Source organism: Gossypium raimondii, chromosome 12 (assembly GCF_025698545.1).
Source record: "Gossypium raimondii isolate GPD5lz chromosome 12, ASM2569854v1, whole genome shotgun sequence".
Lineage (NCBI taxonomy): Eukaryota > Viridiplantae > Streptophyta > Magnoliopsida > Malvales > Malvaceae > Gossypium > Gossypium raimondii.
The window spans coordinates 12,679,513-12,751,601 of NC_068576.1; the positions used below are offsets into that span (position 1 = coordinate 12,679,513).

At 35.2% G+C, this 72,089-nt stretch overlaps 4 protein-coding genes and 2 pseudogenes across 8 annotated transcripts; 3 read left to right on the plus strand and 3 right to left on the minus strand.

The window, feature by feature from the left end:
• Positions 1-11,999: 11,999 nt before the first annotated feature.
• On the plus strand, positions 12,000-15,426 carry LOC105763331 (nuclear pore complex protein NUP58). The gene is made up of 6 exons (XM_012581527.2): positions 12,000-12,373; positions 12,637-12,751; positions 13,406-13,879; positions 14,180-14,684; positions 14,854-14,894; positions 15,068-15,426. The coding sequence occupies exons 1-6, from the start codon at positions 12,084-12,086 to the stop codon at positions 15,104-15,106; spliced, it is 1,464 nt and encodes a 487-aa protein (XP_012436981.1). The 5' UTR covers positions 12,000-12,083; the 3' UTR covers positions 15,107-15,426.
• A 23-nt stretch (positions 15,427-15,449) lies between these two features.
• Positions 15,450-18,025, minus strand: LOC105763329 (pentatricopeptide repeat-containing protein At3g50420). The gene has a single exon (XM_012581525.2). It carries the CDS (start codon positions 17,596-17,598, stop codon positions 15,490-15,492), a length of 2,109 nt encoding a protein of 702 aa, XP_012436979.1. The 5' UTR covers positions 17,599-18,025; the 3' UTR covers positions 15,450-15,489.
• Positions 17,917-22,234, plus strand: LOC105763330 (hypothetical protein). 5 transcript variants are annotated; one of them, XR_001124165.2, is made up of 13 exons: positions 17,917-18,027; positions 18,113-18,175; positions 18,259-18,363; positions 18,460-18,546; positions 18,636-19,193; positions 19,284-19,760; positions 19,995-20,056; positions 20,146-20,251; positions 20,400-20,479; positions 20,640-20,954; positions 21,049-21,123; positions 21,245-21,349; positions 21,835-22,234. XR_001124165.2 is itself a non-coding variant. In XM_012581526.2 (12 exons), the coding sequence occupies exons 1-11, from the start codon at positions 17,938-17,940 to the stop codon at positions 21,083-21,085; spliced, it is 1,980 nt and encodes a 659-aa protein (XP_012436980.1). In that variant the 5' UTR covers positions 17,917-17,937; the 3' UTR covers positions 21,086-21,123; positions 21,245-22,234. The 5 variants fall into 5 exon arrangements, 1 of the variants encoding a protein (XP_012436980.1); XR_001124166.2 differs by having other exon boundaries at positions 21,839-22,234; XR_001124167.2 differs by having other exon boundaries at positions 21,939-22,234.
• Positions 22,235-36,017: 13,783 nt separating this feature from the next.
• LOC128035449 (calpain-type cysteine protease DEK1-like) lies at positions 36,018-40,988 on the minus strand (annotated as a pseudogene).
• Positions 40,989-57,564: 16,576 nt separating this feature from the next.
• LOC105763334 (methyl jasmonate esterase 1) lies at positions 57,565-58,901 on the plus strand. The gene is made up of 3 exons (XM_012581529.2): positions 57,565-58,085; positions 58,160-58,297; positions 58,435-58,901. The coding sequence occupies exons 1-3, from the start codon at positions 57,723-57,725 to the stop codon at positions 58,717-58,719; spliced, it is 786 nt and encodes a 261-aa protein (XP_012436983.1). The 5' UTR covers positions 57,565-57,722; the 3' UTR covers positions 58,720-58,901.
• Positions 58,902-59,055: 154 nt separating this feature from the next.
• On the minus strand, positions 59,056-70,398 carry LOC105761991 (methylesterase 3-like; annotated as a pseudogene).
• Positions 70,399-72,089: the final 1,691 nt, after the last annotated feature.

Below are 72,089 nucleotides of genomic sequence, written 5' to 3' on the forward strand. Positions count from 1 at the left end.
GGTATGAACAAGTTGAAGAGGCTTGATTGCTCTTGACGTTGCTTCTTTCGAAAAGCTTGATCTTGCAAACTTACCTAGAAGACCCACTTCACACAATTGATTAGGATGGCTAATGGTTGGAATTCCTTTAACTATCTTCTTTTCTCTAAGAACTTTGAGTGCTCCAAAATTCAAGTGACCAAACCTCATGTGCCAGCACGATGCTTCATCCTTTACACTAGCCTTTAAGCACGTTGCTTCAATTGTCTTGAGATTCAACATAAACATTCTATTCTTCGAAATGGATACTTTAGCAACCAAGTTGGCATACTAATCTTTTAGCCAAAGGAAATAATCTTTTATGTGAATTTCACAACCCCTTTTAAGGAGTTGTCCCAAACTCAAAATATTGACTTTTAACTTGGGAACATAGTAAACATTGATAATAAGGCTATGACCACAATCTTTTACAGAAATTAGAATGGTACATTTCCCTTGGATTTTGAATTTCAAAGAGTCTCCAAATGAAACATTGCCTCTAACATTCTCATCAAGCTTCAAAAAGGCCTATTTACATCCATCCATATGGTTGTTTACTCTATTGTCAAGATACCATATGCTTGCATCATTGCTTTTTTCATTCTTGAGTGCTAGCAATAAAGTTAGCTCTTCCACATCTTGTTGATCTTTAACAAGATTGACTTTCTCTTCATTTTTGTTAGAATCATTTTGGCATTCCCAAGAAAAATGGCCAAAATTATTACAATTGTAGCATTCAACACTAGACTCTTCATACCTCCTTTCATTCGATCTTCAATAATTACCTCTTCATCTTCCATTCGCTCTTCCATGATTTCTAGTTAATAGGCTCCTATTATCATTGCTTCTATTTTCATGAATACTTCTTCCATTACCTCTTTAGCCATAACCTCGTCCTCATTCGTGTCCACAGCCTCGACCTCTTTGGTTCTTTTCTTCTCGACAATCTTTCAAATACACCTTGGCTTTGAGAGCTTGTTCTAATAACTCATCTTGTACCCTCTTGAATTTGTATTTTCATGCTTATAACTCACCTATTACTTGTTCAATAGTCATGGAGTCTAAATCTTTTAAATCAATGACACAAGCCACAAATCAAACTTTGGAACCAAAGAACGAAGGATCTTTTCAATAACATGAACATTTTCTAAGGTATATCCATATCTCTTCATTTGATTAACAATAGCCAACACCCTTGAATAACAGTCCGAAATTGACTCAGATTCCTTCATCTGCAAAGTTTCAAACACACCTCATAATACTTAGAGTCGAACCTTCTTCACTTTGTCAACTCCTTAGAGAGAAATTTGGAAAATCTCCCAAGCTTCCTTTGTGGTGTTAGCATTATCCACTATTATAAACATCGATTCATCCAAAATTGATAGATGAGGCTGAAAGCTTGTTGATCCTCATTCCTTATCCTCTCCAAGACATCCCTATCTTGTTGCGACAAAGATGCCTCGGCTTAAGGAAAGTCATAACAATTTTGTGTGATCTCCCAAACATCTCGTAAGCCAAGTAGAGTCTTCATACAAAAACACCAATTTTCATAGTTTTCTTTTGTAAGATAAGGAAATTGAATTGGAAACATTCCATTGTTGGCCATCTTCTCTCACTACCGGACCAAGCTTTGAATACTACTTTTTTGGGAGGAGGTGGAAGAGAAATAGCTTTTAGGAAAGAAATGAACTCACTTTGTATTAAACTTTTTTCTTCTTTCACTCTCTCTTACCGTGCTTCATCACATACAACTATTTATATACTAGTTGTAAGTGACTATTAGTTTCAACACATTCATGTATCCTAGTTAAGTACATGCATGACTACTAGATACATCTATTCTAAATACATTTATTAAACTAGATACATCTACTCTAAATACATTCATTAAATAAAAGTACAGGTAAGTAATGAACAAGTATATTCTAGAATGTTACAAATTATAATATCCAACAATCCATACCCTTGAACAAATCGGTGAATAACCTGTCAAACCTAGGAACCCACGTAGCTCCTTCATAGTAGGAGGAAGTGGCCAATCCAAAACAATTTTAATTTTTTCTTAGTCTCCCTGACTCCACTAATTGAAACAATATAACCCATAAATGATACTTGTGATTGACTGAAGAGGTTATATACCAAGATGTCTTCAAAGAATACTAAAAGAAAATTGTCGTAAGTACGGACAGAAAAGGTCATTCATGGTTGCTTGGATAGTTGAGGGGGCATTGATGAGGCTGAATGGCATTACGATAAATTCATAATGTCTTGAATGGGTACAGAAGGCTATTTTGTGAATATTATGAGGGTGGACATGAATTTGGTCATGATTAGAGTGAAGGTCAACTTTTTAAAAAATGATTGCTCCATTTAGTTCATCAGCATTGAGTATGGGATATTTATCGAAACACATGTACCACAAAAAAGTATTTCTTTTAGACGAGAACAATGCTAGTGAACGGACTTTTTTTGGGACGTATAAAACCTGAACTGAGCAATGTGGTGAATTTCTCAATTTTCAAATTTTTGGGTGTAATATTCCTATAGGGTCGTATGTTTGGTGGTTTAGAGTTGGGTATTAGGGGAATGTTGTGTGCATGTTGACGAAAAAGGGGAAACCTTCTAGGTTCGCCAAAAATAGCAGCAAAATTTTTAAGTAGATTTTAGAGTTTTGGTGGAATTGAGGTACCTTAAGCGTCTACATCTGTTGAAAGATATTGAAACTGAGGTTTTAGCATTTTGGGCGGAATCCCTTGAAGCTTGTACTGCCATCCATTTAAATTAAAATTTTATAAAAGTTGAGCCCAATTTGCTTTTATCGTGTTGAGGGATGCTAACCACTGAATACTTAAAACAAGATCGACTCCACTCATATAAAAAGGATAATATTTTGGGTAAAGGCAAGGCTTGAAAGCTAAACTTCCAAATTAACCCAAAGATGATTGCAATGTATGATTTGTTCGTTTCCAGTCTGTACGCTAAATGTCGGAATGAATTTTGCCGAAATTTGCGTTGAATCTACCAGTTGTTCATATGAAAAGTTATGCGTCGAACCACTATCCACAAAATCAAAACCTATTTCCTATTTAATGCTCACTGCAATTTCATGGTGGCATATGAGTTCTTCCATAAAATTGTATGGAAAGATATCTCAGTAAAGGAAATTTCTGGGTCAACTTTGGTTGCACAAGAATCTTCTACTTTTTAGATTTGTCAATTTCCATGGGTATGAGTACTGCATTACGACATGGATGACCTGGGCTAAACTTTTCATTGCCACGAAAACATAATCCTTTGGTAATGTGGTTTTAGTGTCTAGCATACCATGGTCGTGGGATAGAAGATCGAAACTGATTTTGTGATGTTGGAAGGTTTGTAGTTTATGAGGTTGCGGTGTTATTAGGGGCAACAATTGTTGGACTGGGTTTGGTAGTATAGTCTAAGTACCCCTTTGGATGGGCGGTGCTTGTGGTGAAATGGAATCTTTTACCTCATAGCTACAGTAACTAATATTATCGCCATCGTTATTTTTAACCTTACCGAAGATAAACGCACTTCCCATCCAAAAGTAGAGTTTCGAGATCCATGAGAAGTGCTCAACTTCTATTCGAACTCAAATGCCAAGCTAATGGCTTTATAGACAAATCATGGTTTGTGGATTTTGACATCAACCTTGAGATCATCATGTAATTCATTAAGACAATTCCCAAAAGATAGTGTTCAAGCCAATTTTTAACATAAGTAGAGCATTTAGTAAATTCCTGTTGTATTCTTGCATAGTTCTTGTGTAACAACCTATTTTCAATGATGTCGGAAATGGTGATTTTAGAACCCTATTTTTATTATCAAGTCAGTAAATATTATTAATTTATATTTACGAGTTTATTATAGTGTTATATTAATTTTTCGTCTAGAAATTTTATTGATCGGATAGTTAATTAGGGTGCAATGATTAAATCGTAAAAATCGTAAAAGTTAATCACTATTGAATTTTTGTAACTAAAAGGCTTAATGGAAATTGTTCAGGGGTTTATCTGGAAAATAGACCCTAGTGTTATGGCATGGCCGGTAAAGACATAAATTTTGGACTTACTTTTTATGAAATTTGGTTAAAAATTAAGAAATAATAATAAACAACAGAAACAAAAGTGGGAAGGAAGAGAATAGTTCCATTCTCATCTTCTCCACGGAAAACCTTATATAATGCATACATAGTATGCTAAAAACATTAAACCAAAATACGTTTTTCCATTAAAATTTATAAAAAAATATCATAATATATGTTAAAAATATTTAAAATTTTGAATACTTTTTTAATAATTTATATATACAAAATTTGAATATAAAATTATTAATTCAATTTTTCAATTTTAACTTTTTATAATTTGAATATATATAAAATTATTAATAAAAATTAAATATATAAAATTTGATTTTTTTTTGAATTTTTTATAATTTTTAAATAATTATTAATAAAATAATTTATATTTTTTAAAAAATTTTTATAGTTTTAAATTTTTATAATTTTAAAAAAATTGCTGACGTAGTATGCATCATTCCACGTGACATGTCATGTGTCATGTCCTAGTGGTTCTCGTCAACCATGTCAGCACCTTTAACAATCAAACCAGTCAACTAACGGTTCCCGTTAACACAAAACCCTAGTTGGTTATTTTCTTTTTGGTCATTAAAGACTCAATAGAGTGCATTTTTTTAAGAGCTCAATTGATTTTTTTTTATTAAAGACGTTTTTAATCATTAAGCCATTTTAATTTGCTTATATTTTTCATGTAATATATATACCTTTGTATTCTAGTAATTGTATTTCAAAGTATAATGAATTATTGATACAAATTTTTGAATGATTTTCTTTTCCCTAAACAAAATTGTGTTTAACTATTTATGTGACATAAAAAGTTTCGTTATCTCGTTCAGTTAATTTATCAAAATATTAATTATATTAACAAGTGATTGGAAGAAAAGAAAATGTACTTTTTTTCTAAGTATTTGGATTGAATTTGAATCTAAAGTCAACATTATTGAAAGGGCTTTACTTAAATCCTACTCGACCTAAATAGGATTAGGCTTAGATCATAAAAGAAAAATATTTTAAACTTTTAACAAATTTATCCATTAAAATTATAAAATAATAAATTTAATATTTTTAAGTTTTAACAAATTTATCCATCCTAATTTCACAAAAGAAGTTCCATCCTCTACATATAAAAGAAAAGAAAACAAATATGAGCTATGGTTGATGGGCCTCTGAACTTTAATTGGAAAAGAAAAGTGACTTCACTTCTAGCCTGGTCTTCTTTGTTTATTATTATTGTTATTGTTTAGGGTAAATTAGAGTACAAGTTACTCAACTATTGTCATTTTTCTTTTTGGTCATCAAATTATCATTTTTAAATTTGGTCACCTTGCTTCTATCTTTTTGGTTACTCAATTATTAATTTTTTAATTAATCATCTAACTAATCGAGATTATTTTTTCTTTTTCTTTTGTTAATTGTCTTAACACTCACATAAGAGGGTAACGTGACAATTGAAGAAATCAATTTAATAATAAATTTAACTCTCAATTTTTATATATTATATCAATTTAATCATAATTTAAAAATTAATATTCAAAATTTAAAAATAATATCAATTTGATATTATTTTAAAAATTCAAAGAAATTTATAAAATACATAAATATTTTAATAATATATATAAATAAAAAAAGGTGTGATAAATAAACATATACGATTTCAATTGCCGGAACCATCACCGTACAATCCGTCGCAGCTTCCCAGAATGTATTTTCACAACATAATGGCCTTTTTTATACCTACTAAATTATTGCAGATTTATAACATAACTATTGTTAAACCAAAGAACACAGAACAATGACACCCACAAAACACAGTCACCGACAAATTCATTACATGACAAGGACACTGATAACACCGAAACTAGAAATCTAAAAGAAAAGAAAAGAAATAGTAGAAAAATAAAGAGAAGAAGAGATGCAGAATAGAGGAAATGTAACAGCTCACCTCCTTACATGCGGCTATTTAGGAAACAAATAACAGAAAGAAACAACAAATTGTACGATAAGTTTTCCTATGCACAAAACGCATCTTTTTATTAAACTTAGTATGCACTGTTTAACTAATGTCCTTCAGCCCAATCAATTCCTTCAGCCCACTTGTCATTAGAAATGGTCCATAACAAATACCTTCCCCATGATAATATCCTTGTCTTCGAGGATTGAAATGAGGGTAAGCAACCTTCAACTTCATCCATAATTCTCAAGTGGCATCTTCAGGAAATGAGTTTGCCCATTAAACCAAAACCTCGGTTGTAGCCACATTTCCCTGCTTCACAATTCTTCTGTCTGTAATTCGAATAGGTTCCTTGACCCATGAACCATGGTTATCCACTACTGGCATAGAAGCTTGTGTAAGAACATTGCCAACATGTTTTTTAAGTTGGGAAACATGGAAGGTAGGATGGACCTTCGATCCTTGTGGTCGTTACAACCTGTATGCAACTTTCCCAACCTTATTGTCCACCTTGTATGGCCCAAAATACTTAGGAGCTAATTTTTGGTTTAGCACATTCCTAACCAAATATTGTTTGTAAGGTTGAAGTTTGAGGTATACCCAGTCTCCTATTGCAAATTATCGATCTGTTTTGTGCTTGTCAGCTTTTTGTCTCATTTTATCTTGGGTCTGTTTTAGATAAAACTTTAGCAGTTGTCGAACAGCTTCTCTATGTTGCAAACTATTATCCACAGTAGCCACTAAGGAGACTCCAGCTAAGTAGGGTGTATGGCGAGGGGGATTGGCCAATAAGGCCTCATAGGGTGTACTCTGAATAGCCAAATGAAAAGTGGAATTATACCACCACTCAGCTAAGGACAACCAGTTGATCTAGTCTTGAGGTCTCTCTCCCGTCATGTATCGGAGATAGCATTCCAAGTATCGATTAAGCACCTCTGTTTGACTATCAGTCTTTGGATTATATGCAGTGTAAAAAGAAGCTTTGTTCTTGCATTTTTGAACAGGTCTTGCCAAAAATGGCTAATAAAAACCTTATCTCTATCAGATATAATAGAATTAAGCATTCTATGTAACTCGTAGACATTATCTAGGAATAGTTGAGCAACAGTCATGGCAGTATATGGATGCGATAAAGCCATGAAATGGGGATACTTTGTGAGATGATATACCACAACAAAAACAATATTCTTCCCTTTAAAACAAGGCAAACCTTCTATGAAGTCCATGACACCGAAGAGCAAACTCGCTCCAGTATTGGTAAGGGTTGTAACAGACCCGGAGGCGCCACCATTTCTGACTTGCATCGTTGAAAAATGTCACATTCTTTTACCCTTTTTTTAATATCATTGGAAAGGCCATTCCAGAAGAGTTGACTACTAATCCATTTGGTTGTTGCATGAACTCCCGAATGACTCTAGTGGACTGTCATGGAACAACTGAAACAGTTCTTGCTTCAAATTGAGTACATTACCAACCACTATCTTTCCCCTTCTTCATAAGAATCAACCATCCCAGCTATACTTAAGATGTTTGTTGTATTGTAGTGCACAATTTCTGAAGTTTAGAATCAACCAAGTAAAATGCTTGGACTCGTGAAAGTAGTTAAGAGCTAATGGTGCTACTGGTGAGCTGAAACAATCTCCCCTCCTGTAGACATGGCTACCTAGATAAAGCATCAGCAACAACATTACTCGAACCTCTCCAATATACGACTTCATAATCGTAACCAATCATCTTAGCAACCCATTTCCGCTAAAAAAGTGTGACTACCACTTGATCAGCCAAGAATTTTAAGTTGTGATGATTAGTACGAATTTTAAAATATCTTTCTACCAGGTAATAGTGCCATTTTTTAACAGCCAATAAGGCAACCATCATCTCTTTCTCATAGACTAATAAAGTTTGGTGTTTGATTCCTAAGGCCTTGCTAAAATAAGCCACTGGTTTGCCTAATTATTGAAGAGCTGCTTCTACACCAAAACCCGACACATCCATATCAATGCAAAATTCCAATTGAAAGTTTGGATGGACAAACACATGAGTAGTACACAAGGTTGTTTTCAACTGTTGGAAGGCTTGAGTTGCTTGTTCATTCCAATGCTAGGCATCCTTCTTGAGTAATTCAGTCAAGAGTCTAGCCATGAGACCATAATCTTTTATGAAACGTCTATAGTACCCTGATAATCCAAGGAATCCCCCCAATTCCTTTATGGTGGTAGGCGAAGGCCAATTCTCAACACAAGTCACCTTCGATTTATCTATGAAAACAGTCCATTGGGAAATAACATGCCCTAAATATTCTACTGCCTTCGTCTCAAAACAACACTTATTTCTTCTAAGAAAGAGCCTATAATGTCTCAAAATTTGAAAGACTTCACGTAGATGAATCAAATGATCACCCAAAGTAGTCGAGTAGACCAAGATATCATAAAAAAAGCCAAGACAGTCCTTTTTATCAAGTGTTTAAAATAGAGTTAATTAAAGCTTGAAATGTTGACGGGGCATTGGTGAGGCCAAAAGGCATCACCAAAAACTCATAGTGACTTTCATGAGTTTTGAAAGTTGTTTTGGGAATGTCAGCATCACCAAAAACTCATAGTGACTTTCATGAGTTTTGAAAGTTGTTTTGGGAATGTCAGCTTCAAACATCTTGATTTGATGATAACCAGCTCGCAAATCCAGCTTGAAGAAGATCTTGGCTTGTCTTGATTCATCTAGGAGCTCTTCAATAATAGGAATTAGGAAACGATATCTCACAATCAATTGATTAATTTGTCTATAATCCACACAAATTCTCCATCCTCTATCCTATTTCTTGACCATTACCACTGGAAAGGCAAAAGGGCTACAGCTATCCATGATGATGCCAGCCTGAAGCATTTCTTTGACCAATCGTTCCAATTCTAATTTCTACACCATAGGGTATCTATAGAGCCTAACCTTCACTACTACTTTTTCATCCACAAGAGGTATGCGATGGTCTTGAAGTCTTGGTGGAGGTAAACCAACCACTTCTTAGAAAATACTTCCAAATTTATCCAAGAGCATCTGTAATTCCTTGGGGTGTCTTTTGTAGTAGCCATTGACAAATTCAACTGATCAACACTAGTTATGAAAAGGGTACAAGGGTCTATTTCTCCATGGATAATTGATAAAGATTTGGTGGCTTGCCCTTGGCTCATCAATTCAATGTCTCTAGGCAGGATGCCTTGAATAATGCATGGACTTCCATTGGAAGAAAATTGCATAACCATCGAGTCAAAATTCCATGTAATTGATCCCAAAAGGAGAAGCCACTGAATTTTCAACATAGTATCGCACCCCTTTAATGGAAGTATCATAAAATCAGCAAGAAAATTAGCCCCTTGCACCTCCCACTCCAAGCCCTTGCAAATTCCTCGAGCAAACAATTATCTCCCATCAACCACTGTTACCCTCACTTGTTGTAGGTCCACTGGTAAAGCCAACTTAGTGAGCAACTTAATATCCAAAAAATTATGAGTACTTCCAAAATCCACCAAAAAAATAGTCTTGGTTGTGCATATACTTGCCTCAAATATCATAGTGTGAAACCCTTGCGACCTTTTAATTGCATGAAGAGATAACACTGGTTTCTGTTGCTACTCACCCTCCTCATTAGAGTCTTCCAACTTGTTAGAACATCCAAAAATCTCCTCTGCCTCCACTTCGCCATGAAACTTCTACAACATCTGATATAACTGACTTTTCACATACTTATGACCCGATTGGTATTTGGCCCAACACAAAAAATAGAGCCCTTTTTGTTTTTATTTTACCATCAACACAAGACTTATACCTCTTGAGGTCCCTTTTTGTTCGAGATGATCCTAAATATGGTGAATAACCAGATTGAACAACAGAGCTCGATTAGCAATAATGAGGTGTCCTGACCACAGGAGTAGATGATACATTTCCAAAATGAGATAAATGGTTTAAACTAGTCAACAACTCTCTCTTGGGAAAGAGTTTCAGTATCTTTTCCACCTGTCTAGAAATATGAAGTGCCTTGACTAATGATTGAGGCCTAAACAGTTGTAAATATTTACTGGCTTCCAATTTTAGATTACTAACAAAAATACTCAGCATATAAGACTCAGATAGCTATAATTGCGTTAGGAGACTTACAAAATGATCGTAGAATTTGTCCACCGAACCTTGCTGCCTCAAGGTGATCAACTTAGCCATTGTATCCCAAAACATGCTAGATCCAAAACACTGATTTAGACTATAAGCGTAACATGTCCAGTCTAATATGTGGAGACCCCCGTGTTTTTATAGGTATAAGTGATGCCAATCTAGTGCTCGGCCCTCCAAATGCATCATCACTGTGCGTACCTTATCTGTTTTAGGAATGCTTTTAGCCAAAAAGTACTAATCGAACTTTGACCACCATCCACGATAATCCAACCCATGGAATCGAGGACACTCGAGCTTGTAGAAATGTTCCTGAACCCATCTAGATTTAAGTATGTGAGGATTAGGTGGTGGAGGAGGAATCTCCATGGAGTCTTTGGGAGGAGAACCTAGTAGAGGTAGACCCAACACTCCCTTCCTTTTAGAGGCTGGTCCTGGCTCCGAAGCTGTAGGGTGCCCCAGAAACTACTCCAGCATAGATCAAAGTTCCAAATACAGATCTTCCGTAAACCCTTGCAACTTGGCATCCCATTTGGTTTCCAGTTGAGCCAACTCCCCTTGCTTTTTGACCATCTCTTGTTGTAGCACTGTCATGTCCTTCTGTCCACGAGTGGTAACATCGTCCCCATTCATAGGAAAGACCAAGCTCTAATACCTTTGATAACACCGAAACTAGAAATCCAAAAAAGAAGAAGAGAAATAGCAGAAAAATAAAGAGAAGAAGAGATGTAAAATAGAGGAAATGCAACAGTTACTATATTTTCTTCATAATCAGGTCACTTCCTTACATGCGGATATATAAGAAACAAATAACAGAAAGAAACAACAAATTCTACGAGAAGTTTTCCCGTGCACAAAACGCATCGTTTTATTAAACCTATTGTGCACCGTTTAACTAATGTCATTCAGCCCAATCAATTTCTTCAGCCTACTTGTCATTAGAAATGGTCCATAACAGACACCATCATCGGAGATCTATTGCTAAATCCAAACAATATCAGGTATCATCTTGTCAAAAAACATGTCAATAAGAGTTCCTTTTTTTGACACCCAACATTCGAACATCAAATGATCAAAGCTCAAATTCTTGGAATCTGAAGACAAACGACGAACTTGAAATAGTCTAAAAATAAACCGCATAAAAATACAGAAACAGATGGCAATGTACTTCGTTCTTCGATATAATCTCCATCGGAGGTTCAAAACGGTGTGATTTTGGAACACCGAAGTCGTTAACGTTGGATGGGTTGTGGTGACGAACTTGAAATCAACGCCAGCTTTGAAATCTTTTTTGACGAAACAGACCAATGAGTCTAATGAGGTGGCACAGATTTTGGTGGTTTCACCATTGAAGGAGGTGGAGCTGGGGGTATTTTTATATATTTTAAATTTATTATATATATTTAAAGTATTTATGTATTTTAATTTTTATATATTTGTTAGAATATTTTAGAATTAGAATTAAATTGAGATTATTTGTAAATTTTGAGGATTATTTTTTTAAAATTATAACTAAATCGATATAATACGTAAATGTTGAAGCCTAAATTTATTATTAAACTATATCGATTAGTTGGGTGATCAAATTAAAAAATTGATAGTTGGGTGACAAAAGGAAAAAGACAATAATTAGGTGATCAAGTTAAAAAAATTGATAGTTGAATGATAATAAAGAAAAGGAGCAATAGTTGGGTGACTTGTATTGCAATTTACCCTATTATTTATTTTTCTTTTGATTTTCGTCAATGATTTTCCCTCTCTAGGGTTTAAATAAAAAAAGGTTCTTCTTCCTCAATCCTCACCAGAATTAAATGTCTCTACTCTTAGAACCCTAATTTTTGTTTCCGAAGAAAAACAACAATGTCCTCGTTCTTTGCAACTCCACAACCCCAACAATCTCCGCCATTGTTTCAGCCCCAACAACAACCTTTCCAGCAAAGCTACAGCCCTTTTTATCAATCCCAGCAGCAGCAGCAACAACAACAACAGCAACCACAGTTGCAGTTTCCACAACAGCAGCAGCAGCAACAACAACAACAGCAGCAGCAACAACCCCTTTTTCTTTTTACTAATGACAAGACTCCTGCTAGTTACAGCACCAAATGGGCTGATCTCCATCCTGATTCTCAAAAATTTCTGCTTCAAATTGAGTATGTTCTCAATTCTTTCTTGATGGGTTTTGTTTTGCATTCTCAAAAAATACAACTTTTTGGCTGCTATTGAAATTGGTTGATGAAAACTTATTTTTGCATACATTATGATATTTTAATAGTGTTTACCTGGAAAAGTGCGGGGCATAAGTTCCTCTTCCTGATTTGGTTTATAGGTTGAGCTTGGATATTGACATTATTATTGTTATATGGCGCTCTGAGTAGTGAGTAGTGAGTGTTGTGATTATCATCTTGGAATGTAGGGAAAGGATATTGGAGTATAGGGATGAAAGCCAAAGGTTAGACCAGTGTACTCGCCTTTATGATTCTTCGGTTTCCAATGAAGGCTTCGAGCTTGATGCCAGCCACATTGTTCAGGTTCAACCTTTGCTTTCTTTTACATACGGACTTGTGCACTTGTGCTTCCTTCAATTGCTGCATTTTTCTTTCTGTCAAACTTTGCTGCTTCTTAGACATTGCATTGATAGAGCAGATGAGCGATAATTATCTAGTTCATTTTCGTTGTCCTTGTTCACTTTACTTGTATCTTATTTTGGTGAATAATCTGGAATGCTTTGTTATTTAACATGAATCTATTATATTACGCCCTTATTGTAATCTAAGTAATGAAAAATATTAAGAAACTAAAACTAGTTGCTCTTGTTGTGAATATTTGGGCTAGCTCAAACTGTATTCTACTTTTACTTTAGATGTATTGTTGTCTCTTTTGTGGTTAGAAGGGCTTATGTTACGTTGATGCAAATAAGTTACTCAATGTGTTGGACCGTCGTCATATCTGGTCCATTGTTTCAAACTGTGAGTGGTTCATGAAGTTATTTCCAAACCAATTGATCTGAGAATCATCTCTTAGGTTACAATTTTGAATCATTTGGTAGATTTTCTGTGAACTATGAAGCATTTTATGTCTCAATGGTATATATAATCAGCCTTCAGTTTTGGAACATATTCCTTGTCTGTTGCCTGTTGTGCTGCTTAGCATTGGTTGATAAAATGGCATGGTTGCTCCAACAGGAACTTGGAGGAATCAGTACTGCCATGGAGAGGCAGAAAGCTTTGCTGCAGGAATTGATGAGTACTGTGAAAGATATGTTAAGGAACACAGAGGTTGCTGTTCGTTCTTTCATGATGCTTCGGCCACGGTTTGTTCATTCAAACACAGGAGGTGCTTCAAATGCCACTGCACCATCCCAGGCTCCAGGGCCAACAACAACACCAGGTTCTGGTGCTCAACCAACTGCTGCATCCATGGTACCAGTTTTTGATTTTTACCATGGGCTTCCAAAGAAGCCTTCTCCCTTTCTACAGTATACAGTTGCTAGATTTGAGAAGTATTTGGGTGAGTGCCGCCAGTGGATTGAAGAGTTGGAACAACTTCTCCTTTTGAATTCTGATAGAAACTCTATCAATCACGCATCCTCTTTGTTGCAATCTCTTCCAAAAGTCATGTCCAATGTGCATGACTTTTTTATTCATGTGGCTGCCAAGGTAAAGAAGCTACCTGTACTTTTATCATTCTGTGTTATGTTTTGTCTGGTTGACAGTACACATGTAGTCATATGCTAAGGAGCAGATAAATATCTAGTTTGAACATTTATTAATTTTAATTGAGTTGATGTCAGGATATTTTTGTTTTTCTATATAGTCTATGCATTATGTTATAACATGCATCCAAGATATGATCTTAAACTTTACTTTGGCTTGCACTTTAACACCTGTCCATCCCCACCCCAAACAAAACACTGAAGAAAGAGGATTTGACTTGTCATGTGATCTTGTATTGTGCAGGTGGAGAGCATTCATCAATATATTGAATCGATGAAAACAGCTTATCTTGCTGATCACCGTCACAGAGGAGATGTTAATGATCCTTTTCTTGAGGCTGATAGGAGAGAAACTGCCAAACAAGAAGCTGCTGCTAAGAGGGTACATCCAACCTTGCATTTACCTGCAAATTCACAACCATCAACTCAAGTTGCTGGCTTGTTTGCCAGCTCAGCAGCTCCTGCTGCAGCCTCTGCCCCACAGACTTCTGCAGCGACATCAGCAGCTTCCTCGGGAGGTGGATTGTCTCTTTTTAGTACACCGTCCTCTACTCCTGCTTCTTCCATGTCATCTTCTCTGTTTGCAACTCCAACTACAGGTGCTTCCATCCAAACATCCCTTTTCAGTTCCTCATCGGGACCTCTCCTAGGATCTGCATCCACTCCCTCTCTTTTTGCTAGTACCGTACCAGCTTTCGGCTCTACTGCATCTGCTGGAGGTTCACTTTTTTCAACACCATTTGCATCTGGTACCTTCTTATGCTATTATAATCTCTGCAATTGCTTCTTTCTATTTTCACGAAATGTCATTTTGAGATCATGCTTGGAATTTTGCTCGAGTAGCTGCTGTTTTTTACATAGGTTGCTAGATTTGATCTAATTATTTTGTGGTCTGACTGAGTTCATTTTCCTTCCCAGGTGCTCCAACAGGGTCTGGTGCTAGCTTCGGGGCTGCATCTGTGAGTAGAATGTTACATTGACTTTCCTTTTATTTCTTTTCCTTTTTCATTATTGATCATAAAGTATAGGCATAGGTTCGAAGAAGACTAATTCCGAGTCTGCATGAGTCGGCATTTTCACATGGGTTGATTATATTTCTCTTACTTGACCTTGTTGACGTATGTTCATGCAGAAATCATCAAGGCCGAAATCTCGGACTGCCCGGCGTTAGTCATCATATCTTGAATATGGAAATCCTGAAGCTACTCTCTGTTCACTGCGATGATCATTTGAACATGAAGGGGCCACATGTTTCGTTTTGACATTATCTGTACCCATTATATTCCTTTAAGTGCAATGTCATTAGCTCTTGAGTTCAAGGATCTTGTATGCACGTTGTTGATATCCAGGAAAACAAGATTTTTAGCTTTGTCGAATATCCTGATCTTATTTTCAGTCATTCCAGCATTGATTTGTTTGCTACAAGATCCTTGTTACTGTAACATTGTAGGATTTTTTTTTCTCTTTTTTGATAAGTAATATTTGAAACTATTATTCGTGTGAAGATAACATCATGGGCAAAATCACATTTATTTCTGAATTTCTGTTGTTAAACTAGAAACATGAAAGGAAATCGTATGTTACTGATCTTTTCATGTTCCCTTGCAACCTATGGAGTTCAACTTCTGCATAGGGATGCAATTGATCTCCAGATGTGAACATGTGAATATTGTTCTTATCTTCAATCCAGCTTAGCCCAGGATCCTTTTCCAACATCAAGCCTCTCATCTTTCTCCTCATTTCTGCAACATCTTGCCATCTCTCTGTTGCAGCATAAAGATTTGAAAGCAAGATATGGGTTCCACTATCTCTTGAATCAACCGTTAAAACCTGATTCGCTGCATGAACTCCTTTTTCCAGGTTTCTAAAAGTGACACAAGAGCTTAGCAATGTTCTCCAGAGTTCCAAATTATCTTCACTATATGGTGATTCTATAATTATCTTCTCTGCCTTGTCCAATAATCCGGCTCGACAAAGCAAACTCACCATGCAAGAATAATGCTTGGGTCCTGCAGGGCAACCACTTTCCTTCATATAACCCCATAATAACTTTCCTCTCTCAACCAAGCCACTGTGGCTACAAGCAGATAGTAGAGACAAAAATGTTACTTGATCTGGTCTTAGTTCATGTTTTAGAATCTTGTCGAATAGCTTCAGTGCATTTTCTGCCATTCCATGTAGGCTATATGCCCCAAGCATTGCATTCCAACACTTTAAATCAGGGTTAGAAACCAATGAAAATATGGATTGAGCAGCTTTAAGGTTTCCATTTTTGGCATACATGTCAATCAGACTACCACAAACAGACATTTCAACATCATATCCAGATTTTATAGCCTGAGAATGAATCATCTCACCTTGTTTTAGCATTGCAAGGTCAGCACAAGCACTTAATACTCCACTGAGAACAAAGCTATCAATTTTGTACCCCATTTGACACATTTCAACCAACAATCTAATAGCCCTCTCCCCATCAGCCAATCTAGAATAACCCATAATCATTTCAGTCCAAACCATCACATCTTTCTTCAAGATCATACTAAAAACCTTCTGAGCAGATTCACTACCACCATTTCTGAAATACATGGACACAAGGGCAGTTCCTACAAAAACACTACTTTCCAACCCTGATTTTGTAATTTGACCATGCAGGGGCTTCCCATAATCAGATGCCAAGAGTGCACTAGTTGCAGAAATGACAGCAGCAAAAGTGTATTCATCAGGCTTAAGAAAATACATTCCCTTCAACTCAACAAACAGCTCCATGGCTCTTATGCCATCTCCATGCTCTGCCAATCCCGCGAGCATTGAATTCCAAGAAACCAAATCAAAGTTTTGAATCCTGCTAAAAACCTTCAACCCCATTTCAATATCACCACAATTGCAATACATGTCAAGCAAGGCATTTTCCAAAGGTAAATCAACTACTATATTAGAAACAACAACTCGGGCATGGATAACTTTCCCACACTCATAATTTCCCAACTTACCGCAAGCATTTAACACCATGGAATAGGTAAATGGAGTTGGAAAAACCCCAAACTTCATCATATCAAAAAAGAGAGCCAGCACTTCCTTTATCTTATCATTCCTCAAGTATCCAAATATTGTAGAATTCCAAGAAACGACATCCTTGCCATCTATGCCAGCAAAAACTTCATTAGCAGATACCAAATCCCCACAATTCGAGTACATCCCAAGTAGCGAAGTTTGAACACAAACATCTCCTAGAAATCCAGACTTCAGAAGAAGAGCATGTAGCGACGAACCAATCAATCTATCCTGAACAAATGAAGCAGCTTGTAACAAGCTCGTGAATGTGGCACCATTAGGCCTTAAACACTCAAAACCCATCTGGGAAACCAATCCAAAGGCTAAATTAGCATGGTTTAAAGATCGAGAATACGCGGAAATGAGCGCATTGTATGAAACTACATTTCTATGGGGAGTTTTATCGAACACTTTCTTGGCATCTGAAAGGGAGTTGCATCGAGAGTACATAGATACAAGGTTGTTGTGGAGGTAGGGAGACGGGGAATGGAGGCATGTTGTGGAGGTGGTCAGTAGGAAAGCGTGGAGTTGACGCGCTTTTTTGAGTGTTGTTATGGAGCTGCATTTTTGTACGAGGGACGCTAGATAGCAGCTTTCGCTTGACGGTAGCATGCACGCGGCCAAGGAGGTTTCTCAGTTCTGCAACTCTATGAACTGAATCAATCCTAAGTATGTTCGGTCCCCCAAACAATTCAGTGTCGTGGATCGATCCTGAAACCCTGTTCTTAGAAATAAATGAATGAGTAAATAAATAACTAAAATAACATTACCAAAGATGAAAAATTGGGTTGGATTTACTGTTTTCCTTTCAATTTGATTCCTAAATTAAAGAAAGACAATACCACATCATTGAGTTTGTTTACGCAATGAATTCAATAAAAGTATAAAACTTGCCCAAATTGGTAATTTTACACTTGTATATAAATACAACATTGCGGTTCCTTAAGAAAAATGGGTAAAAAAATGTCTTCACCGTCGCTCACTGAGTCTCAATTTATTCGTATCTGCCGTCTGATCAACGATTCTCTCCATCCTTTCACCGTCCGTTCCATTCTTCTCCAAAATTTCAATTTCCCCTTCATTTTCTTTCTCTTTAATCTTATTGTTATTTCTTTTGCTATGTCAGGTATCAGAGAATTTGTCTTTCAGCAAACAAGAAGAGAAAAACCTTCTTCTCATTCTCTCTCAGGTTCCCCTCTTTTCTTCTTCTCTAAAACTCCTACATTGAACCTCCTTTCATTACTTAACTCTATTGTCTGGTTTTCTTTTCAGGTCTCAAATGAAACTCGCCGCTTGATTCCGTCGGCTGACACCTCTTCTCCATTAAACCCAAACTCACAAAACCACCATTGTTTATCCAAATCAATATCTCACCTGGTACTTTCTTTTTCTTTTCTATTTTGTTAATTTTTGTAGTTTTTTCTTGAAATCCCAAATCGCCAAATCACATTAATTCTCAAATTTTCCTTTCAGATTCCTTTGTTAAATCTGGAAAGCCTATACATTCAGCATTTAGCTGGCAATGTGCTCGTTACCTTCTCTGAATTTCTAGCCTCATCTGTATGTTAATCAAATTTAAAGATTTGATTTATAACTTTGAAGTTTGTTTTTGCCCTCCTTTTTCTTAGTTTATTTTCTTGTTATTGTAGGTAAAAACCTGGGAATTTTTTATCCATTCGCTCTCTATATGCTTAGAATTATCAATCTCGAACATATCTTCGTGTTCTTTTGAACCTTCAATAACTGGAGCTGGAGGTTCTGGTTCTGACTTATTGAATCTTGTAGGTTTATTTAAGCCTAAGTTGAAAAATACCAGCTTGTTTACAGTAGCTGGAATTATCCGCACATTAAGAAATATACTGAAGTTTTTGAAGGAAGAGTGTGATGATGAGCTTGTTCTTGTGCTTTTAAATTCGATAAGCTTTTTCATTTCGAATGTGCCTTGGGATTCAATGGACGAGATCTTTGGTGGAAATGGTGGTGAAGATGATGAACGGAATGCTTTGTTCTTGGGGAATTTTATTCAGCTACTATCTTCATTTGTTGACCAAATTAGTTTTGCGGAAGGGTTAGACGATTCCCTAGATAAGAATGTGATTCTTTCCAAAATTATCAACCTTGTGCCTAAACTTCTATATTGGTCCCTTCGCAAGGAAGGCAAGTGTGTCAACACATGCATCTCTCGCTACTTTAGCCACAAATTATTGGTATGTGAATGTAGATGTTTTGCTGCTAATCAATCCTGTTTTGCTTTCACATACAAGCAGTCTAATTTGATTGACTTAAGCATTTTGCAGGTTTTGATGATCAGACTTAGTTTACAAATACCCCTAGATTTTTTGGTTCTTGTTTCCTGGTTGCAGCTTCTCCATAGTTACTTTGAAGACCTTTTATATCAACCTTTAACTGATGTCATGAATCAGGATGATTATCTAGAGGACTCTCCTTTTATGTTAAGTAATTTTGATGGAGAAGTACATAGCATGCACTCTCGCCATTTACAAAGACAGGCCATTTTTCTTTTCTTGAGGTGTTCCTTCAGTTTGATAAATCTTGGAAAAGCCACTAGGAAGCATTATTCTAGTGCAACTGTGAAGTCATCCATAGATGTTGATGCAATTTCAGAGCAGAGTTGTGGTAGAGAGAAAGGTTTATTAGAGATTTATGCATGGCTTTCGGGACATGTTGTGGTTGATAAGCTTGTTGCCCATGAAATGTACAGGGAGAAGTCCATAAACTTTTCATTTTCCCTCCTCAAACTGTATACGCATGAGGTCAGTTTGCTGCAGCATTGAAACTTTGTTAAACACTATGTGTTGTTTCTTTGTCTCTTTGCATGTTCCTTTTCCTGAAAATTATAGCGCATCATTATCATTATTTTTGTAAGCTTACTGCAATTATTTGTGCATAAAGAGTTTATTAGTTGCTCTAGAACTAGTTATTTGTTTGTTTTTTTCCTCATCTAGGCTTTCTTAGGGTGCCATTTTGTAATTCCTTATTTGTCTTAGGATGACATATTATTCAAATTTCTCTTGGAACTGCTTTCTCTGCAAGCCTGCGAAGAACAAAAGTGAGCACAAATATCCTTGTTGTTACCTTCATTTTGTTTAATGATTTTTCTTCGGTTATTCTTTGACCTTTTTCTTGGTTTGTCTACAGATTTCACAAAGAAAGACTGGCACCTCAAGATGAGATGGAAGATGTTCTTTTTCATGTTTCATATATTTTTAATCCCATACGCCTGTTTCATCTCTTCCTTGCAGAGGCAAGTCTTTTACACCCTAATCTTATCTCGGCTCCAATTTTGTTGTCCAATAAAAAAAATGTCAATGGGAAAATATGTTTCTATTTCTTTTATTTGAGTAGGTCATAGATAATCCCTGATGTTATGTGTTTCTGTTCATCATCTGTAGTTGCACTATGATCATCAAGTTCTTCTTGATTATCTTATCTCGAAAGACACAGGAATTAGCTGTGCAGAGTATCTCTTAAGGTATGTATTTTAGTTTCCATCTACAACATGCTGTTTCTTAAATTTGGCCGTACAAGGTAGCGTGATAAGACAGCTGTTTTGTTCATTTCCTTTTTACATCTGATTCAATATAACTTGTCATACTTTTCTTCTGGGGTGTGGCCTTTTGTTTATTGTGTAGGTGCTTGCGCATCGTTTGTGATTCATGGCAAACATTTATGGAGTTTTCAGTTTACGGGAAACTAAGTAATCAATTATCTAGCAAGAGAAGAAAAATTTTGTCAGAAAGCTCCAATTTTAAGATAGAGCCGTCATCTGGACCTGTGAAAACGATTCCTTTGTCCCTAGAGAAGAAATTTAATGGTAACCTTGAATATAGACACATGAAACAAATGTATGAGCTAGCCAAAGGTTGTTTGCTTTCTCTGAAAAAGTCCGTGGAGAACCTTCACCTGAAGAATTTGTTCCCGTACAACCCAGAAGTTCTTCTTAAACGGTACTTCATTTCCCTATTACGGAATATTCCTTTCATCAATGCTATAAGGCTCTTCATATGTTTATAAAAGTTCTGTCTCTTGCTTCAATTGCAGCCTAGAAAGATTTCAGGAATTGTGCTTTAAACAGTAGGATGAATACATGTTCTGAGGAATGAAAGCCCTAGTCAGGTAACTGAGCTGTCTATAAGGGTTCTTTGTTTCCCTGTTTTCATTTTTTGGAAAACATTCTCATCATTTTCTGATGTTTGTTTGAGGAAAAGAAAGTTAGTCAAAAAAAACTTTTTTGCAGGTCAATGGAAAATAACACTCATTTTCCATAAATTGTCTTACGGGCTGAAAGTTTGTAAGACGTTTTACAATTTCTTTCTCACGTCTCTAAAAGCTTTCTCTCCAGGTACGATTTGCTTCAATATTTGCTTCTCTCTTACAGATTTTCTTCTTATCTAAAAATTTCCTTCATCTTACTAATTTTGTCCAAGTTTTGGTCTTAAACCCTAAACCCAAATTCTTTCATCTTTGCCTCTCTTCATGGGTTTGATTTTGTTGTTTGCTTCTTATATATATATATATGCATGTGTGTGTGTGTGTATTCCCTTTAATCTCTTTCACTCTCATACTTCTTTGTGTTTCTCTTTTTAAAATTTTTGGTTCTTGCTTGATAATTTGATACACTATTTTTCATAGATTATAAGTTGTTTATATATATACTTTCTCTATTTATAACTAAAACCCCATGGATCTAACACTCAAAATCCCGTAAAAGCATTGATCTTTTGAATGGATTTTAATTTTAGTCCAAATTGGAGTCCGTTTGATCTACTTTCTCAGTTTACATTCTTTGCCATAGTTTTGTTTATCTAATTTTGTGTGTTACTAAAGTCAGGATGAAGGGAAAGATTCGAATTTAGAAAATAAGGATGGAATTGAAAGGCTAATTGGATATAGAAGAGTTATCTAGGTAATTGTTTTCATTTTCAATATAGTCTTAGGTGACATGTTTGTGAAGTTGAATCAAAACAGAAGAAAGTTGGCAGTCAATGCTAATTGTGAGATATCTTGGGAGATAAAGTTTTCGCTGTGTGGGAAGAGAGAGCGAATCGAATACCATTTGAGGCAAGAGTGAAGATAGCTTTGGATACAGGGGTTGCAGGAGTATAGCAAGTATCTTCAATTGTGAGGTATCCTAGAGATAAAATTTCTGCTACAATCCCATGAATGCTTCTGTATTATTATTATTATTATTATTATTATTATTATTATTATTATTATTATTTGTTTAGTTGGTTTGGCTTTGTGTAAGCATTACGTTTAGGCTTGGTACGGTGAAAGAAAATTGGAAAGATGGAAAATTGAAGGGGTACTGTTGGTCTTCTTGATTGAAACAGTTTAAATAAAATGAATAAATGTCAAAACTTCAGTTTCGGTTTAATAAGTGAAGAGGTGTGTGGTCCTCAATCCTACACTTGTTCTTAATCTTCATTGGTTTTTAGTCCTACGTTGTGTCTTCCCTCTGGATGTAGGCCCCTCAATTATTGGGAGGGACTACTATTTTCTTAAGCTCTCTCTTTGTTGGATAATTGGACATTCGGCATTGCAGTATATCATATTTATGCAAATGATCTCAAGTCTATTCTTTTTCATTCAACTTGGAATATTATCTTTTAAATATAGATTTTTTTTTTCACATCCTACCATCACAATCACATCATCATGAATGAGATTGTCTTTTACATTGTTCTATCGACTCTTCACTATTGGTTTGAACAGAAATAAGATGTAGAAACTATGTCATTATTTTTAAGGTTTTATTCGCCCCTACTTATATTTTGACATGCAAATGATTTATTGACAAATTAAACCTCAAGGATGTACTGAAACCCAATAATTGTTAACGTTTTACACTGACCAAAACAATGTACCGAGCATTGAATGGAGCATGGCAAGAATATCAAATTTTATAAAAAACTTCTACAACTATTCTTTATAGGATAGTCTTTAAATATTAATAGATGGAGGAGAATAGGGAAACTTTTGTTTTTGAATTGTTAGTGTTGTTTGGTATTTCTTAGTATACCTACAAATGGATTTATGAGAGTTCTCACGTCTCTTCATAGAGACATAGCTATCTAATAGTTACCTATTTGGGTAGTCACATCTATTAATAATGAATATGATTATTCATTACATATTACTTGAATAATCACAACTTTTGTTAATAATCAAGTAACATAAGTTTTAGTATTTGAGAGACATAACTAATCATTATCAATAGTGACAATTTTTGTTAACAACCAAGTGATATAACTTTTGAATCACTTGTAACCTTTCAATTATAACTATTAAAACATTATAAATGTTTTGAAAATATTCTAACGATCTTCTCACATTTTCAAAGTATTCTAGATTTCGATAATTTTGGAAATCAATTATATAAACGAAGGTGTCTTACAATTGAACCTTTACCTTATGAAAACCTATTAAAGTTAATCGAAATTGCAGGTAGACTATGCTTTAAACAAGCTATTTCATTTGATTAATTGAACACATCTCACACAACGATTTCAACACTAGTTACTTCACAATATCCAAATAAACTATTATGACCATATTTGTAACTTCCTTTCCAAGCTTTAATATTGTAGTTTTGATATTCAATTGTCGACTATATGATTCTCTTCGATTCTTTCGTCTGGCCAAGTGATATGGATGGAACAATGAAGATCAATGGTTTTAATTGGATTACCCATTTACTTTAGCTTATACAGAACTATAATAGTAATCTATTAGTGTTACATTTTTGTTTTATAGTAACTCTTAGCTATTTTTGAGAAGGAAAAAAATAAAGAATATGCAAATGTTACAGGCCTAGAACTTTAGTCTGGCAAACTGTGTGGCCTTAGGCATTTTTTTGCTTCAAATTCGCCTAAGTCAACCTAATTCTTGAAATGTGAGAATCCTCTCAAAAATTTCCTAAGGCACCAAAGATAAAGCGGAAGCAACTAAAAAACAAAAGAGCAACGAAAAACTTGGAAAGCCACAGGAAAGCAATTCACACCAAGTGTTTAAGTAAATACTCTCAAATATATTCTTTGTTAGTTATATGACATGTATCTAGGTTTAGTCAATTTTGGCATAAGATTATGTTATATGCAATATTGAGAATAGAATTTGGATGTATGGATTTGGTTGTTGAATGAAATAGGCATATGAGTTCAGAGTATAGTTTGCAATATGTTAAAAGCTGCAAGTATCTATGGCTTAATGAATAGGCATAAATGTTTAATGTTTGGAATGAAATGTTATTAATTAGTTAACATATAGATGAAATGGCATTAGTGCATAGATGATGACAAGAGTTTTGTTATGTTAGAATCATAGATATTTCATGCTTTAGTTGGACTTGTGGTTGCTGTATGTATACTTGTTGATTTGAAAATGCAGATCGATGATTCAAGTGAAAATTGTAGAAATAGTATGTGACGTCATGACGTTAAACGCATGTCATTGTGACGATAAGCCCTAAAATAGTATATTATGTCGCGACGAGGAACTCCCTCATGTCGCGACGTTGATCCTGTAATTTGAATATTTTATAATTCAGTCCTTATTCGATCTCAGGATAGCTTTAAAGCTTTCTTAAGCTTGTATAAGACCCACGAATGATTAATACTCGTGTTTGAATGTTTAATGATGTGATTAGTATTTATTTTGATTGTAGTTACTCCAGCAACGAATGTAGCACACTATAGCTCAAACCTAACAATCGGGTCAGGAATAGGATGTTATAGCTAAACCTATGATACGTTTAACTCGAGAACCTGAAAAAATGCTAATCTTGTAATAACATGTAAATCCATGAACAAATACGTGTATAACTCTAATGTCATGCCATACGTATCCTAACCTTTTACTAAGTTCACTCGGGCATTACTTCTGTATAAATGTTAATATCAAATCTTGTACATATTTCATTTTTAATTTACAAGGCATATAACCAATCAATAATCATATTGACACCTTGTATTATTTCCATACAACCAATATTCACATGAATTTACAATTTAGTCCAATACAAGACATTTGTGCCAAATTTCCTAATTCTACTCAATTTTAACAAGTATATATATTTAATTAAAGTACAATTCATGAATAATTAAAATAGAATAGTAAGTTCCATATGAATTTACTCGGTCAAAATACAAAACAAGTTGAATTTTCATGGATTAATCAACAATTTTAGCTTTTTCTCGATTATCTTCGCTTTGATTCAATTCTTGATCTATACAATTATCCCATTCAATTCATCAATACCAAACATTTACCACATTATGCAATGAAATGAATGAACCTAAATAATCTCAATTTTGATACCCCTAAAGTTTTACATTCAATTTAGTCCCTAAAATCAAAATAGCCATATCTTTCAATTTTGAACTTCGGTTTAAAAACTAACTACAATCACATCCCTTACGAACCCCTTACTTTCTATTTATAACAAAATTTTACAATAATTTTACATTTTATTCAATTTAGTCCCTATATGCAAAACTAAAAATTAAACTTTAAAATCTAGTTTTTTTTCTTAATTTAAGTTTAAAATGTATCAATTTAACCTAAAAATTTTCAAGAAATCAATAATGATAACTTTAAAAATTTTTTAACAGTTTTGCAAATTGGTACATGGGCTAGCTAAATCAAGCTCTCATGACCTTAAAAACATAAAAATTACAAGAAAATGGCTTGGAAATGCTTACCAATTAGGGGCCGAATAACTTGAGCTTCAAAAATGGTTTTTCTTAGGTTTTGAAAGCATGGCTGGTTAGGTGAAATGAAGAAGATGGAAAAATCCCACTAAAATTTGCCTTATTTACTTTAATTAAATATTTAATTACTTAATTAACTTAATTAAACTTTAATTAATTAAAATTTAATCACAATTAATCAAAATTAGTAGAAGTTAACATCATCATCCACTATTTGATGTAAAAAAAACTGGTTTATTTACCATTTTGAACCTTTAGCTAATTAAATATCTATAGTGATTGAACTTTTACAATTTAGACCCTGCACCTAAATTAACTATTAATTGAACAAATTACTAGACCAAACTTTAATATACTTTTATAATAAATCCATAAATATTCATATTTAACATTTACGGACCTGATTTACAGAAATTGGGTTTCAAAGGCACCACTGAAAATCGGGTTGTTACAACTCTCCCTCATTAAGAAATTTTGTCATCAAAATTTACCTGAGAAAATATGAGGGTATTGATATTTAATAGTTTCTTTCGGCTCCCTTGTAGCTTCTTTTGTACCATAATGGTGCCACATTACTTTCATTAATGACACATGTTTAATTCTCAACTCTTTTACTTCCCGAGCTAGAATCTTAACCAGTTCTTCACCATATGTCAAATCAGGTTGCAGCTCGATTTCATTAGGAGTTAACACGAGAGGGATTAGATCTATACTTTCTCAGCATTGATACATGAAAAACATTATAAATCTTATCCAATTCTGGAGGTAGAGCTAGCCGGTAAGCTACAGGTCCAATTCTCTCGAGAATTTTGTATAGCCTAATGAACCTCGGACTGAGTTTCCCTTTCCTACCGAAACGTAGAACCTTTTTCCAATTTGAAAATTTTAGGAAGACTTTGTCACTAATCTTGAATTCAATGTCTTTTTCTTTTCAAGTCAGCATGGGACTTTTGTTGGTTGGAAGTAACTTTCAAGCAATCTTGAATAACATTGTAACAACCCGGTTTAGACCGTAGTCGGATAGTGGTTTTGGGACCACAAATTCGAGTAAAAAAAAATTTTAATATTATTTTTGGTGTCTACAACATGTTAATTTATATGTGTGAAAATTTTGTGTAAAAATTTTATCGTTTGTGTGCTCGATTTTATAACAAAGACTTAATTGCGTAAATTGTAAAAGTGGCATTCTAATTGTTAAAGTACTTAATTGCTTTGATTAATTAATTATGGAGTCCTTTAATTAAATATAGCGATTAAATACATGAATGGACGGTAATGGCATGCATTATATGGTTTTATTATTAAACCATTAAGGTTATATTGGTAAATGGATAATAAAATGTAACTAAAATAAAACAAAATAGGAAATGGCCATGCATGTTCATCTTTTGGCCGAATATTGAAGAGAAAAAGAACCATTTGAAAGCTTTAAAGATTCAGTACTTTGAAGCTCAAATTAAGGTATGGATTTTGTTTGGTTTTGGATAATTTTTACGTTTTTGAGATCGTTGCTTTGTATATTATCTAGCCCATGCTTTAATTTTCAGAATTAATGATAAATTTTAGATTTTCCATTATTGATAAGATGATGAATTTGTTGTTTGATGATGAAAAATAAATCTTTGATGTTCGATTATCACGTTTAATTAAGTGATTTTTTATAAAAATTTAAATTATAGATTTATTTGTGGAATTTGAAAATTTAGGGAATTAAATGTGAAATAAATGAAATATATGGGCTGCTAGGGACCATAGAAGATTCGGCTAAGGCATGGTTTTGATGAATTTTGTGTATTTTTGTATTAAGGACTAAAATGTCCAAAATGTGAAATTTGAGGGCTAAAGTGTAAATGCCCTAATTAGGTGTTTATGGATTGAATTAAATAAGATGTGTTATTAAATAGCCAAATTTGAACTTATTTAGATTAAGAAAAGAGGAAATCAGATTTTGATTAGGGAAAGTTGAAGGTTGTCGAATAGTCATTCCGATCCGTTCGTGTCCGTACGAGGTAAGTTCATAAGTAAATAATTGTTATTAAATTCATATGAAAATGTATTTAATTGTGCCGAATTGAATTTTAGTAACTTTATATGTGTATGCCGAATTGATATAAGTATGGGAAAAATAGTTACGAGCTTGAATCGATCAAATTATGACGTCCGAAAGTGCCGGACGAACCATAGGAATAGTTAAGATACATATGTCATGATATAGGATTTCGATATGTGATTTCTTATAAGACAACGTTTGGGATATCGACCTCAAATTGGGATCTACATGTAAGACACTGTCTAGGACAGTGGCAACGATATTTGATTACATGTAAGACCTCGTCTGGGACGTAGGCATTGTATGAGCTTTTTGAGTTATCCAAGTATCCTTATTGATTCCGAATGGTTTAACGAGCAGTGTTAAGTTTAGATCGAATGTGAAATCTAGTTAAATGGCTTAGGTACGTGCGATATTAAATGTTCATGAAAATAGGTAAGTATAATACTTGAGATGATGATATGAATTATACATGTTAAAGGTGTGATTATTATGTACATGAGATTGTTCATGTTCAGTCATATTGAGATAATTATGCTAATATTAATTTGATAATTTATTTGCTTATGACTTACTAAGCAAAAAAGCTTACTGTGGGTGTGTTTGTTCGTTCTTTTATAAATTTTTGGAAAGCTAGTTACGAGCTCGGAGAACTTCAAGGAAGTCCGTCACACTATCGATCTCTATTTCGGTACTTTAAAAGCTTGAAACTTTGAATATATGGCATGTATAGGCTAGCATTTATTTTGTTTGGTCTTGAAATTTGTATATATATTTAGCCATGCGAAAATGGCTTGTTGTTAAAGCTAAGGTTCAAATGTTTAAGTAATTTTAATCATGATGCTAATGTTGGTTATATGATTCAACAATGAGGAAAGGTAGTAAGATGTATAATTGGCTTTATAGTTAGCTCATTTTGGAAGTATGAAATATCGTATAATTTGTCTTGGTAATAAGGTAAAATGATGAATATATATATTTGATTGTGTATTGGTTATGTTGATTTGTTTTGTAATGGTAAAATATACACATATATTATGAGTGAATAGTTGGTTTTTAGGTACGGTTCATGATGGAAAATGATGATTATATGTTGAGTAAGTTGGATGGTCATTTGAATAGCTATAAGTGACATAGCCGTTTTGATATTATAATTTTGAGATAGTATGTTAAGCTTAAGATTTGAAATATGGAAATAGTATAAATTTTTGGATGTTGAATGGATGATCGAATAGGTGGTTGTCTAAATGGTTGGCATATGAAGTTTAAAGATGATAATTTGCGTGCGAGATAAGTATGCTTGAATAATCAATTGTGTTTAATTGATAAATATTATTATGATGAAATGGGTAATAATTTTATAAGTGAAATTTCTAGCCTAATAGATGATGAGATGAATGGTTAAGTATATGAAATTTGGATCGGTTGGGAGCATGTGAATTGGGTGTAATATGATTTGTCTATTTGTGACCGAATATGGTTAATAATATTATAGAGAAATGCATATGAATTTGTAATGAACAAAATGTTAATATTTGACCATTTGATAAGTATGCACATGTTTCCTACTTGAATAATTAGTTGTTTAGGTCTAGTTTCTTAATGGCTCATTGGATGTTTGAAAAGACAAGGTCTAGACAAGATTTTAACATATGAACTAGGTATGATATGTTTTTATTAATGGTGTTCGAAAATGGTTCATTTTGATATGGCGACTGTGCGTGTATATATATAGATGGTATTAAAAGCATAATTGACCATGTGGTAAGTTAATTAATGCCACATTTGCTAATGGCCAAAAAGCCTTGTGATACGATTTATTTGGTTTAATATGTGCGTGTATAGAATTATGAAGTAAAATGTTTAATCTTATTAGGTATTTGAATACCATTAGAGATTTGAGCATATGATTCGTGTTATATGTTGATAAAGCTGATATTCTATGGCTTTTTGGCATGTTATTGGTATGAAAAATTTGATTATACTCATGGTATGAATTCAGTCGAATCTTGAGGTACGATTCGTGTTTGCAATATGATTAATAATGTGTGTTTAATATTTAATTATATATATGCTTTATATATATGATTATGATTTGTGTGAAAATGAAAATGTTCAGAACAGTGTTTTTGTTTAGTAATGCCTCGTGACCCTAATCCGGCGATGGATACGGGTTAGGGGCGTTACAAACATGGACTTTCTCTTTTGTCTTACTCATCAAATCTGTTCCCACTAACTTTCTTTTACTCAACTTTGATTAGAAAACAGGATTCTGACATTTACGCCCATAGAAATTTTTTTAAAGTTCCATTTTAATGCTCAACTGATAACTATTTTTGTAAGCAAACTCAGCTAATGGTAGGAATCTTTTCTAGTTGCGTTCAAATTCAATCGCACAACAATGCAACATATCTTCGAGTATTTGAATTACTTTCTTTAGTTGTCCATTGTTTGAGGGTGAAATGTTGTACTGAAATTTAATTTAATACCCAAAGCTTTATGTAGTTTACTCCAAAATTTAGAGGTAAATCTTAGATCCCGATATGAGATTCTATATAAAGGACAATATCAGAGATATAAATTTTAGGCAATTTCTTGAGGGAATAGTCAGTTCTCATAGGAATGAAATGAGCATATTTAGTCAACTTGTCAACTATCACCCAAACTGGAATGAAATGATCGTGAACAGCTTAGATCACTCTAGATAGTCTCGCATCCTATGCGAATTACAACATAAGAAACACCTCACCGACTTCTTTTCATTTTGCTTGACCTTCTTGGCCTCAATAGAACTCAAGATCGAACCAAGCCTTATCGATGCTTTGTCTGGCTCATCATCTCTTTCGATGGTAGAAAATACGGATCGTTTTGGACAATCTCTTACCATATGTGAATTATCACAAAGAAAACATTCCACTGGCCCTTTTGGATTGTTATTGGGCTTTCACTTTCCTTTATGTGGTTTCTCATTACCACCATTGCCACCATTGTTGTTTTTAACCTGTTTTTCTTCATCTGCCCCACCATTTTCCTTCTCATTGAGTTTGGAAGACTCAAACTTATTTTTCTTTGGAACAAAAGATCAATTAAGGACTCTGCTACAGTCATGGCTTTGGTAAGTTCTTTGACCTCTCGACATTGTACCTCTTGATTTGTCCACAGTTTCAACCCATCCATGAAAAAGAGGAAGACATCTTTCTGACCCAAATCGGAAATTTAGAGCATCAACTCCCTGGACTACTGCACATGCTCTCTAGTTGTGCCTTGTTGCGTAAGCCGGCGTAACTTAGCCCGAGCCTCATCCTCCGCATACTCTGATAAAACTACCTCTTGAATTCAATTTGGAACTCTAACTCCTCCCAAGTCTCAATGACGGTACCACATCATGTAACACCCTTAACCCATCATCGTCGCTAGATTAGGGTTACTAACCATTACAATACAAATCAGAACAATTTAATTCAAAGCAGATCAATAATACCATTTGTTATTAATTATCAGAACTCATCACAATATTAGTAAACATACACATTTGGGCCTTAAATCGAGCCTTTGAGGCCCTAAAAATAGTTCAGGAACAAGAGAAGACTAATTTGAAACAAATAAGAAATTTTAGGAAAAAATTGAAAATTTTGAAAATAGGGGTCACATGGCCGTGTGGCTAGGCCGTGTGACATAGCCCAGAATGTGTGGACATTCGAAGTTAGGACAAACAGTCACATCGCAGCCTGTGTGTGAAAACGAAGTTAGGTCACACGACCATGTCGCCAGGCCGTGTAACTCTCTGAGTTTGTGTGGTTTACACTGCACCTAAATTTAAATGACACACGACCGTGTGGGTGACCGTGTGTGGCACATAGTTGTGTGACAGCCCGTGTTTCAGACTGTTTGTAGCAAAATTTTCCCCTAAATAGGGTCATTTCAAGCCCAAAACTTGCACACAAATATTCACCAATTCAACCATCATTAACATATATAAAGCATACCTCAAAACATCTATAAACATGCCAAAATCACATTCAACCTATTTCTAACCAATATGCCATTTAAATGACACCTCAATCATCATTCTATTTAATTCGATCAAACATGGATTATAACCTAAACATATATTCATATGCTCACACCATCATTATACCATTTCTATCACATATGAATGAACACAAATCACATATTTACAAGGCATTTTAAGATGGTCCAAAGTCACAAACATATACATACATTTACATAGCCATATTAACATATGCATAAGTTTGGTAGCAACCCAAACATACCAACTCAAACATCAAAATACCAAGTGCTAACTAGCCTATACATGCCAAATAACCATATCACAACATATCACACAATCATTTTCTTTCTACTCACATGAGGGCATGCATAGTTACTATCATCTCATATAAACACACATTTATCAAAAAATATGAAAAAAATGAACTTGGCACCATTTAAAAACAAACCAATTACCAAGACTACACTTATAATCCTATTATATGTCATTTATAACCATTTGCCAAAATAACCAAAATTTACCAATATCGATTGTTAGATAGTGTGATCGTGCTCCAATGCAATTTCCAATCAATCGAGCTTTCCAATGACTTATAAAAATAAGGAACATCAACTAGGTAAGCAACTAATGCTTAGTAAGTTCATATAACAGAACTTAAACTGACCAAATGCATTAATTAAACAACCATATATGATTCCATTTAGCCATAGTCCAAATTTCCTTTTTCTTATACACAACACTTCACAAGATTAGTCGGCGAAGCAATGCACATATAAATTTAACCAAATAAGGCATATAACGTCTCAAGCTTTTCAAATTCATCAATCACTTTTATCATACACTGTGTACTTTCATTTTCATTACCTTCCACACCTCAAACCTCATATATCATACATACTATAGTATAGTAAATCATGGCATATACCTAATAAGCATTTAGGTTCTATATATCAACCATCACATATATATATCCATTTCAAATTCTACTCATTTGAGTCCACATGGTTAATAGATAATAAGTAAACATAACATATATTAAGAAATAAATTTCATGCATATTTCATCTATCACGTAAAAAAATATTCTCATCCTTTTCATTGCATATATGCATATCCATCTTTCCATTTCATATGAACATTAGTACACTAAGTTTTTATACATGTCTTTCCATTAACCTTTACTTACTCGTTGAACCATCTTGAATTACATCGGAGACTCAGGAATGCTCACACAAAGTGTGCCTTTTCATGTAACCGTAAACTTTCCAATAGTGCTCACATGAGCTATAGAATAGGCCTGCTCACACGAGTTGTGGATCAGGATGTTAGTTAAACAATGCTGCTCATACAAGCTGTGGAGAATCCGCAATAGATGTATGACCTCAGCCATCGGTAGGCCATCTAAGACCAGGACTTGAAACCGTATAATCCCTAATGACATGTCATTTCTATCCTAAATATTCACAAGGTCCAAACGGGACCTTTGCACATATCTGATTCTTTACAATTTATTATATTATACTATTTCACACATGCTTAATGAAATACATATTTTTCAATTTACATATCCAAATTCTTTCTTTTCATTTCATTGTACCATTCCATTACACATTAAGTGAAGTTCATATTGTCATATATAAACTTTAATTTAATTAGCTTCTCAACTTAATCCATTATACCAAATTAATACACAAATATCAATCCAATTATGCATATCAAAAATATTAATTAACATTCCATTCAAAACAACAATAACAAATTTAATCATTATACGAACTTACCTCGATTAGAACGGTTGCTAAAATGAGGTCGACAACTAGTCAAGAACCTTAGCTTTTTCCTCGATTTAAATCCAACTGTATCGTTTCTTGATCAAAATAATAATTTTCATTCAGTTAATACAATTCTAGCACTTAAATAATCACTTTTATTGAATTAAGTCCTTCCATCATCATTTTACAAAATTACCCCAACATTTTTCCTTTTATGCAATTTAGTCATAAATCTCGATATTCATGAATTATCGACATTTAATCAAAATAATAGCCAGCCCAATTTCATATGATTTATAATCAGCCCATATCCATTATAAATTCCCAATATTTACATGAAGTTTTAATATTTTAACGAATTAATCCTAAACATTAAAATCATTAGAAATCACTTAACAAAATAAGTTTATTTAACAACCAAGCTTAATATTCTATCAAATAAATTCACAATCACCCAAAAATCATTCATGGCAATCCCTAAACTTTTAACAATTTTACAAATTGACCCTGGGCTAGTTAACTAAGCTATTACGAGCTCAAAAACATAAAAATTATTAAAAACAGGGTTCAAAATCTTACCATGCAAGAGAAATCAGCCTTGTCTGAAGCTTTTCCCCACCTGTTCATGGCTATTTGGTTTTGAAAAGAAAGAATGAACAAGATGACCATTTTTGGTTAGGTTTATTTTAGTTTTAATTATTTAATTACTAATGTAACCTTTAAAATTCATGAAATTTACCATGCAACCTATCCATGAATATCTAGTAACTTTAAATATGGTATAATTACCATTCAAGTCCATTAGTTTATCTTTTTCAAGCTTTTTGATCAATTTGACTAATGGAATTTAACTTTTGCACCTTTTACGATTTAGTCTTTTTCGTTTAATCAACTATTTAATCAACTATTTAGTCTTAACCAAATTTTATTATACTCATATAATCGCTCCGTGAATATTTACTAAAAATATTTATGGGCTCGATTTATAGAAATGAGGTACCGAAACCTTATTTTCTAAAACCACTTAACTTTAGGGATACACCACTTGAACTTAATTATTCTTTCAAATAACTTAAAGTACCATATCAAAATCAAATATAATACAATATTTGACTCGTAAATATTAAATAATAATATTTACAGACTCACTTGTCGGATCTGTGGCCCTAAAACCAATATTTCTGACACTATTGAGAAATAGGCTGTTACAACTCTCCCTCTTACGAGAATTTCGTCCTCGAAATTTCTCACATGATAATAGCTATTTAGATCAAGTTTTTCTTTCTTATCTTCAAAGGTAGTCCATATACGAAATCCATCGTAACTCGTTCCCAATCAGAACTCATAGTAGACCGTAATATTACAGATAGTACTTGATATTCTACATTGACTTATTAACATATCAGATATCTTAGTATAAACTCAGAAATTTCACATTTTATTCCTGAGCACCAATAACTTTGTCTTAAGGCATTATACATTTTGTCGATGTCTGGTAGATCAAATAGACAATGCCATGAACCTCGTATAGAATGTCCTACAAATCCCAGAATTGTTCAGTGTACATATTCAAATATTTTTCTTTGCATCTAAAAAGTTCTCCAAAAAGTTAACGGTTCAACCCTCGACTTCATAACATTCAGACCATCATAATTCAAGATATCTGAATGAAACATTACTATAAACAATAAATTCTTCTCTGGCTGAGGCTGAAGTAGATACCTGACTTGACTGAACAACTTTGATGTTTTCCTGTAATAGCTTTATCATTGACAGTACAACTATCAAGAAATTCCTAATAAATCATCTGTTGAAACATAACCAAAAAACCCAGATCATCAGATTCCAAGTATATTAGTTAATTCATAGAGTTTTGCTAAAATTCGTAATATCCATAACAGATGCTAAATGTTATTTCCGACACATCTGCACCTGTAACTCTCAATTGATAATAGTTCCAGTTACTCTAATTCAACTAACTTGTTGTCGCTCCATTTGCCTAACATACCAAGGTTCTACATCCCGTTCATTAAAAGCTTCAAATAGTATTATTTTAACACAAGTCTGATAGTTGCTATTATCAAAACAAATTTAACCCATAATAATATTTTCCCAATTATCTCTGATCTGGTTGATATATCCCTATATTATATATTCCAGAATATGAATTTCTCATTCTAAATGTCCGGCTATTAGTGCTATAGCTCTATGAAATTTACTTCAAAATCTAAAGTTAAATTCAGATACATACATCTTAACTAGCTTTTCGAGTGGTTAATCTGTTCTGACTAGAACAAATTGAATCGAACTTATCAATTTGATGGTAACTATTCAAATCAAGCCTTTCTTCTTATTGTGAAAGATAATCCAAACATAAAATTTATCGTAACTCACTTTTAATCCCATTCAAAAATTATAACAAAATCGTAATAGTTCATACAAAACCTGATACTCAACTTTGACTTGTTAACATATTACAAGATCATTGGAGTAATGAGAACTGCTATGTGATGCTAAACTTGGTCTTTCACTGTCTACACACTTATCACTATTTATCCCTTCTTGAAAGCTAGAAGTTGAATACATAACAAGACTATTCCAATTATTAGCATCAGAGCATTGAACCATACCCTGACTATTACCTTTGATGATATTTGTAGAATTACCTACTTCAACACTATTACTGTGTTTCACACTTGAGCCACAACCATAAAATGATCTATAAGAACTATTTTTGCTCCTTCTTACAAAAATCTTCCCTTAGACGGATCACGGTGCTCTGCAAGGCATCTTTTTATGTAGCTAACTGGTTTGTAGTTGAAAAATGGCGAGAAATTGCCACACCTAATAAGACAGATGCTACAACTGCATAGCTAATACAATGTTCCAAGCCAAAGTGCATCATTTCCAGTCACACCATATAGGATAGAGTAGACAAGAAGAACGAAAAGGGAGTTAAGGTAAAGAAGTCTAAGATGTGAAGCCCTACTAAATTCCTGAGGGTATAACTCGTTTGGGTCTGGTGGTTCTGTAAACAAAACACAAGACCCATTTCTACACTATCAGAGTATACAAATTTATAAGCCCTCGAGACATACTCGTCCACATCCAAGCAATTTCCATTGAAGACCATACGACACATAAAGAGCATAATGATTGCTAAGGCAATTACTGATACATCAAAGAAAAATTCAGAAGGAGAATATCACTCAACACACTGGAACCAGTTGTGACATAAACAACACAAAATTCATATACACAAAGCAAAGCAATAGCCAGTAGAAACAGAAAAACAACAACACTTGAGCTTTGCCAACGAGTCCTCCACCAAAGCATAATTGAATAGAACACCAATAATAGAGCAATGTCCGCCATTATTATAGCCATGCTAACAATATCTCTACCTAACGTTATGATTAGCTAGCATCCCCACATGATAAGCACCACAACTAAAGATAAAATAACCGCTCATGCCACTATAGATAAAAAAGTACATAGCATACCCAGTTGAGGTCCTTGTAAAATACTCTGCCACAATGGTTACATTCAGATCTATTTACATTCAAACACTACCGCACTAGCTATTGAAGTCCTCGGTGGTCTCACATTATTCTATTCCATTTCATCTTTGTCATAAAACCCTAATGGCCCTTGAAATATCTACTCAATTCTTTCATTTCCTGAGTCCAATCAAACAAAATTACCATTAAAAAAATTACATTGCACTGACAAGTATTTTAATCTCATTAATCAATCCCTCTCTAAAAAATTACATAATTCCTCTTCAATCGATACCATTTTATTAACATACTTACCGAGCTGAACTACTCTCACCCGAAATTCACAACTAATTTGCTTCCCAGCTTCAACTTAAGAACTTTCTTTTTCTTCTTGTTTAAATATCGTTTGCTGACATAATTCTTTCAGAAATAAATTTAGAAGAAATCCAATTAATCTATCTTTTCAATACCATAGTAGTTAAAGTTGATTACCAGTGAATAATCTCTTCTTTTAACAGTGACGCCATACATCTCAGATAAACTTCGAAAAGATATAATATTTCATGCATAATTCTCTGCATTTGTTAACCAGTTCTTGGCTCTGGCTAAATCATTATTCACTTTACCTCTAACCTTTTCAGCTCTGCACCTTCAGACTTAATCAATATAAATCCTGTGAATATTCTATCATATAAGACTTTGAGGATGAGGGGGTAGAGGTTGTAGAGCCACACAATTAATTCATACATATTAAACATATAATTTATTATTAATAATATAGTGGACACACGGGCATGTCCAAGGCCGTGTGGAAACTAGGCATAATTTTTGTAACACCCATTACCCGAGACCATTTCCGGAGTTGAGCTCAAGGCATTAATTTACTTAACTTAAAAATTCGGGGCATAAAATTTTACTTTTGAAATTAATTTCACTATTTACAACAAAGTTGTCCACCTGCGCAGCAGTTACTAATTTAGTTATAACTCGAGCTACGAAATTCAAAATTTAAATCTGTAAATTTTCCCTAAAACTAAACTCATATGTCTTCTTACCATAAAATTTTTAGAATTTTTGCTTCAGCCAATTAGTACAGTTTATTAGTTAAATTCTCCCCTGTTTCACCACTCGACTATCCTGACCTCTTGCCACTAAAAAAAAGCGTTCTCATTGAAGGATTTTCATATAGTGTTCTCACTTGTTTCTACAAAAAATAGACTCAATAAGGAATCTAGACATATACAATAAAACTCATAACCAGTTTTTTTAAAATTTTTAATGATTTTCTAAACTCAGAACAAAGGACTCCAAAAACAGTTCTGACCCTGTCTCACTAAAATTCACATATCTTAAAATATCAAATTCATTTTTTTACACCATTATTTTTCTTTGAAAGTAGACTCAATAAGATTTAATTCTATATATCATTCAACTTATAATTCATTTTATACTATCCTAGGTGATTTTTCAAATTCACGTCACTGTTGCTGCTTGAAATCTGTTTCTTTGCAAATTTTACTCTTTCATGATTTCTATGCATGATTTATCACCTAAACATTTGTAACAACAAACACCTTCATAGTTAGCCATTTTAAAGACCATTAATCATCAAATAATTACATATCATTCTTTAGCAAAATCATAAATACAAACATTCAAAATAACTAAGTCTCTATACATGCCATAACCCAAACATGGTTCATCATAAAATACCGAGCTGTTTTCGTTGATAGTGTGGACGATCTCCAACGTCTTTAAGTTCCTGAAATTAGCTTTACAATATTATAAGAGAAAGAAAAATAAAATAAGTATGCATAAAGCTTAGTAAGTTTACTAGCAAATAAATAAAAACATTTAACACAAATAATTAAACTCAAATGTCAAGATCTCTAGTTTACTCTTTATTTAATCTCATTCTCGTTCTCTTGCTGGTTTACTTAGTTAACTCATGATCGTAACTTATTCTTCTCTTGCTGAAGCATTGAGTATCAATTGATAATATAGTAAGTTCTTAACTCTTATAACTCATATGAGCTTGTCGTTTATGCTTTTAAATGAACTTTCATTAACATGATTCGTTTACTAGTCTGTTGAGCCACGTTGGAATAATAAGGATACTTGGGTCTTTTCTGATAATAACATGCCAAAGCCATGTCCCAGACATGGTCTTACATGGGATGTTCTCATATCGGTGCCCATGCCATGTCCCAGACATGGTCTTACTGGGACCTCTCATCTCAATTATAACGCCATGTCCTGACATGGTCTTACATGAGACCTCTCATCTCGGTGCCAACGCCATGTCCCTGACATGGTCTTACATGGGACCTCTTTACCCAAATGTCATGACATTTGTATCCGATACATTCCTCATGTTTCAACGGGGCTTTTTAACACCGATTCTCTGTCATCTCATACTTGAGTCAACATTAAATAAATTCATAAAATAAATGTATAATTTTTGGAAAATAAAAATATTAATAATAATTATTGAAATATTGTATTTATTTACCGTAAACTTACCTCGGTACAAAATATAGCCAAATTCACCAACTTAGCCTTCAACTTTATTCTTTCCTTTGTCTAACATCAAGTTTCGTTCTTCTTGATCTAAAATAGCAAATTTAACTCATTTAATACTCACATTTATCAAAACAGCCCTCGACTCTAACTTTGGCAAAATTACGATTTTGCCCCTAAACTTTTACATAATTACGCTTTTGCCCCAAAGTTCGGAAATTAAGCTTCATCTCATATTCTTATGTTATATAACATGCTGAACATTTTTCTCTTCTATGACAACATCAAATTCTCACTCTAACACTTACTTATGTACATTAGGAATTTTTATCGATTTTGTCAACTTACTCGTTTTCGCTTAAAATCGGCTAGCAAAAGTTGTTTAACATAATTTCTAGCTTCATATTCTATCATAAAACATCAAAATAAACACTTTTAACCTATGTTTATCTTTCCAAATATAAACCCTGGGTTAAATTATTGCTAGAGTAAGCTAAATTAAGCTACCGAGATCTCAAAAATGTAAAGAGCATTAAAAACGGGCTTGGGATCATTTACTATGGAGCTTGGAAGCTTGAAAACCCTAACTATGGCTTCTCTCCTTGCTAAACTCGGCCTAATGAAGAAGATGATAAAAAATTGGCTTTTAATTTTATTTTTAATTCATTTTAATAACTAAATGACTAAAATGCCCTTAATGAAAAACTTTGGAAACATGCCTAACCATGTCCATTTTTGTCCACCAACTTAACCAATGGTCTAATTACCATATAAAGACCTCCAATTTAAAATTTCGTAACAATTTGAAACCTCTAACATATAGAACTCAACTTTTGCACTTTTTACAATTCAGTCCTTTTGACTAAATTGAGTGCCCAAACGTCAAAATTTTTGAACGAAATTTTCACGAAATCTTTCCATGAAATTTTAGGCCGTAGTAATATAATAAAAATAAAATTTTCCTTATCGGATTTGTGGTCCAAAACCATTGTTTCGATAACCTTAAATTTGGGCCATTACAATTTTTTTCATATTTTGAGTGACACACGGGATAACATTCCTTACACGGTCCATCAGACATGGCTGTGTAGCCCAAGACGGGCCATTTACATGACCTTGTCTTGTTTAAACACAAACTCTAACATCTTTTTCCTTTTTCCCTCACACATCAGCCGCCGTTCCCCCAAGGACAACCCAGCCACCCAATCTACTTTCCAATCTACCCTCTCGTCGTCGATCATGGGTCGTTTACCCCTCCACCTCCCCCTTCCAACTTCGAACCCCATTCCCGCTGTCCACCGCGCATGGTTTTTTTCCTTACTCTCCCTTCCTTTTCTTTCCATTGACCACACTCACCGCCGGTCTCTTTTGCCGTCCCCGTCGCATCTCTGTCCCTTTCCCCCTCGTCCACCCACATACAAACCCCATTTCCCTTTCCCCTTCCCCTTTTTTTAAAACACCTCTACCCCACGCCTTTACTCAACCACCTTCACTCTACCATTCGCGTTGCTTTTCAACCTCACTCCTCTTGTCGATCTCCTCTCGTGGAACAGTCCTTCGCTATTCACCGCCGCGTCTCCCCATGCTCTGTTCTCTTATCACCATTGTTAACCCCAATTGTTTATTCTCATCTTTTATTTTATTTTATTTTTATTTTTGTTTTAATAATTTTATTATTACCATCATTACTATTATTTTTATTATCAGGAATGTTAGTTATGTTTACTGTGTGTGATTTCAATTTTTTGTTAGTAGTAGATTTTTTTATTTCTTCTATTATTATGAGTATTATTATCTTTGTTTTAGATTACTGTCATTAGTTTTATTACTAGAATTTGTTATTTTTATTATTACTATTGTTTTAATGTTTTGGTCTTGCTAAATGTTTGCCATATTAGTATTAGATTTGTGGCTAGTTCTTCTAGTTTTAGTTTTAGTTTGGGATTCGGTGTCCATTGTGTGGTAGATTGAATTAGGATCATTGTGTCTCATATTTTAATTCGTACATTTGCTTTCTTAATTTGTTTGGATGCTGATATATTTCTTGTCCTTCGTATTTCAGATACATAATGCCGAACAAACAAGGAAAGAGTAGGGCCCCCGCTCATTCTAAGAAAAAAAAGTTACTGAAATTTCATCTTCCTCCTCTCCGACCGATCGCCACCAATACCTTACTTTCGACCATCCACCCTATGAGGAGAGGTACCATCATCTAAGGGATAGAGCATTGGGTTTGGATCGATGCATTGATTGGGATGCCCTTTAGATCATGGGTTTATTTGTACTAGTTCATAATCTACTGGCCGTGACCCTATGGGAGCGATTCTGCGCGATCGTGGAGCCGACATATGTTGAGGTTACATTCAAGTTTTTCTCCACATTTTTCCTATTGATTGTGCTATTATCGGGGGACGACCCACGAGGTATTTCATTCCCTCTTGGGGGTAGTACTCAACATTTCAGTATTGCGGGTTTTGGGGTCACTCTTGTCCTATACTCTGATGATTTCTTAGCAGTGACAAAGCACTCCTCCCACCCACGACAAATCCATTATACGGCCTCTCTCTACTGGTCGGAGATCGCTTAGGTTGTTGTTCCATATAACCCAAGCTAGTCCAAGGCTCGGTGCCTTCCTCTATCCTTACGATACATTCATGCTATCCTAGCTCATACCTTGACTGGCCGGAAGGAGAGTATGACCGTCGTGGGTACTTTAGCAACCTACTTCTTATTAAGCATGCACGGGCGACATCCGATTAATTTAGCCCACTTTGTAGCCCAGTGTTGTTGTAATCAGAGTGAGCGATCATGGAGAGGATCTCTTTGTACGGGCCCATATGTCACATGCTTGGCTCGTTACTTCGGCCTCCTCAAGACACCTGAGTAGATTGGTACTCTTACTTTGGTTGGGGATATGACACTACAGGGTTTGGATATTATGAAACACATGAGGATGATCGCCCGTCAGCCTGGGCCTTTTGGTGATTAGTATGTGTTGCTACGAACGACTTAATAGTACGATGATGATGAGCACCTTGACAATGTCCCTCACCACCACCACCATCACCACCATTGCAACCCATTCCAGTCCTCCACCGCCTACAATTGTTGCACCTACACATTCGGTCACACTTACTTATATTTATCATACAAAGCAGAAGTAGTCAGCACGACTCAATACCATTGAGGCGTATTTGCAGTGGATCTGCCAATATTTCCATATCTCTTCTCCCGAGCACGCGCCTCATGATCCTATCGCCTCTCACGACGACGATCACTGATCTATTTTTGTTTTCTTTGCTTTATTTATTTTATTTTCAGTTGTACTTTTTATTTTATTTTTGGTTGTTTTATTTTAATTTGTGAGACTTCTTTAGTTTATTTTTATTTTGAACTATGTTTTTATTTTTCTTATTTTGATGGTTTTTTTATTCGAGTTTGTAACCTCTTAATCTTTTTATCTATTTGTGTTTATCCTCTTTTTAGTTTACTCGAAAACATGCACTACATTTAGAATTTCCCACACTTCCAGTTTTCTCCATTCTGGTGATTTCATTCATATTCAAGGCAATTTCAATTCCCTTCCTCCTTATGATATTGTGCTTATTCTATTTCTATCTATTTGTACATTGAAGACAATGTACATCTTAAGTTTGGGGAGGTTGTTTATATAATTATGATAAAACCCCTGAATTATTTGTTGTGTTTAAGTAATTTTTTCATACCCTTCATTAGAGTGAATTTTTTCTTTAATTTGGAATTTTTATTAATGTTGTTTTGGATTTATTTGTGGATATTTGTTCATTGGTTGATTTAGTCTTTAAGACATGAGAGAGTCGAGCATGATAAGTTATTTTTCAGGAATTATGTTTTTAGGTTGTCTCCCTGAATTGAATTAGTATCTTGAAATTTTGGAATTGCAAGTTCGACATCAAAACCTTAATTTTTTGTGAGTTTTCAGCCTATAGAGCATATATTTTTCGTGCTTATTTTAGTTTTGGTTGTGAGTGTGTCAACTTGATTTGTATTTATAAAACTTGCTTTGATTATGCATGTCGAGACCACACTATTGATTTGATATACTGAGATGATAGAGGCACTTAGGATTTAACCCACTTAACTTGTAAAAAGCTTACTTAATGAATTAACCCCTAGTAAACCTTGTTGATCATAAAACAATTTTTTTCAAACCCGTTAATATTAACCAATGACCCATATGTATGTTTTAAATTTATCCTTTTTATTGACTCTCTTTTTTCTGTCGAGATTTGATTTGGTTAGTTGCCTAACTATGTTTCATTATTGGAAAGTTTACTTTACTTTCAAAAAAAATCAAAAAAATAAAAATAAAGGAGAAAAGAAAAGAAAAAATATTTGTTTGAGCTTGAACCATAGTTTCATATTCTGTTGAAAAGCTCGTTTTTATTTTTGATCATTCTTGTTGATGTAAATTATGTTAACTCAGCAACTCAATATTTTTCTAGTTTGATAACTAATCAACTTGATCTCGATTATAACTGATTTTTCTAAACTTTTCCATGCCCTTAACCTAAACCCCATTACAACCATTTAAAAACCTTTTGATTGGTGTGTCATCTCATTTTATAGTGGTGAAGATTTGAGTTTCAAGCAAGCCTATGGTATTGACATTTCTCTTTTGACTGTTGAGTGCATATTTCATGAACCTTAAACACTTTGAGTGCTTGAGTGAATCTTAGTAAGGATGTCAATTCTTGTTGAATTTAAGGTAATTATGTAAATAAGGGGAGACATCTATGTTTTTGTGTTTTAAAAAATTTCATCTTGGACTGCTTGAACCTTTAGTGTCCTTTCAGTTGAATTTTCAATGCATGATTGTTTGTGACTTATCTTAAAACATTATTGATGAAAATGAAAAATTGAGAAAAGTTAACTTGAATATGGGTTGAATTTTTTCTTGAGGATAAGAAAACCCTTAAGTGTGGGGATATTTGATAAGTGTCAAAAGTAACATATTTTAATCCCGTTCTTAATACGTTTTTGGATAATTAATCAATGCAAAATGGTGAATTTTATGCTCCTAATCCTTTAAATTTATGTTTCTACACTTAGGAGATCATTTTGGAGCAAAACAAACGAAAACGAAGCAAAAATCGGACAATTAAGCAAATTTCAGGAGCCATACAGGCTGGACATATGGCCGTGTGAGTCATACAGGTTGCCACATAGTCATGTGTCAGATCGTGTGGATTTCGTGTTTCGTACTCCAAATACGCAAAAAAACACAATTTTTAGGTTTATCGGGCATTGTAAGACCTATAAATACCAAATATTAGAAGAGGAAAAGAGGGTCATCAGATAAGATTAAAGAAAGCAACTCGAAAAACACCATTGAAGTTGACTTTGAAGAAGATTTCCATCAAGATTTAAGATCTCCTTTTGATTTTTTTGAATTTTATTATGAGTTTCTTTATTTCTTATGGTTATACTGACTTTGAGATATGATTATTTGTGATTATGAACTAGTTTTCTAAATACCTATTGGATATGAACCCTACGATGAATTCTGTCATTTGATTTTTATTTTACGCAATAAATACTTGGATATTGTTCTCAATTACGTGTGCTTAATTCTTGGTTTAATATTTCTAGATTATTAATTCATGTTTGATGTGCTTGAATAGAGGAGAAAAAGTCTCTATTTAAGAGTAGATCTAGCATAATTGAGTGGAGTTGCATGCAATCTTAGAAATAGGACGACATAAATCTACCGAATTAGAGTCAAATCTAATAGAGGGATCCATAGATCAAGTTAATGCGACAATAGGGGTTTTAATTAGAAAGAAATTTCAGTTAATCAACCTATAGTCAGTTGCTCTTACTCTCGAAAGAGATATTAGCATAATTTAGGGATTTCTACTAATCAAGATACTAAGTGAAGAAATTGTTTAATTCAAATTGATAACGACAGATGAAATCTAGGTGGATTCTTTCCTGGGTATTGTTTCGCTTCTTGGTTGTTTACTCGATTATTTTCCTAATTTGTTCTTTGTCATGTTCTTTAGTTAATTTAATTAGTTAATTTTAGTTTTTAATCAATCACTCCAATTTTTCGGTTAAATTATAGAAAAACAGTAATTACTAGTACTTTTAGTCTTCATGGGAAAGAGATCTGTGCTCATCGTAGCTATACTATTAATTGATAGGTGCACGTACTTTTGTCAACTTTTTAGTTGGTTTCGTGGACACCATGAAGTAACACATATAAATTTAACCAAATAAGGCATATAACATCTCAAACGTTTCAAATTCATAATCTATTTTATCATATACTATGTACTTTCATTTTCATTACCTTCCACACCTCAAAACTTCATATATCATAATACTATAGCATAGTAAATCATGGCATATACCTAATAAGCATTTAAGTTTTATATATCAACCATCGTATATATATATCCATTTCACAATCTACTCATTTGAGTCCACATATTTAATAGATAATAAGTAAACATAACATATATTAAGAAATAAATTCCATGCATATTTCTATCACAAAAAAATTCTCATCCTTTTCATTACATATGTGCATATCCATCTTTCCGTTTCATATGAACATTAGTACATTAAGTTTTTATACATGCCTTTCCATTAACCTTTACTTACCCATTGAACCATCTAGAATTACATCGAAGACTCGGGAATGCTCACACAAAGTGTGCCTTTTCATGTAACCGTAACCTTTCCAATAGTGCTCACATGAGCTATAGAATGGGCTTGCTCACATTTAAGCTCTATTTTTCAATCCATTTCCAATTCTGTCATTATATAACCCTCTACAAACTTGAATTACAGAAATTCCATATTAAGTTTGATATATTCACAATTTAGCCTTTATTCTCAAAACTAACAAAATTCATTTTACGAATTAGTCCTATTTCATTTCTAAGCTTCAAATACAACCATTTAACACCCACAAAGCATCAAAAACAACAATGAAAGACTTTTAAAATATTTAACAGTTTTGAAAACAAAGGTACGATTTAACTAAATCGAGTTACAATGAAAACAAATTTACATGACTACTTTACCCTCTAAATTCTAATGCACAAATCCCCTCTATTGTAGGTGGTAACCTCACTGATAGCTCAACAAGCTGTAAATCAGTTTACTACCCCTTTAGCATTTCCAAGGGGGTCTTCGCAACACTCATTCGATCTACCGAGTCAATGTTCTTTCCACCATGAACATCCTTGGCTAGTTTGATTGCCAGTAATACCTTGATTCCACCTTTCATGTATTGACTCATCAGCATAATGCATTGTTGTTGTCAAGCATCCAAGATACGTATACAATCGACAAATGGAACCAAAAGAACATCAATCTGGTCAAGGAAATTCAAGCCAAGCACGAAGTCCTAATCATCTAAATGAATTACCTCGAAATCTTCCTTGCCTTTCCACTCACTGATTTGTAGCTCCAATCCTTGTGGTACTCCCACAGTTCGGACCTCTTTGAAATTTACCGTCTTGACCCTCTTAATCAATTTGCTAACCTAGAGATGAAGTCTCCTACAGTTTTTTCGATATGAACATATCAGATGCTCCCATATCAATAAAAGCACTCCTCCTTCAACTTGCAATGTTTATGTCTATAAGCATCAACCCTTTCTACTTGCGATTCATAATCACTTTAACAGAATTGAGTATCATTGATCCAAGCCTCAACACCTTTTACTCGTTAGGCTTTGCTTCATATTTTTTAATGATTGCAGATGCCATGGATCGCTGTGGGCGGTCTCGTTTTTTATGCGACCCAATACATAAGAATCACTCCACTAGTTTCTTCTCACTCTCTCTAACCCTCTTGGCTTTGATAGAACACACGATCGAATCAATCCTAATTGATGCTCTATTTGGCTCTTCATCCCCTTCGATGGTAGAAAGCATAGATCATTTCGAACAGTCCCTTACCATATGTGACCATGACAAATAAAGCATTGCACTAGCTCCTTCAGTTTGTCGTTGGGTCTCCACTCCCCTTACCATTTCTATTTCCATCTACCTCATGGTCTCACCCACCATTTCTCATCTCTTTGATTTTGAAAGACTCGAACATGTCTTTCTTTTGGAACAAACTCGATTAAGGACTCTGCTACAATCATGGATTTGGTAAGTTCTTTGAACCCTCGACATTGCATCTCTTACGTTTACCACAGTTTCGACACATCCATGAAAGAAAAGAAGACATATTTCTTACCAAAATCAGAAATTTAGAGCATCAACTCCCTGAATTGCCGTACATACTCCCTAATTATGCCTTTTTGTGTAAGCCGGCATAACTTAGCCCGAGCATCATCCTTGACATACTCTAGATAAAATTTCCCTTTGAATTCACTTTGAAACTCCTTCCAAGTCTCAATGACGGTACCACTTCATCTCTCATCTGTTGACCTATAATGATACCATAACAAAGCGACATCAGTAAAATATACGGCAATAATATTTACCATAGTAGCATGATCCATGATGCCTTTGGCACAAAAGTATTTCTCCATTCGCCACAAGAAGTTGTCCATGTATCTTGCGGACTTCGTCCCTATAAACTCTTTTGGGTTGAGGACATCCACCTTATGCTTTGGTGTTGTAGCCAACATCCCATTACCTAAAGTAGCTTTGCAGATAGTGAGCTCCTCTAGAGCTCGTCAATCTGTTCCTTCAAGGTCATCACCATGCATCAAGAGCATCATCCCTCATCGTTAGTTTATCCGTAGTGGAATTGAGCACCCCTTTCATCACTTCCACACTGGAATCAAGAGACTCTAACACAAATTCCCTAAGCTACTCCTTCATCGAGTCCAACCCATTAGTGTGTCCTTTAACTACCTCAAGTGTCTCCCTCACATCCCCCATGGATTTCTCGAGATTGACCACTAAACTTTCTAAAGTCGACAACCTATCCCTCAATCGATTAGCTTTCCTGGACCTCCTACTGGTCTCTATAGGCTCAGTCTGCTCTTTTGCTCCTTTTGTCATCTCGAACGGCACCTTCAAAACCTTAGCTTTGATATCAATTGTCACGACACTAAAAATTTAGTTTTGTAATCTGCGTGGCCTTAGGCCATTTATTCATTTCAAATCTGCTTAATTCATACTAACTCTCACAAAGTGAGAATTTTCGATAGAAATTCTCTAAAGCACTGAAAATAAAATGGAAGTAATTCAAAACGAAAAAGCAACAAAAGAACAGAAAATGCCACAATAAAGTAACACACACAATGTGTTTGAGTAAATGCTCTCAAAGTATCTCTATTGCTTTGACGAATTGTAATTAAGTAATTACAAATGAGGAAGAAAACCTCTATTTATAATTGAGCTCCCCCAGATCCAAATGTACAATTTACTTTACATCGACGATCTATATTAAAGCCTATCTATAATTGAGATTCTTAAGGGATTGACTAAATCCTTTAAGATTACAAAATAAAATCTTATTAGATTACAAATCTTTTAAGGTTAAATTCCATATTTACTAAGATAGCTCTAATTTTCCTTAAGTGATTCAATGGGCCACTAAGGCTTCAAGTATATAAGTTTCTCCATATATTTCACGAATCAAACTAGTTTAAATTGGTCGAATGAGCCAAATTCAATCAATTGACCTTCATATGATGCTCTTTACGTATTCGTCACAAACTTTGATCTGTGATTTGTGTCACTTGCATATTGTAAGTGATTCCTCGTACACATTTACGAGTTTTCAATTAATGGGAAACTAGGAAACCAATCATATAGCAAAAGAAGAAAAAAATTTGTCAGAAAGCTCCAATTTTAAGGAGGCATCATCTAGACTTTTGAAAATGATCCGTACCTAGAGAAGAAATTTAGGCTATTTGACCAAAATGACCTAAAAATAATTAATTACATAAATGACCCAAGTTCAAAATAATCACCCAAATAACCTGAAATAAATAGTAAATTAGGGTGGGGAGACTTAAATGGTCGACACCACCTAGATATTTGTGCCAATCATCACCTGATAATTTTTTCAAGTGTTAGAAAAATATTTTTTGGGGCTGGGAGAAATAAGTGGCCAGCTCCCTAGTATTATTTTCCTACTCGTATCATACTGGTATATTTTACACAAGTATTTGAAAAAAAATTTGGGCTGGGGGACCCTGATGGTCATTACCAAAATTATAAATTTATAGATTAAAACATTAGTTTTTTGGGTGATGGCCTATTAATGGCCGGTGCCCACTTTTTTTTTAAAAAAAAATTTGGGGTTGAGTGTACTAAATGGCCGACTTCAGCTTTCTCGAGGACTGAATTTTTTTTCGTGTGCTGGGACACTAATGGTTGGCATCCTTGTACTAGATTTGAAAAAAAATTGGGGTGCTGGGACACTATTGGCCGGCACCCTTGTACCAGATTTGAAAAAAAAAATTTGGGTGCAAGAACACTAATGGTCAACACCCTTTCAATATATAGAGTTGTTTTCTCTTCCATTTGAGCTTTTTCTTTACATTTTTCAGTTGAAATCCAATATTAGTGTTTTGTTTGTTGAGAAGGAAGCAAAATATTTGAAAATGAGTTCCCAAATTTTGTTAGTTTATGTTCATTTTGATGGAGAAATGATAAATATAGCTGAAGAAGGTTGTGTTTTTGAAAGTCGAAAAAAATCAGAATGAAATTCAACAAACGTGTTTTGCTGGCAGATTTGAAGTAGAAGATCGGTACAAAAATAGCTACTCGATGTGGGAAACTGATGTTGAGATTGTTTTACAAATTTTTTATTTCAACAGACCCGCTCAAGTTCACGGAAATAGAACTTGAAGATGGTGATGATCTAGAGACAATTATAGTAATTTATTACCCCCCATAGATGGAAAACCTAAGCCCAATTGAGTTGTTTGTGGAGATAGCTAAACCAGAACCTGTTCAAGTTGTAATTTCAATAAGTCAACATTCTAGAATTGATTTTGATCTTAATGTCTGCTACGAAGATCAGTCCGGTTGTGGACAATCACTACAAACTCCCAAAAATCCAATCTACGGTGGATGTTCATATAACGTCCCAATACAGTGTCCTCGTCTAGAGATTCATTTAGAGGTGTTAGCCACCATAGAAGATGGTGAGGAAGGGTCCGATAATGAAGAGCAGTCCGACCATGAAGAGCAGTCCGACCATGATATTGAATATTCGAGTGATCTTGATTTAGATGACATCCTTAAAGACATAGAAGATGAAGGTTCAGTGGAGGGTGAAGATGTACATCCCTATTCGATCATGAACACAAGATTCGGTATAGTTATCTGTGATAATCTAGGGGCCTTCATGACTGATGTAAATCCTGATTCAACGCTAGCGCGCGAATTTTTTGAATATCCAGATATAGTGTCGGCTCACTTACTGGATGAAGAATTAGAATATGAAGAGTTGTTTGTAGGACAACAATTCGATAACAAGAAAGACTACTTACATGCAATAAAGTGGTACAACTTAAAGCTCTCCGTTGATTACAATGTCACAAAGTCAACGCAGTCTTTATATGTAGAGAATGTTGGAAAGCCTTAAGTAGCTGTAATACAGCGGGCCCAAATATGGACAATAAGAAAAATAAAAGGTCTTCATACTTGCACAGTTGCTTGTATGTCGCAAGACCATTGAAAATTGGATGCAAAAATAATATGCAACTACATCATCCCGTTGGTGAAAGACAGTCCCACCATCCCTGTATTGACTCTTATTACAGACATGCAAGCTCGGTTCAAATACAAAGTTTCTTACAAGAAGGCATGGTGGGCGAAACAAATGGTGATGAAGCAGTTATACGATGATTGGGATGCGTCATACAACAAACTTCAAGGGTGGATAACTGTGATGCGAAAGTATATGTTGGGAATGGTAACTACTTTTCAAACACTACCGTATAAAGGTCCAGATGGTGAGATAGAACTGGGCAAATGGTTTTTCCACTGATTGGTTTGGATGATCGAGTCATGTGTTAGGGCCTTCCTTCACTGCAAGCCAATGGCGCAGGTGGATGGAACATGGTAGTACGAGTTATACACGCAAATACTCCTGATTGCGGTTGCACAAGATGGGAATCACAATGTACTTTTTATCACTTTTGCCATCGTGGAGAGTGAGAACTTTGAGTCTTGAGAATTTTTCTTGTCAAATCTATGAAGGCACGCTGTTAGGCAAGACAACGTTTACCTCATATTGGACAAATCGAAAGGATTAGTTGTTGCGATAAGGTGTTTAGGGGTTCCGTAGATCCGTTTATTGCATCCGACACATCGCGTTAAACTTCCAAAGTGAGTATAAGAATAAAGAGTAGCGTAGAGAACTCATGAAAATAGGTAAAAAATACTATTTAAATATTGATTTCTATATTTTCAAGATTTATAACTTTGTATTTTGGACCATTTTTTTATAAATTTATAGCTACTTGATTATTTTAAATTATTGCATACATAAGGTACGAGTTAGAACCTCGACGATTGAAGCAAAGGTTTGCGAGGCTTGAAGCTCAAATGAATTCGTCACCCAAAAATCGTCGTCCCCGGAAGTGGTTGGGTAAAATGGAGAATTGGAAATGGAGTCAAAATTTTAATGATGGGTTTCGATATGGTCAGATAACGACCAACCTCGTAGAGGCGGTTAACTTGGTCTTGAAGCATACACGTCATCTGCCAATTTAAGCTATTTTCTCTGCAACATTCTATAGACTGGCGACGTTGATGCCAAGGATGGGAAAAGACAAGTAAAGTAGATGGAGGCCAAACATGTGTACATTGAGGGCATTTGAAATGCAATGAAAGTAAATGAGAAAAGGGCGCGGAGGATGAACGCAGAACTATATTTGCGCGACTTAGAAACATTTCAGGTTCAAGAGTACGTAGGTTGTTGCTCCGGTCTTCCGCCTAGGTCGTATATTGTTGATTTGCGAAACATGTGTTGCGAGTGCGGGAGGTTCTAAACTCTTAGATATCCGTGTACGCATGCTCATGCAACATGTCTGCATGCAAAGATAGACGTTGAGCATTTCATAGACGAGGTCTACACACTGCAATGTACATTGCGTATTTGGGGGAACGAATTTTCGGTAATGCCAGATGTCTCGAACTGGGAAGTTCTACCACTTACTTTCAAGATGCTGCCGGACCGCAGTCTCCGTAGTCATCCTAAAGGTTGACACCAGTCGAAGAGGATTCAAAATGACATGGATATTAGGGAAAAAGGAGAACCCAAACAATGCACGGTCTACCGAACATTTGGCTACAATCGATCAACTTACCCACATCGTTTTATGTTCATGGTCAATCTTCCCATAATGCCGGATTGGAAGACGATGAATAGGACGAGTCTTTTTTTTTATTTCATGAGTATTGTTTAAATTATTCAATTATTATATAGTGTAAAAAATTTGATTATTATATAGTGTAAAATAATTAAGTAAATAAACTAAATACATAGAGTTTAACATTATCAAGTATAAACTAAAAATGAAATGAAATTAAAAATTAAACATTATCAAGTAAATAAATTAATAATTAAGAAATGAAACAAAAATTGAAATGAAATGAAATGAAATAAATTAAAAAGGAAATGTAATGAAAATTTGAAATTAAATGAAATAAATTAGAAAATGAAATGAAACTAAAAATTGAAATGAAATAAATTAAAAATGAAATGAAATGAAAAATTGAAATGAAATAAACTAAAAAATGAAATGAAACTAAAAATTGAAATGAAATGAACAAAAAATTGAAATGAAATAAATAAAAATTGAAATGAAACAAAAAATTGAAATGAAATAAATTAAATTTAAAATTTAAAATTTAAAATTGAAATGAAATGAAATAAATTTATTATTTAATTGAAAAAAAAGGGGAAAGGGGTGGTCGGTGTCAGGCCTGGCAAGCCTGCTATGTCAGGCCCAGGAGCACACTAGCAGTGTAGGCCTATGATGGCCATAAGGTGGCCAAGTTCAGCCCTAATGGAAGTGGCCATTAGGTGGCCAGCTTCAATGTGTTCGACCGAACCATTGGTGGCCAGCGTTAGTTGCACCAACGTGACCCAATAGGCACGGGTCACGGTGCTGTAATAATTTCTTTTCATTTTTTCTTTATACTTATTACAATCATTCCCCAATGGTCCCCCTACTATAAAACCCCATTTTGGACCACCACCTTCCCACCACCGCAAGTTCACCGTCGACCACCACCAACCACCACCGAACGCCGTCGACCACCACCGGTCACCAGATTTTTTTGCCCAATTTTTCCGCTACCTTTAATATGTAAGTAACTAAAACATTTCCATTAAAATTTAAGGATTTTTAGTTATTATTTTATTTTTAATATCGTTCCTGATAATTTTTTCGATTTTGTCATAGACATCGACATGGAATATAATTTTCTTCTAAAGCATGACAGCTACATTGCTAAATTTGTTCGCAATACGGTCAAATATTCACTAATTTATACAAATATTCACTAATTGATAAATATATTGTTGTTTAAGCGATAATTATAGCTTATTATTTTAACTATTTCTGTAGGAACGATATCGGGTTGTCAAACCTCGACTTCATGATCTGGGATATTTTTCGGATCGAATGGTACGGCTGTATTTAAATGTTGCAGGGTTTGGGATAGTCGCTTACATTCAAATTGCTAACCTATGAGCCGATTAAAAATCAGCCTTGGTTGAATGATGGCAGCCCGAGACACACACATTCCACCTCCTGTGCAAGGAGACAACAATCACACTAGATGACGTAGCAGTCCAACTAGGGCTGTCTATCAATAGAGAAGCTATAACTGGGCCTAAAAAAGTGCTCGATCTGTGGGGCACATGCATTCGATTATTAGAAAGAGTGCCTCTTAATAATGATGAAGGAAAACTAACAAAGCTAAAATTCACTTGGTTAAGAGCTAACTTCAAGCATCTCCCAAACAATCCAACGCAAATGAGCATTATCTACATTACTAGAGTGTTCATCTTGCAACTCATAGGGGGATATTGTTGCCGGACATAAATCAAAATAAGGTCCCCATAATGTACCTCCCCTTATTAGATGACCTGGACCAAATCGATAACTATAGTTGCGACTCCGTAGTACTAGCGTGTTTAGATCGCGAGTTTTGTCAAGCGACAAAGCCATCTACCAAGATTATGGGTGGCTGTTGTCTGCTACTGCAATTGTGGGCTTTAAACCAAATGCCATTTTTGGCAGATGTGAGCCACCAACCGTTGTCATGGCCACTTGTAAATAGGTGATTTAACATTCGACCATATCTTCTATTTCTTTATTTTATAGTATAGTAATTTTGCATGAAAAGAATAATAATAGAAAATATTTACGTGTATTTCAGATGAGTGACAATACTAGGAATTGGATGGTCATACACCGTGCCTGTATACCGCCAAATGATAGAGACTCACTCGAGGGATAAGGTAAAATATGCTTCCGACCTTCTTCACTTAACTAAAATATTTTTTACTTTGTAATGTGCAGTTTTTATGGATGTCATATTTGGACCTAAAATTTACGACACTCATAATATCATGGGTACATGATCAGCTGTTTGTAACAAACGTGCCATTAATTAATTTTCATATGGTTGAGTGGCATGCCGCGGACCAGGTATTAAGATAGTTCGGTCGCAAGCAACCTACCCTGGACCCTCCACATATATTAGGAGAAATATACGAGATTGACAAAAAAGGGAGGGACCACATATATTGGGTGAACCAACATGCTCCGTATATCTTTCTATGGAACGCCCAACATGAGAGGTGACCCCCTTGTTTTTCTCGGACACCGGGTTCATTCCTTCACGCAAGTACGCAAAATGGTACTTTGAAAATGGGTTGCCTTACATTTACCACGATCAATACATGTTGATTCCGGAACATGCGCTACCAGAATCTACTTGATGGCGTAGGACCAGAACACGATCGTGTCGTAACCGAGTTCCACCATTTAGAAACACAGATTCTGTCTCCAACACCGATCCCGAGCCTGACTATGAAGCATCTAAGGAAACCTCGCATATCCCTAATCTAAATCCTACTTCGTTCAAGGATATATTTGGCGAAGACCCCGAGCCTCAACATTCGACACACTCCAGATCGTCCTCATACCACCCATAGCTCCATCGACAATCACTTACACCTAACATTGAAGATATTTTTGGCTCGGCACCTCCAGTATTGCAATACCCCAACACCCCTGATGATGGGGTATACGATTATACATCTTTCTACAACACACCGAAAGGGACACCAGAAGTCGGCCCGAGCAACTACCAAATGCCTCAACAAGCTACACACCCTCGCCGACAGAGGCACCCTAAACGTTATACGCCAGCGCGGCGGACGTCGCCAGAATCTACACAGTTTTGATTTTTTTAAAATATTTATTCTTAATTTTTTGTACAGACACAAAATATTTGGAATTTTTATCGTAATTATCAAGTTGGCATGGTACAAAATATTAAGTAAAAAATATATAATTCCAACAAATAATATTACTCAAATAATAATATAAAAACACAAATATTATTCAAAACTAATTTATGAAAATATTTATAATTTATATACGAAAATATAAAATTCGACCAACAAATACAGATTAAAATATTTTTACAGCATCCCAAAATAAAACCCTTTAACCGGTCTACACAATTCACCATATATGGCGGAAGAAGTCATCCGACCCTTAATGGCATAACCTTTGCGGTTCACGTGACAATATTTAATTCAACTCCGTTGAAAAATGACAATATATAATTCAACCCCAAAATTTGGTGGTACACTCCCAAACACTCTCATCTACAACCCAGTACATCACACTCATTTGATGATACACTACAAAAATCAATATCCACATTTGATAGTACACTACTAGATACTCCCATTTTTGTGGTATGCTCAAAAATTTTTTTTCCAACCAACTACAATATCACACCCCCAGACCTTCCATATATATAAACTAAGTAGGTGTTGGCCATCAGTGTCCCAGCACCTAATTTTTTTAAAATCTGATACAAAGGTGCCGGCTACCAGTGTCCTAGCACACGAAAAAGAAAAATTCAGCCCCGAGAAAGCTGAAGTCAGCCATCTAGTTCCTTCAAACCCTAAATTTTTTTTTGAAAAATGGGTGCTGGCCATCAGTAGGCCAGCACCTACAAAAATAATTTTTTAATCTATAAATTTGGTGTCGGCCATCAGGGTCCCCCAGGCCAATTGTTTTTTTCAAATACTCATGTAAAATATACCAATATGATACGAGTAGGAAAAAATACTAGGAAGTCGGTCATTTATGTCCCCCAGCTCCAAAATATAATTTTTTAACACTTGAGAAAATTATTAGGTGATGATTGGCACAGATATCTAGGTGGTGTCGGCCTTGTAAGTCCCCACCCTAATTTACGGTTCTTTTCAAGTTATTTGGGTGTTATTTTTTAATTTAAGTCAATTATGTAATTAATTATTTTTTTGGGCCATTTTGGTCAAATAGCCAAAAATTTAAGAGTGACATTGAATATAGACACCCGTAATAAATGCATGAGCCAGCCAAGGTTTATTTGCTTTATCTAAAAGATGAACAAAACACAAGCATTCTATTCTTAGAATATCTAAGAGAAATCTCAGATATCTAACAATTCTAGACCTCTGATCTTGCCTTGAAGAAATTGCTCAAATTTACCTGCTTGGTTCATGGTGAAAGTAAAATAGTATAAAAAGCACAAGTAAATGTCAAACTTTAAGCTGTTAAGATGTTATCCTTTCCAAGCTTTACTATTGATTTTGATGTTTAACTGCCCAACATGTGACGTTCTCTTAGAGTTCATCGTCCGACATTAAGTCCCAGGAATAGGACAATGAAGATCGACAGTTTTAATTACATGTACCCTTCTGTTTTTGCTTATATTACATTCTTGTTTTATAGTATCTTGTAGTTGTTTTCGAGAAGGAATAAACAAATAATTTTCAAAGACACTGAAACATTCATGAAGTGACAAGTGTCTTGACTTCAAAGGGAATTATTGGATGGCTGGTGACTTCAACAAATAAAGGGCCAGAAAACTCCCATAATTTTGAGATAAACCGGTTATGCAAAAGGGAAGCCATTAAAGAGCAAAAACAAATGGAGAAGAAAGGACATTTTGTGCTAATTCATGGAGCCTCTCATGGAGCCTGGTGCTGGTATAAAGTGATACCTCAGCTCAAATCAGTGGGTCATAAGGTTACAGCAATGGACATGGCTGGTGCTGGGATTCATCCAAAGCAAGTTCATGAGGTACAGTCCATTTCTGTTTACTTTGAACCGTTGATGAACTTCATGGCGTCGCTCCAACCAGAGGAGAAGGTGATTCTAGTTGGTCACAGCATGGGTGGGTATTGCATATCAGCTGCCATGGAAAGATATCCTGAGAAAGTAGCTGTTGCAGTATTTGCCGCTGCTTACATGGCCAGTCCAACTCTCCCTTTTGTAACTATTTCTCAACAGGTACATGCTTCTGCAATTCTTACCTTGTATTTGGACTTGCTCTTAACTTTCAGTACTGGTTATTTTTCTGACAGTTCAAAGAAAAAATGGATTCCGACAAGGCCATGGACTCTCAGTTTCTTTTCCACAATGGACTAGATAAGCCTCCGACTTCAGCATGCCTTGGACCTAATTTCATGGCATCCAAGTTCTACCAGTTATCCCCACCTGAGGCAAGACTCAGTCAAATTCAATCAATACCCTTCATCATTATATATATATTTTTTCAGTTATAAACAATCTCCATTGAAATAAGTTTTCCTCCGAATGTGATGAAAGAACTGATATTTGTTGGTATGAATTGGGGCAGGATTTAACGCTTGCACTAACTTTAGTCAGACATGTTGGTTTCTTTAATGATGAAGAATCAATCAAGGCTGTTGCACTGACCAAGGAGAAATATGGAACGGTTCCTCGAGTTTACATTGTTTGTGGCAAAGATAATATCCTCAAACAAGACTTCCAAAGGTGGATTGTTGAAAGCAGTCCACCAAACGAGGTAAAGTTGATTCCGGATTCGGATCATATGATCATGTTCTCGAAACCGAAGGAATTGTGCTCTTGCCTTGAAGAAATTGCAGAGAAATATACTTGAAAGCGCCATTGATGACTACTCTCACTACTAGGAATTTGCTCAAGATTAGCTGATATGAGATGAATAAATGTCATAACTTCCATTGTTTTAGGCTAGATGCCAAAATGAACTTTTAAGGGAAGTTACGCTTATATTAAATTAGACTTATTTCATCAATTGAAAAGTTTGGTTAATCGCACAAACTCTGCATACAAAAGATATAATGGAACTAGATAATCACAGATAAAGTTTGCTTTACATGATATTTTTGGACAGTTTACAAGGAAAGGAGTCAATTCCAAGATGGATAAGAAATATACATTTGATAACGGCCCTGGCAGCCCTCCAACCTCCATGCTCACTGGCCCCAACTACTTTGCATACGACGTATATCAGCTCTCTCCTCCTGAGGTAAAAGAACTTTTCATTTTTTTTCTCTCCGATTACAACGATCGGATTCCGTCTTTTCCGCATCAAGAACTATGCTCTTGCCTCCAAGAAATTCCAGAATAATATTGATGACTAATGAAACGTTTGAATAAAAATGGCCTCTTTATTTTGTATGAAAAAAATGCCACATGTCTTGAGATTATTAGTACATTATCATTAGCTCGTAATGGATTTTATTCATTAACAACCAATGCCATAACTTGTTGGCAATCTCGAAGAGAACGTGATATGGAATAATTAGTGGCAACCATAAATTGTTTGGCATTTTTGTTATTTTTAGTTATTGTAACAAAACGTTGTGTCTTGTGTGCGTGGAAGGGGGGAAATTAGATCAATATTCAAAACGGGTCGTTTAGGGTAAGTGACCATTTAAGTGAAATGGTGCAGATTGAGCCTATTTCTATTGGTTGCAGGTTGTCAATTCCTAGCCATTATTCACCCCTTTTAATGACCAATCACAAAGGGGTGAAGTAGTTAAGAATATATAGCACAGATTTTCTTCCTTAACTTCTCTTATTTCTTTTCTCTCTATTCCTTCTCTTCTTCAATCCTCCTATTTCGAATTCTTTTTCCCTCATCAAAGATATTAGAGCTTGACGATCCTCATGGCCAACAGCGGAGTAACCATACCGCTGCAGAAAGAGATGGGTCTACTAGAACATGAGATGTCTCAGCTGCAACTAGAGTTCATCAAACTTGACACTAAACTGGAGTCTTGCTTCAAGGATCTTCGCGATGAATTCAAAAGAGAAATCAGATCTGAGTTGCACTCACTTTTTGAGCAATATTTTGGATAGTCAGCAACTAGTGCTCATGGAATGGTTCAAGATAGAGGCAAGGGTATTCTGGGAACACCTCCACTAGGTTTCCACCCAAGGACAGTTTATCTGTCACCAATAGCATATTTAGGGCACTTTGACACTTATTCTCGAGCCAACACAGTGGACATTATGGGGAAAATATTTCAACTGCACTACTCTCAATTTAATGGAATGGATTTTTAGGGTTGGTGGTCCAAACTCGAGTAGTTTTTTAAGGCTGAGAATGCGGGGGATCAGTCTAAAGTCAGGAAAGTAATGTTGCATCTAGAAGGGAAAGCCCTTAATTGGCATCATTTCTTTGTACAAAGGCATGGTGGTCTTCACCAACTTACTTGAAAGGTGTATGGTAGGGGACTACAAGAAAGATTTGGGTCTATCAATTTTTTAGACCCCATGACCGAGTTGATATCTCTCAGGCAAACAAGCATAGTTGATCACTATCATGATAATTTTGTGAGTCTCTAAACCAGTTACATTTACCAGAAAGTTATGCATTGAGCATTTTCATCAATAATCTTAAATCAGAGATAGGATAGTATAGGATAGTATTTGAGATTATTTAAACCTACAACTCTGGTAAAGGGTTTTAAGATTGCTCAATAAGTGGAAGGTATTGTAAGCACTATTTTTAAGAAAAGTGTTCCTATAGGAGGAAACTCTGGTTACCCCAACCATTGTTCCATACTATTAAAGGATAAAGTCATACTAGAAACTCTACTGCCTCGGCAGTTTATTCTTCCACAGCCCTTAGTAATAAGAGACCTTCTAATGCCCTCTTTCAATTTGAAATGGAAGAGAGGAGAAAGAAAGGGTTATGCTTCTAGTACGCCTCCAAATATACACTAGGGCATAAATGTAATAGATTTCAACTTTATCAACTGGTGGTTAAGCCCCAACCTGAGTAGGACATTGAACTTAAGAGCCCTTCTTTTAAGAAGTTTTAGTTCTGTTCTAAGAAATTGGAATCAACAAAACCTGGAGTTGAATCAATAAGTCCAATGTTGTCCCTACATGCCCTCAATGGATCTCAAGGCCACAATACAATGAGGTTTTCAGTTAGAATTGATCACTTGGAGGTTATTATTTTGGTTGACTTTAGTAGTACCCACAACTTTGTGGATTCCAAAATGATTAGGAGGTTAAACCTTTCAACAGATCCATCTTGCCAACTCAAAGTGATGGTTTCTAATGGTGTTTAGCTGGCAATTCAATGGGTATGTTGATTAGTGGCTTGGGAAGCATAAGGGTACAAGTTCCTTATTGGTTTTATGGTTTTCCCTATTAAAGGTTATGATTTGATTCTTGGTATCGAGTGGCCTTTTTCACTAGGATCAATTGTTTGGAACTTCTCTTCTCTGACCATGCAATTTGGGTATCTTGGAAGGTCTTTTACTCTTCAAGGAATCCTTCATAGTGGTCTTCATATTTTATCTGGTGCACAGTTGTCCAAATGTTGCAATATGTTAGAATATGGCCCCTAGTCCTATGTTACTCACTACCACCAATTAGCTAACGTTGACATTACCATTTCAGCCATTGTATAAGGATATAGAGTTGCTCTTAGCTAAATTTGAATATGCATTTCAACTATCTATAGGGTTACCTCCTGTCAGAATACAAGACCATAAGATACCCCTCCAAGATGAATCCTAGGTGGTCAAGGTAAAGCCTTATAGGTACCCTACTGTTCAAAAGAATGAAATTGAAAGACTTATTAGGGAAATGTTACAAGCTGAGATAGTGAGGGATAGTAACAGTCTTTTTGCATCACTAATTTTCATGGTGAAAAAGAAAGATGGCAGTTGAAGGTTATGTGTGGTTTACAAGCAGCTTAATCAATTGACTACTGAGGAAAAATTTCCAATACCAGTGATTTAGGAGCTTCTCGATGAGTTGGGGTAAGCTGTTTATTTTTTAAAGTTGGACTTGAGGTCTGGTTACCACCAAATCAGGATGTGGGAAGGTGACATCCACAAGATAGCATTTAAGACTCATAAGGGCCACTATGAGTTTCTAGTCATGCCATTTGGCCTGACCAATGCACACTTAAGCTTTCAATCCTTAATGAATGGTATTTTCAAACACTTGTTGAGAGAGCTAGTGTTAGTATTTTTTGATGATATTTTAGTGTATTCTGTTGGTTGGTCAGAACACTTGAGGCATTTGAGGTAAGTCTTGAGCATTTTAAGGCACCATCAGTTATATGCTAAGAAAGGGAAATGTAGTTTTGGTACTATTCATGTGGAATATTTAGGGCATATAATTTTTGGAGGGTCAGTCTTTTTCGATCCAACAAAGGTTGAAAGGGTCCTTATTGGCCCACACCTAAATCAGCTAAGGACTTGAGGGGATTCTTGGGACTATTAGGATACTATAGGAGATTTATAAGACAATATGGGGTATTAGCCAAGCCCTTAACAGTCCTATCAAAGGAGGTGGCTTGGAATTAGTCTAACAGTGCACAAAAAGCTTTTGAATAGCTCAAAACAACAATTACCCAAGCACTAGTACTGATTCTTCTAGATTTCAAGAAGGAATTTTGTGTAGACACTGATGCTCGTGGTCAAGGATTTGGAGTAGTTTTACAACAGAAGGGGAGGCCTATTGCTTTATTCAATAAGGGTTTAGGGGTCAGACATCAAGCCTTGTCCATTTATGACAAGAAGATGCTAGCAGTGTTGCTAGTTGTTAAAAAGTGACACTCCTACTTGGTTGGCAGACACTTTCACATTAAGACTAACCACCAAAGCCTGTGATTTCTCTTTAACAGATAGACCATCACATCTTATCAGCAAAAATGGGTGGCAAATATGCTGATGCATTATCCAAAAGAGACCACTCACATGAAAGCCAATTGCTACAATGTATTGGAAGAGTCTCTTGGTCTGAGCTATGGGAACAAATCCTTGATTCTTATTTAATTGATCCTACTCTGCAACAGATATGTCTTGACCTTTAGCAGAAGCCTCAAGTCCATCCCAAGTATTCTTAGGATGGTAAAATTTTGAGAAGAAAAGGGAATGTAGTAGTTGGTAATTATCTCAAATTGATGAAGAATTTTTTTGATTTATTTCATGGTGGTGCTGTAAGGGACACTCATGAGTACATGCAACAAGGCATAGACTCTCAGGGCTTTTATATTGGAAGGGCCTTTCAAAAGATATGAAATAGTAGGTGAGGGAATGTTCTATCTGTCAAAGATGTAAGTATGATACCTCAACTTCTCCAGGCTTGTTACAACCCTTTCCCATTCCTGATCGTGCATGGGCAGCTGTTAGATTAGATTCTGTTGAAGGACTACCAATGTCAAAAGGGAAGGACACCATTCTTGTAGTGATAGACAAACTCATTAAATATGGTCATTTTTAGCCCTATCTCACCCTTTTACTACTTTAACTTTAGTTCAATAGTACTTATATCAAATTTATAAGCTTCATAGAGTTCCATAATGCATCGTTTCTAATAGGGACAAGGTGTTCACCAATTCCTTTTGGCAAGCCTTGTTCAAACAGATAGGGGTCAAGCTTCATCTCTCTACTGCTTATCACCCCCAAATTGATGGTCAGATTGAGGTCCTAAATAGGTGCTTAAAAGGGTACTTGAGGTGTATGTCAAGGGAGAGGCATTCAGATTGGATCTTATGGTTGCCCCTAGCTGAATGGTGGTATAATACCACTTACCATTCTGCCATACAAACTACCTCATATGAGGCACTATATGGTCAGGAACCCCTTCATCACATACCCTATCTGGCTGGATCCTCCTAAGTTGCAACTGTAGATCGGGATTTATAGTAGAGAGAAGCAGTTAGAAGTATGTTAAGGTTCCATTTAAAGAGGGCACATGAGAGAATGAAGCAGATGACAGATAAGAGGAGATCTGAAAAAGAGTTTCAAGTACGAGACTTAGTTTATTTGAAGCTCCAACCCTACAGACAACACTCTATTAGGAAGGGGAGTAATCAAAAGCTCTCGCATTACTATTTTGGGCCTTATCTAGTGGCAGCCAAGAGGGAAAGGTTGCATACAAACTGACTTTACCAACTGATACTCGTATTCACTCCACTTTTCACATGTCTCATCTTAAGAAACATATTGGCTCAGCTCTTAGTTCTACCACATTACCTCCTACAAATTCTGATGGCACTTTTGTTAAGAAACTAGTTCGAATACTAGATAGAATAATGGTTAAAAAAGGGAACCAGGCAGCTACTAAGGTGTTAGTGGAATAGGCCAACACCTTCCCTGAAGACTTAACTTGGGAAAGTTGAAATATCCAATGTTTGATCCTTGAGGACAAGGATCTTGTTCAAGAGGGAACTACTTGATATAGAGTAATTAGTGGCAACAATAAAATGTTTTGCATTTATGTTATTTTTAGTTATTGTAACAAAACGTTGTGTTTTATGCTTGAGTGTTTTAATGAAACGATGCATGTAAGTAAGGGGGTAAATTAGATCAGTACTCAAAATGGTTCGTTTAGGGTAAGTGATCGTTTAAGTGAAACAGTACGGATTGAACCTACTTCTGTTGGTTGCCAGGTTGTCAATTCCTGTCCATTACTCACCCCTTTTAATGACCAATCAGAAAGGGATGAAGCAGTTGAGAATATACAACACAGTTTTTCTTCCTCAACTTCTCTGATTCCTTTTCTCTATATTCCTTCTCTTCTTCAATCCTTCTATTTCGAATTCTTTTTCCCTCATCAGAACGTCACAAAGTTGTTTGGTTTTAGAGAACATTGGCATATGCTCAGCATCTTTGATCTCCAACATAGCTTTAGGGGGATTGTTGTTAATCATCCAACACTGGAGTTCGATGCTCATGGCTTGATCCTTACCGCAAACAAAAAAAACCCTTGTCACTGATCCATACCCTTCATCCGACAACTTCTTTGCCTTTGACAGATCTTGATGAAACAATGATCCTGGCCTCACCAGTGTTTTCGCCAGTTCTAGGTTCTTAAAAAAACAAAACCCAACAATCTTTCACTTGCAAAGGAAATATCTAAAAATAAAATACACAGAGAGACGGTGTTTACCTTAATAGGAGATACCTGATAGAGCCTGGATTTCAAGAAATTTGGACCCATTGTTGTTATCGTGAAAGTCTCTTCTGGGCTGCCAATTGTTACTGTTTCAAAATCCTATAGGTAAGTCTACTGTGAGCCTCCCGCTAGATACTTCAAAGAAAGAGAAAATACAATAGTCTTCTATTATTTAGAATTGTGTTAGGATACGTAGCATGGATATGTTTAATATTTAAAAAAACTCCTAACAAGATTATAAGGACCATATCCACAAGATACGATGGTTGGTGTATAGTATCTGGCATGAAAGCTGATAAGAAAACACCAACTGAGATCTTGTGAGGGAACAAATCCATGGCGAGGGCCAAATTCAGGCCTCCTAAGCCGTGCCCAACAACAATGGCCTGTTCGATGCCAAAAACGCCAATAATTGTCTACTGTATTCCTCAAATGTACGAACATCATGGATTGCCTTCATGTTTACGCCAGATGCTGCAAGGTCGAGCAGTGCGTGTTGAATAAACTTAAATGAAATAGAGTTATGTTATATAAAAGGTTAAGAGTTATGAAAGGTCAAGAGTTATGTTGTTTTTTAATGGGTTTAAATTAGTAGTTTTTTCTTTTAGGAGAATGAAAGGTCAAGAGTTATTGGTGCTATTATTATATATTAATATTTTCAGTTTTTTTTTGTTTTAAAGGGTAGACTATAGCCTATAAATAGTTTGTAAGCTTTTGATATTATGGAATGAACAATTTCTACAATTTGGTATCTGAGCTATGGAGAGTGTGACTAGTAATGTGCCATTGCCTCGACTAACAAAAGTGAACTATGAGAATTGGAGCATCCAAATGAAAGCTCTGCTCGAGTCTCAAGATGGTTGGGAAGTGGTCCAAGAAGGTTTCGTAGAACCAACAACTACTGCGGGATATACGACGACTCAAAACAAGGCGTTGAAAGAAATGCAATCGAAATATAATGTGACATTGTACATGTTATTCCGAGCTGTTGACGAGTCGGGCTTTGAGAAGATTGCAAGTGCGACAACTTCAAAAGAAGCGTGGAACATTTTAGGATAGGTGTACAAAGGAGCCGACCGAGTTAAACAAGTCTGCCTTCAAACTCTTCATGGCGAGCTGGAAGTCATGAAGATGAAGGAATCAGAAGATGTCTCCGACTACATCATGTGTGTTCAAACCGTGGTGAACCAACTCAACCAAAACGGAGAAACGTTAACCGATACACGAGTTGTAGAGAAGATTTTGAGATCATTAACTGACAGTTTCGAAAATGTCATATGTGTCATAGAAGAGTCAAAGGATCTAGCAACGCTCACAGTCGATGAACTCACCGGTTCTCTCGAGGCACATGAACAACATAAGAAGAAGAAGAAAAAGGAGGTCGTGGAGATTGAGGAAAATGTCGTGGTGGAAAAGACCGAGGTCAAGAAGGGAATTATGAGGAGAATGAGCATTCAAACCAACAAAATTGGCGTGGAAGAAGACGTGGTCATAGAAGAGGCAGATGGTCGAATTATTCCAATGTCGAGTGCTACAAGTGTGGCAAATATGGTCACTATGCGAAGGATTGTAACTTTGTTAAGTGTTACAATTGTAGTAAAGCGGGACATTTAGCGAAAGAATGTCGCGTCTCAAAAAAGGTGGAAAAGACAGCCAACCTAACAATGGAAAATGAGGAGGCAAAAGAAGGTTTTCTCTTGATGGCACACAACGAAGTCAACACCAACAACAACATGGTGTGGTACCTTGACACGGGTGCAAGCAACCATATGTGCGGGCTCAAGCACCTATTCAAAGAAATGCAAAAGGTTGAAACGGGACATGTGACATTTGGAGATGCGTCAAAGGTTGAGGTAAAAGGCCAAGGTACCGTTTGTTATTTACAACAGGATGGGTTAGTTGGGTCAATCCAAGATGTGTATTACGTACCAGACCTCAAGAGCAACATTTTGAGTATGGGGCAACTCATGGAAAAAGGTTATTCTATATTTATGAAAGATCGTGTGTTACACTTGAAAGATAAGGAAGGGTGTTTGGTCGCTCTAGTTGAAATGAAGAGAAATCGCATGTTCAAGTTGAATTTGAAAAGCGTTCGAGGAAAATGTTTGCGAGTCGATGTTGAAGACAAGGCATCGCTGTAGCATCTCCGTTTTCGCCATCTACATTATGGTGGTCTAAACGAGTTGGCGAAGAAGAACATGGTGTATGGGCTACCAGATATGGACTATGAGGAAAAATTTTGTGAAGAATGTGTACTTGGCAAGCATGCTAGAATTTCATTTCAAAAGAATGTAGAATATCGGGTTAAGCAACTTCTCGAATTGATTCATACCGACATATGTGGACCAATCACCCCTGAATCTTTTAGCGGTAAAAGGTATTTCATTTCTTTTATCGATGATTTCTCACGAAAAACATGGGTTTATTTTCTTAAAGAAAAATCTGAGGCATTCGAGGTGTTCAAAAAGTTCAAAGTGATGGTGGAAAAAGCAACTGGTAGACACATCAAATCTGTACGTTCTGATAGAGGTGGTGGGTATACTTCGACGGCTTTCATGGAGTATTGTGAGGAGCAAGGCATAAGACAATTGCTAACCGCACCGTACTCTCCCCAACAAAATGGTGTGGCAGAGAGGAAGAACTGGACTGTTCTCGACATGGTTCGATCAATGCTCAAGAGCAAGAAGATGCCGAAAGAATTTTGGGCGGAAGCAGTGTAGTGTGCCATCTATGTGCAAAATCGATGTCCGCATGTGAAGTTGGATGATCAAACACCACAATAGGCTTGGAGCGGACAAAAACCATCAGTTTCTCATCTCAAAGTATTCGGTAGTGAAGCCTATGCACATGTACCGGATCAACGAAGAATGAAGCTCGAAGACAAAAGCAAAAGGTTTATTTTTATTAGGTATGATAAGAAAACAAAAGGATACAAGCTAGTCGACCCGATAACTAAGAAGGTTGTGGTAAGTTGTGATGTACGATTTAATGAAGCAAGTGAGTGGGATTGGAATAACTCAACGGAGGTTATCATCAAAGATGGAGGATCATCAATCGCTACACCAACAATCATACCGACAAATCTTGAAATTACCGATGATGAAGATGAACCGCAACAACCAAAAATGCGAAGTTTGCAATATTTGTATGATTCAACAAATGAGGTACATATTGTATGTCTTTTGATAGATTTCGAGAATATAAGTTTTGAAGAGGCGGTGCGAGGCAAGAAGTGGCAAGCTGCTATGGATGAGGAGATTAAAGCAATTGACCGCAACAAAACATAGGAGTTAACGAAATTACCGAAAGGAAGTCAACCCATTGGTGTGAAGTGGGTGTTCAAAAGAAAGATGAATGCTCAAGGCGAGTTAGAACGGTACAAGGTGCGACTTGTTGCAAAGGGATATAAGCAAAAGGAGAGGATCGATTATGATGAGGTATTTGCTCCCGTTGTAAGAATAAAGACAATCCGGTTGCTCATTGCACAAGCGGCACAATTTAAATGGCCGATATTTCAAATGGATGTCAAGTCGGCATTCTTGAATGCTGTGCTCGAAGAAAAAGTCTACATCGAACAACCACCCGGGTACATAAAAAATGGAGAGGAGAAGAAGGTGCTAAATTTGAAGAAGGCACTTTACGGGTTGAAACAAGCACCGCGGGCATGGAATACTCGTATTGATACATACTTCAAGGAGAACGGGTTCAAACAATGTCCTTATGAACATGCCCTCTACGTGAAGAAGAATGGAGGTAATATGTTATTTGTTGCTCTTTATGTCGATGACCTCATTTTTATGGGGAACAATGGTGAAATGATACTAGATTTTAAAAGCAAAATGACACAAGAATTTGAAATGACAGATTTGGGTTTAATGAAATTTTTCCTTGGTTTGGAGGTTAGACAAGAAAGGACAGGTATTTTTGTGTCACAGGAGGCATATGCAAAGGAAATTTTGAAGAAGTAAAAGATGACACATTGTAACTCGGTATCAACACTAATGGAACCAGGTGTAAAACTCTCGAAATTCGATGGAGGAGAACGAGTCGACGCAAGTAAATACCAGAGTTTGGTGGGAAGCCTTCGCTATCTCACTTGCACAAGGCCTGACATTTCGCTAAGTGTTGGCATTGTAAGTCAGTTCATGGAGGAGCCGGTTTATTCACATTGGAAGGCGGTAAAGCAAATCCTATGGTACATTCAAGGAACGGTGTCACTCGGGTTATTCTATTCAAATATGGAAGATTACAAGTTGATTGGGTATTCCGACAGTGATTGGTGCGAAGACTTAGATGATCGGAAAAGTACATCTGATTATGTGTTCTTTATGGGTAACACAGCATTTGCTTGGCTTTCAAAGAAGCAACCAATCGTGGCACTATCGACATGTGAAGCTGAATATGTGGCAGCATCTTGGTGTATGTGTCATGCTATATGGCTCAGAAATTTGTTGGGCGAGTTGGAGCAACAACAACTCGGTGCAATTGAGATACGAGTTGACAATAAATCAGCGATTGAGTTGGCAAAGAACCCAGTGAATCATGAGAAAAGCAAACACATTGACATTCGTTTTCATTTCATCCGAGATTATGTAAAGGAAGGAAGTGTGAAATTAGTGTATGTGGCAAGTCGGGACCAAGTCACAGATATCTTCACAAAACCGCTACTGATGGTACTATTCGACAACTACAAGAAATTAATCGGCATAAAGGATGGCAGAAACATTTAAGTTTACAGGGGAGTTTTGTTAAATAAACTTAAATGAAATAGAGTTATGTTATATGAAAGGTCAAGAGTTATGAAAGGTCAAGAGTTATGTTGTTTTTTAATGGGTTTAAATTAGTAGTTTTTTCTTTTAGGAGAATGAAAGGTCAGGATTCATTGGTGCTATTATTATATATTAATATTTTCAGTTTTTTTTTGTTGTTTTAAAGGGTAGACTATAGCCTATAAATAGTTTGTAAGCTTTTGATATTATGGAATGAACAATTTCTACAGTGTGACACTGAGACTAGCCTGGCTGGGGTTTGAGCTTGAACTAGTTCCAAACACCATGGCATACCCCATGTACCAGAACAAAATGGTTCTTGTTCTCCACCTCTGCCATTATTTTTGTTGGAGCTTAATCTTATGGGTCTGGTTCATTTATAATGAACTTAAAAGGTCTTTCGTGGAGGTTCATAAAACAACAATAATCAAGGTAGAAAAGAGAAGCTGAAAAAAATGGCATCTTAAGCTAGACAGTCCAAGAACGAAACCATGGTTGAAAGCTGATTATTGATCCAATTTGGAGATATATGTGGTTGAATTAAACCAGGAAACTCGAGTCCTAGAGGCTTTCAATTTTTTGAGTTTTATCTTGTCCATGCCGCCTCAATCCATAAACTTCAATTTAGGAAAGAAGAAAGTTCTCTTTCTCTTATTTTTTCCCTTTTTGGTCGAAAGAAGAAAGAGAGGTTCTCTGCATTTGAATTCATGATAAATAAATGCTTAATTCAATTTGGTTACTATACCTTTTTTTCTACTTACCTAATTAATTTTTTTTTCATGTACTTAAAATATTCAAAATAGTGATGATAAAAAAAACTCCAAATTTAATGGATTTCGACCTGACCCGATCAGTTGAAGTTGGATTTTTTTGATTAAGTCATGTGAAATTACAAAAATAGTTGAATTGAGTTAGAGTCGGGTTTTAGGTAAATTTATCCGGCCCTAAGATATTTACGAAATACCTTTTATATATATATATTAAGTTTTTGCTTTCAATAAATAATATATACATATATATTAAATTTTAAGTCTAAATTAAAAAAAATCTTATTTGCTTCAAAATAAAAATAAAATAATTAAAAAAATATAATTTTATTTACTTTAAAATAAAAATATAGTAATTAAATTAAGTTTGGATTGGTCAGGTCAAAGTGAGTCTCCTATTAAATTGTGGGTACGAGGTGGATTTGTTTTAAGAGTCGAGGTGGATTTGAGCGGATTGGTCAAGTTTCGGTCGAAGTTGGAGCGAGAACAACTCTATCTTGTTCCGTTGTCATTCCGAATCCAAATGTTAAGGTTTTTGTCCAAATTTAAATGGACATTTAAAAAAGCGAGCCAATCATACGATGTGACGTCAAAAAGTTTTAATATTTTCATTAAATAATTGATGATTTAATCTTTTTAATGGTTTTAGAGATTTTTTATTTTAGTCATTTAACCCATTGCAGAAGTCTGACTTGGCACACCAAATCCACTATATAATACTTCTTTGACCGAGTCAAACTTCTTCCCCAATCAAAATTTTCTTTTATTTTGGGTTATATTTCATTTTTCTTATTCCCTCCCATGTCCTTGCTTCCAACGTACATCCCCTGTAAGACACAATACAAACTCCAGTATATAGATATCAGTCGCAACGCAAAGTACAATGACGATGGTCGTCTAAATCATAAACATTCAAATTCATACCTGTAGGCGTTGGTTTTATTAAAACCTCTTTGGTTTTGGCACAAGGTTGCCCTGGAAAGTTTCTCCCCCGATGTTTGTTGCCGGTAGAGTGACATATGATTCCTTTTACTTTTGAGTTGAGAGAGAATCATATCGAAGTTCACCTCATCATTTGAGTCACTTGAGACATCTTCTTGTCCGTTATGAGCACCGTTGCAATCGGAATGTTCTTGCGACTCGCTACAGCTATCGTTGCAATCCATAGTGTCGGAGTCCTCAACAATTAAAACTGTTAAGACTATCACTGTCACTCTCATTGTCTGACCCAATTTCGTCTGAACCTTCATCTTCAACATCCTCCATTATAGGGGTTCGTTTGTGGAATTTACTTTCATTGTTCTTCCTCGAAGAACCCTTTTTTATTTCTTCTCCTTCAGATTGTCTAAGCTGCTTTTGAGAGAATTAAGAGAGCGCTCATCTCCATCAGGCCTGCTATTCCTATTTAACTCATAAAATATTTATCATTTAGCATGTAGTTATTGTTGGTTGTATTTTGTTTTGGGATTTGAAAATTTTATGTGTTAATAAGCTTTTTTAGTAAACTCTGGATTTTCTCGGATTTGTAATTTTCCGGG

Coding starts and splice junctions, on each gene's coding strand:
- LOC105763331 (XM_012581527.2), top strand. CDS start 12,084: ATGTCCTCGTTCTTTGCAACTCCACAACCCCAACAATCTCCGCCATTG. Junction 13,880..14,179: donor TTATTCATGTGGCTGCCAAG/GTAAAGAAGCTA, acceptor TGTATTGTGCAG/GTGGAGAGCATTCATCAATA. Junction 14,685..14,853: donor TTCAACACCATTTGCATCTG/GTACCTTCTTAT, acceptor TTTCCTTCCCAG/GTGCTCCAACAGGGTCTGGT.
- LOC105763329 (XM_012581525.2), bottom strand. CDS start 17,598: ATGCTACCGTCAAGCGAAAGCTGCTATCTAGCGTCCCTCGTACAAAAA.
- LOC105763334 (XM_012581529.2), top strand. CDS start 57,723: ATGGAGAAGAAAGGACATTTTGTGCTAATTCATGGAGCCTCTCATGGA. Junction 58,086..58,159: donor TTGTAACTATTTCTCAACAG/GTACATGCTTCT, acceptor TTTTTCTGACAG/TTCAAAGAAAAAATGGATTC. Junction 58,298..58,434: donor ACCAGTTATCCCCACCTGAG/GCAAGACTCAGT, acceptor GAATTGGGGCAG/GATTTAACGCTTGCACTAAC.
- LOC105763330 (XM_012581526.2), top strand. CDS start 17,938: ATGGGTAAAAAAATGTCTTCACCGTCGCTCACTGAGTCTCAATTTATT. Junction 18,176..18,258: donor TTCTTCTCATTCTCTCTCAG/GTTCCCCTCTTT, acceptor TTTTCTTTTCAG/GTCTCAAATGAAACTCGCCG. Junction 20,480..20,639: donor TGTGCAGAGTATCTCTTAAG/GTATGTATTTTA, acceptor TTTATTGTGTAG/GTGCTTGCGCATCGTTTGTG.